Consider the following 72,089-nt stretch of genomic DNA (forward strand, 5'->3'; position numbering starts at 1 on the left):
TGTTTGTGTGTGTGTGTGTGTGTGTGTGTGTGTGTGTGTGTGCGCGCGCATGCACGCACGTGTGCACACGTATGTGTGTTATGGAAGAAAAAAGAAGTATATGAAAGAGATAATACATTTTCTTTTAAGTAATCATTTAAATTAGATAGGAGTATAAGAAATAAATGTGACTAGAAATGAAAAAAATGCACGGAGCATATGACATAGTTACCATTCTGTTTTTAGTTAATAGTGAGTTTTTGTGGTTGTTTTCATAAACATACAATGTTAATGAATGTTTTGTTCATAAAATGCCATGACAAAGAGCCTAACCTCTACATTCTGTTATATTTGAAATGCTATATCCTGGGGCGGTGGGTTCTTACATTAGCTATGCTGAGAGTATGCTTGTTACTACTTGGCACCATCAGTTTTAATGCAGCTTTTGTTGGCTTTAAACACTGAAACAAATAGAAAACAATCAGGCTCTAGTGGCTTGGAAACCTGGATGGCAGCCCAGCTTTCATTTATTAGGACTCTGGGAAAATGCATTTAAAAGGGGAAAATGTTCCAATCTGCTTTTGAGTTACATTTAACAAGTACTTCTCCCAAGGATCTCCAAGCCCCCTTTGCGTGCATTCATTCTGCTAGCTGATAATATAAATTGAAGTAGGAACGAATGCATTTCAGGACTGAAGTGTCTATTCAAATCATTCTTGGGTCTGAATGGAGCACCAGTAGTTACAGATGAAATCACATCTATTAGCGTCACGCTGCAGCTGGGCGTGGAGGTGCCCTGATGTTCACCTCCAGAAATCTTTGTGTTATTTAATACAGCAGAATATTCCCTGGCCCACTTTGTTCACTAAAAAATTCTTCTAAGAATTCTAATATTGTCCAGCTGAAGGGCATGATTAGACTGGCAAATTATGTACACAACTTAGAGAACTATATTTGATGGCTGTGTTATTTCCATAGTTCTGTCAACATTTGGTATATCTTCATCTCATCATTTGGTGCGTGGTCTTGGGGTGAGAAGCCCATCAAGAAATTAGTCATGCTTCATAATGCAGTTGTAAAGGGTATGCAACTATGTATAGCGTTGCATAGTATTCCTCTCAGGCAGGTTCAGAATTTTAAACCCTTCAGATGCTGAAATCATAATTGCCCAATGTAATATAAACCTGGTAACGAAAATAGAGACTCATATACTTCCTGTATCTTCTCTGTCACAAGGAAGGACCATGTAGTCCAAGTTGAACTAAAAAGTGATATTTAAGCACAGTATGTTGTTATTTTCTATTTTAATTGAACTATTAAACAACTGTGTATCTTCACTGATGAAATTTTAAAATATTACTTTTTCTTCTTTTGGTCCAGGAGGCTTTGGTAGATTTTAAAAAACCATCTCTGTGAAAGAATTGCGTGAATGATTAAAGCACATATTATGTAATAAAACTGATTTTATCATGTATATTTTGTGTTTCTAACACTGGACTTGATTCCTGAAATTGCCATACTTGCATTTTTTTCTTCACTCTAAATTAAATCTTGCTGTTATTTAGATTGTCATATGGTTTTTTCATATCATAATTAGTTTATATGTTTGTTTTCAGTGAAAAATACATATTGTTCATTCTTGGTCACTGCATATATATTTGTCTCCCTTGGTTTATTTACGTATTTTATTTTATTATTTTATTTTATATTTTGGCCATCAATGTCCAATTGAGAGTAACTCCTTCGAGGTCTCTTATGAATAATACTAACTACCTTGATCTGGGTTTATCTCTAAGGGAACACATGACTAATATACAAAATCAGGAGTCAAATATTTTAGTTAAATTCAGGTTATAGATGAGAAATTTTATAGTTTGTTAATAAGTGAATCATGATTGTTTTTAAGGAAAAGTATTTCTTTAAAAAAGTCACAAAAACATGACTAAAGGCACAAGCTGTTTACTGTATTTATCTTTATTTATTTGTTTGTTTGCTTGTTTTGAGTCGGAGTCTCATTCTGTCACCCAGGCTGGAGTACAATGGCACGCTCGCAGTTACCACAGTCTCGACCTGTTGGGCTCGACCCGCTGCCTCAGCCTTCCAAGTATTAACAGCTTGAACTACAGGTGTGCGCCACCACACCTAGCTAATTTTTTAAATTTATTGTAGAGACGCGGTCTCGCCAAGTTGCCCAGGCTGGTCTCGAACTCCTAGACTCAGGCAATCCTCTTGTCTCTGCTTCCCAAAGTGCTGGGATTACAGGTGTGAGCCACCGAGCCCGGCTAGCACGTGCTTTTTAATAAGTTACCAGCTTTGTTGAAGTGCAATAGATACACCAAAAAGTGCACGTTTAATATATACAAACTGATGCATTTAGATATATGCATTCTCCCATGAAAACATCACCTCGAGGTATTAAACATCTATCCCATCTGAAAATTTCCTCTTGCGCCCCCATTTTTGTGGTAAGAACACCCAACATGAAGTTTACTGTCTTAAGAGAATACTAAGTGCATAGTGCAGTACTGTTGACAATATGTTGTACCTCAGAGCTCTAGAGCAGGGGTCCCTAACCCCTGGGCCATGGATTGATCCCGGTCCTTGGTCTATTAAGAACTGCGCCACACAGCAGGAGGTAACTGACAGGTGAGCAAAAAATCTTCATCAGTTTATACAGCTGCTATCCATCGATTGCATTACTGCCTGAGCTCCACCTCCTGTCCGATCAGCCGGTGGCATTAGACTCTCACAGGAGCACAAACCCTATTGTGAACAGAGCTTGCAAGGAAGCTAGGTTGCTTGTGAGAGTCTAATGCTTGATGGGCTGAGGTGGCGATGCTATATATTTTGTTATCTATTACAGTGGAATAATAATAGAAATGATATTGTGCACAATAAATATAATGCACTTGAATCATTCTGAAACCGTCTCCCCTCCCCAAGCCTGTGGAAAGATTGTCTTCCACCAAACTGGCCCCTGATGCCAGACAAGTTGGGGACTACAGTTCTAAAATGTGTTTATTTTGTGTAACTGAAACTTTATACCTGTGGAATGACAACTTCCCAGTCAAAATGTATGTGCCTTTGGACACTGTGATTTCAAGATCCTAGAAATCAGAATCCTTCACCATGGAAAATGTCATGAGGAGAGGACCATTTCATTTCTGAAACTCTGGGACCTAGCTTTGAGTAGATACTTAATGGATATTTGCCGAACTTATAAATATCTGAATAAATGAAGTAAGGATTCCATTCAATCCTCAGAAAAAATGCAAGTCAGTAGTGCAGCTCAGACTTTGAGACTCTTCGCTCCACCTTTATTCCACCCCTGTTTTTTTGAGAACTGCTCTTTGACCCTTGGGGTTAGATTGTACAAGAGGATGCCTTTATTACAAGATGCTGCCTCCTGGCTATTGCTGGTTGATCTAGGTTTAGCTTCTGACCCAAACTGACCCATCCAATTCTCAGCTCAGAAATGGGATGAGGAGGCCAAGAAATATTCTATGCATGAGACTAAAATGGTTGTAACATCAGAAGTAGTGGAACAGTCATATGCTGTGAATTGAGAACATCTATTGCCTGCGGAAAGGAGATAGATCATGTGGCCCTCCAAGTCCTTACTCCTGACTCCTCCCTTCTTATGTGAAATTTGATTACATTTGCAAGGCATGTATATATCCCCTTTGTAACACATTCCCAAAATAATGACCTCCTATTGCCTAGGATTTTAGTGGAATATAATATATTGTAGTGTTCTATAGAATGCACAAGATTGTCGAGAGATTAAAAATTGCGCTCTACGAGAAGTAACTCAACACAGGAAGCTTATAAAACGCACAAATTCATATGGAACTTGGGAGGTAAGATAAGATCTTAAATTCATCTAAGTCTTCTTAGCACTCCAGTAATGTCATGCATTAGTGCGAGATAACTGTGCCTTGATCTCTAGATAGGTATATATTTTCTGCAATTTATTCACACAAGCGTGTATATAGTGTCACTTTGTAAGTCACATTTTTATTCTATATCTCACCTGTGTGTTTTCTCTGTGTTACACTGATATTTTAATTTTCAACTCTCCAGAGATTTCACGATAGTTGAAAACAAATTATCAAGGCAATTAAAGTGTTTTCAAACCTACAGGAGCTAGAAATCTGTGCTTTTAAAATTAATTATTAGTTTCAACTCCTGAAACATAGACAAGGCTATGAGTACTCAGTCAAGTTTCTAGAATGTACTATTTGAGTCATAGTGAAAGACATGTCTTAGTATCTTAAATTATTGGAAAGATCTATAGCCTTCATTAAAATAAAAACATTTAAAAGCAGCAAAGTTGATCAGAGGACTTTTCCTCTCTTTAATAAAAACTGCACAAATCTAATCACTATCTGTTAAACCCTTAAATACTAGTTAAAATATATATTTATTTTAGTTATATATTTTAGATATAAATTGTCTAAAGGTTGACAAACTCCAGAAATTTACTTTAAAATAGTTGTAGGCTGGGCTCGGTGGCTCAGCCTGTAATCCCAGCTCTTTGGGAGACCGAAGAGAGTGGGTTGCCAGAGCCCGTGGGTTCGTGACCAGCCCAGGCAACTTGGAAAGACCTCATCTCTACAATAAATCAAAAATTAGTGGGACATGGTAGCACGTGTCTGTAGTTCCGCCTACTTGGATGGCTGAGATGGAAGGATTGCTGGAGCCTGGCAACTCAATCCTGGGGTGGCTGTGAGTATGCCACTGCACTCCAGCCTGGGCGAGGGAGTGAGACTCCAACAAATATAAAATAAAATAAAATAAAATAATAAAATAAAATAAACTGTAAACAGGAGATTGTTAGTGAGTTACAATGACAGATTCTCTTTTTGTAACATCACTTTGATAATTTTCCATAAAACTTCAGATTACAACCTAAATCTAGCCATGTTAATCTGCCAGACTTGTTCTCTTAGGTGTCTTGGGAGATTCATTTTAGGAGACTTAAACCTGACACTGTGGTAAATATGTGCAGATGCTATTCTTTCTCCCATCCCCAGACATTGTGCTAACTAATTTTTTTTTTTTTTTAAGTACCAGATCATCATTTTGAAAGAACTCTTATAGATGTGCAATCTAAACTTGACTTTGACAAGCCCGGGCCGGGCTTTAATCTTGCTTTAGAAACTGTCATACACCTTCCCACAAAGTCCAGCACCAGATTAGAGACCTAGAAACTCACATTGAACTTTTTATTTCAAGTGCCAATTTGTACAAAGAACTATTGTCTCTGTATTTACTATTGTGTAACCTACGAGCAAATTGATCCGTCTTTCTTGTCATACTGCATTTAAGGCAGAAAACTGACCTGTCATCCCCCTAAAGATTCTTTTGCTATTTCTCCTGAAATTACCTATAGATAAGCACTATTTTTAGTCTCTTCCATGATAGTAGAACCTCTGAACTTTTTAGAATAAATAATATTGATAATTTTTTAGACAACTTTTTATTTTCACATTTTGTGTGAGCTAATAGCTCTGTCCACAGATTCAATTGTAAAATATGCTCCACTGTCCTACCTCATGGAGGAAAATTCCATTTGTTTTAACAATAATTTACTTTGAAAAAAAGAGCACAAAAAAAGGTACAGAGAAAAGCTCTGGTAATTAGAAAAAAAAGCTAGTCTACTGATTTGGTCATCTTTTGAAAAGTATGAGTGGACAGGCAATAGGTGTCAGATTTTCCATTCTTGGTGTGGATGATATAACAGAAAAAAAAAAAAAATTCCAGCAGTCTATGAGTTCACATCCTAATGACTATGCTTGTGGAAATTGCTTAATTTCCATTATCTATCTACATCTATATAATGTAAACATTTTCATATATATATACATTTAAGTGCATATATAGATATATAGACACATACAAATAGATACATATTTTAGTCAAAAGGCATTATCAATATATATTGAGGACCTCTATAATATAGGAAATATCCCTTTTACTTGTTGGTTTTTACTAATAGAATCATTCCTAACCCACCTTGAACTTTTCTTTTCGTTTACTGAGTTGTACAAAGAACTCTTGTCTCCGTATTTGCTGTTGTGAAACCCACGATCACATTGACCTGTCTTTCTTGTCATAGTGCATTTTGGGCAGAAACCTGTTTTGTCATCTCCCTAAAGATTCTTTCGGGCAATGTAACCTACTCATTTTCTTTTATCCTTTGAGTCTACTATACCTTTTAGAATTACTTGATATAACAGATATTTGTTACAGAGCAAAGGTGAACAATTATTCAGACGGAAGGCTGCTATTAGGAACTGGCTATCCTTTAAGGACTGAATTATAACATGATGTGATGGTTGGAATTACAGTCTTTTTATCTGGAATGATCTAAAGGATCACCTAGTACTAGCCTATCATTTTTAGAGTGTTTAACTATCTAACACAAGGTCACTTAGGTAGCTGGTAGCAGAGCAGAACTCTGCCCAGGTCCAAAGCTCTTTCTATGTTCTTGCAGTCCATAAAATCCTCACTGATCTGCATATATATTGCCCCTTCTTATTTTCTTTCTCTCTGTTCTTAATGTTACAAATAAAAATGTGCTGCTTTGGGATACTTTGTGATGCAATATAACCATATCAATACTCACCATTTTTTTTCTGTCAAAAGTATGTCCACTAAATAAAATCACCCCCTTTAAAAAAATCACTTAGCAACACAATGACGGTCAGCTATAAAATATAAAATCTAAATTGATTTTAGATGAACAAAAGTCTAGTAAAAGTCAATGTTTTAAAGAACAGCAAAAATGAACAAAACATTTACATAGGAAATTTATAATTGACACTCTCAGATAGCATTGCTTGATTCTAATGCACACCAAGAATTAGCTGAACTTAAAAATTTCACTTTTAAAAATGTCTAGAAATGACATACATCATCAATTTAATTTTAAGCCATGAAAAATTCAGGACAACTTTGGAGATTAGGCTATTTTCTCAGATAGAATGAAATTAAAATATTTTCATTCAAAAATAGAGCAGGAAGTCTTAAAAGTAAAAAATATTTACGTTTTGGTACAATTCTATGGAAAAGTAAAGCTTAGTTGATAAAAACATTTTAACTTTTAAATTCAAATCATTACTTGGTGTGACACCGATTACAGTATCTTTTGCCATTTTAAGCATCTTTATATGTTTATATGCCAACATGTAGCCTGCATTTTCACAGCAATCATTAATTTTAGACATAGAAGTAACTTTGACAAACTGTAGATTAATTTAGGCATTTATTTTCAGATGAACTAGGTGAGGCCCTAAGGGACTTAGTGACGGACAATAACCCTGTAAATTCCATTAGAGTAGGGACCATGTCTGTCTTATTCTCAGTGCCTTACATGCCTGAAATAGAGTAAGTGTTCACTAAATATCTGTAGCATAATATAACGAATTAGTAAATTAGCAACACCTAACACTAAGATGTCTAAAAGTTACTGAAAGTATTTTATCTGCTTCCAAAAAGAGTCCATAGTAAGAATGTTTATGCGTTTCATCTCTTTGAGGTTCTTACAACTTTGAACATGAAACATGATTCAGAAGAGTTGATCAAGAGTCACGCGGCTAAACAAGGCAGTTTTCCAAACTCTTCGTGATTTACAAGACGCTTTTCAGTTTTTCTTTGAAATAAAGTTAATTCTGAGATAATCATACACAACCAAATACAAATTCAGTTCAAAAATGGATTTTGAATCAATATGGATTATTTTGAAATTTTCTATATGCCTGCACCATAGTGGACTCCTAGTAACACAGATTATGTGCGATTGACTCTATAGAAATGTAGACATTAATCTTTTCAAACTAATTCAATTGACTTCTAAAACAGAATGGAAAGATAGTTAGATTGAAAGGCGGAATAGCAATTATAATATTATCTCTTGACTGAATTTGGGCTACAGACATGATTTCTGAAATTAGGGAACACAAATATGTAATGATAGAAACAAAGAGGAATTCATATATTCATATACATATATCTATATTTATATGTATATTTCTATTTAATCGACCTATCTATCTCTTTCTATGTTGAGTGAAAAAAAGTACTCAATATACTGTGCATGCTTTATATATGTATATGTGTGTGTGATTTTTATATATGTGTGTGTGTTTTCTATACATGTGTGTTCTATATATAGGTCAATTGCTCTCAAATGGGATGCATGAAAGATGCGATGTTTTCTATATTAAATATTTTTAAATATTATTGGAAATATGACTACATGCTATATTAGTTGTACGTGGTTTATTTCTCTTTTACTGGGAGTCTTTATCAGATGGGCTTTTATATTAAATATATCGAAAACAACCCATTCTGTTGCAATCACAACATATTAACTCAAACTATTATTTATCAGAGTTTTTTATTTTTATGACATCACATAAAATATGACCACCTTTATTGCATGGAGTGTTTTTGTTCTTGTCATTTGAATACTCCCAATTTTAGATCTACTCACGGATCTCATTTAAAATCATCATATTTGTAGAGTACAAAATCTTTATTCAGTTTCTTTCATCTTTAGGCTACTTTATACTAACTTTTAAAATCTTTATTTCTAGGTTAATGAATATTTTAGTCTGTTTGTTTGGTGTTGTTTTTCTGGAGCATGTTCCTGTGGTAATTCTCTACTTCCTTTTGGAATTCTTTCTTGATGTTCATTTATTATGCATTTGCAAGAGTGATTTTCATGAGCCTGTTGTTTATATCACTTCATAGTCTCCCTTTAATTATGTCAATTTTTCCACTTTTGTTTTCTTTAGTTGTTATCCTCACATCTTCTATTTAGGTATTTAAATTTATTTAAAAAGAAATGTGATTTAAAATTGATGCAACGTCAGCTGAAATCTTAGCATGTTCAGAAGAAATTCAAAGCAAATCAAATTAAAACTGTCAGCAGGAAACAACCTCAAACATCGTTCTGTTCAGTGGCTACTATTGTAATTTAAACTTTCACTAAGAATTAAAAGCAATTATGATTAAAGGCGGTCAATTTTTATTTTGTATTCAAATGTAGCAATGCAAGTTTGTTACTGCTACAAAGGTAAATTTAAGAGTGTACACTTGGGGATTTAAATAAAATGTGGTTATTTAAAACCCTTTTAATTTATGTTCGTTCCCTGTTGCTAGAACCTGTTTCTGAACTTAATTATCTTGATGACTACTATAAAATTCTGTGACAAATTACCCTAGGAAATATAAGAACATAATTTAGAACCAAAAGGTTTTAAATTAACTGGCTTTTGCTCAATGGAGTTCTATCAAGCAACCTTTATTTTGTAACTGAATATTGATTGAAAGAGAAATTGGAAAAGACTATGGGAATCTTCACCCATTCTCCACAAAATAAGTTGCAGTCTCCATATTCTATATAAAAAACAAATCTTAGAGGACCGTCTTAAAACTTGAGGCACTTCCTTTTTCTAGAGATGCTGTTTTCTATAAAATGTTTAATTATTTGTTCATTGAAAGCCCGAAAGAATATAAGTCTGTCTTAGGTTGGTTGCTGAGCATATGATTTCAGAATAGGATTATGTATCATAGAATGTTCGGACCTGTATTTGATTCCCATGAACCAGTTAATCTATGTTCAAAAGTAGAATTCTGAAAAATCCTCAGGTGAGAGTGTCAGTAGCACTGGCAGTCAGGATCAGTACAGGCACTTCCAGATGTGACATTGTAACTGAGTGTCTCAGCCTTAAAATGTGTTTTTCTTTTTTTTCTTCTCTCTCAACATAGTCTAGAAACTTCTTTCCATGCACGCTTATTTGACCATACACTTGCTTAGACATTCCAGGGGCTAATCTTAAAACAGCCTCAATGCAGGACAGTCTCACTTGGAGGAGTCACAGGACAATTGATCCATAACCTGATAGCAACTGAGATAACACCCACCAGACCTCTTGGAAGACCACCACCCAAGATAAACCATCAGGACACACCCTGTGCCATGCCTGCATATCCTTCATACTGAGTTTCCTTTTTAAGCCCTTGTACTCAACCTAAAAAATCAGAAATGGTTTCCTTGAGGCATGAGCGTGGCCAATTCCCCCGTCTGTCAGTTTTGGGAATAAAGTCACTTTCCTTCCACCATCTCTTGAGTTTGGCTTTGGGCTGCGTGACCACGCTTGCACCACCAGTAACAACACAATGCAATTCATTCTGGCAAAGGTGTTCAGTAACTTTATCTTCTCAGTAACAATCTGCACTTGACCCTCACAGTGTTTTCTCTCTTACATTTCAAATTCATTGTTTTCAAGAAACTATTTCTTCAGAGTCTTCTAGATTTCTGGTCTCACCTTTGCAGTGGTTGGTTTTGTTTTGTTGTTTTGCTTTTTGCATTTTTTTCCCTATATTTGCGCTGACTTACACAAGCAAAAACCCTCTCTGCCCCAGGTGACAGTGTCTGTCATATCCCCAACCACATTGCTTTTATTATTTTGTTATTGTTGCTTCCCCGACCTGCTGATATATTTCTTCATGCCAAGCACGCTATTTCCTTCACGTTTGCACCCAGCATGTAACCCAGCATGTCTGGCATGTAACACATCTGCAGTGGAGGTTGGATCTCTGGATATCTGAAGGAGAAGAGTCTCCAGCCCTTACTGAATTGTGCCAAGACTCAGTTCCCAGGATGCATTTCTTCCTTCATGCCCCTGATAGTTCTTTTTTTTTCCCTTGGAAAAATGTGAGGCAAACCTGGAGTTCATAATTTTGCTTCCTTAACCACTTAATTTTGCAAGCAAACTGTTTTTAAGTCAATTCTCCTTTTCATTTTCAGTTTCTTTTCCTTTTTTCTCCACAAGTTCTCAGCCTGGAAACCTTTGTTTTTCATCAGTTCCAAGAACAAACTTTTGTGTCAACTCACAAGACTCTATCAGCCTTCGTGGATAGTTCCCTCAGGGACTCGAGGGCTGCTACTGAACTAATTTTTTTTTCTGGAGAAACAAAAGGGCTGTACACTGTTGTTAGACACTAACCTCTTTTTACCAGCTCAGCACCTGTCTCCCGGCAGATCAATGTTAGTTTTATTAGTACTTTCTGTGTTTCCTCTGTATTTGGTTGTGATCTGGTTTCCTTTCACCTTGAGCAGCTGAATTTCAAGCTGTATATTTGTGTCGGGTTTAAAAGTTCCCTACACATTTCCAAATTCCAAATAATGAATACAGTCAAAAATGGGCTAGTCTTCTTAAGGACTTTCTTTTCATCAAGAAAATAATTCCTCCTCACTTTTTTGCTGACTTCTTAATCTTCATTTTTGATGAGAAAGTATAATCTTATAGACATTTTTATATTCTCTAAAGTATTTTGAAGCTATCATTTGGTTGGACTTTCTCTGCGTTTTTCATCACGAAAATGCTGAGATTTAGAAAATGTTTTCCTACACCATTTCCTTATCTCCACTTAAAGAAGTTAGAATCTCACTGTAAATACTCAGAATGTATTGCACTTCTGCTTCTCTGGTTTTTTCCTGTTTTCACTCACCTAATCATCCCATGCAGAAGAGAAAGACTATACAGTGCATTCTTTCTGCAAACCCAGTTTAACGTTTTCTATTTCTTATATTTTGAATAGATTATTTTATTGAATCATAATGCCTCCATAGGGAATCAGGCAGATGAGATGACAATGTTTACACTGGAGGAACTGTGCTCAGAGTTCAGTGACATGGCTTTCTTAAGGTGCTGAGGCTTGAGCTCATCTGATCACACACCTAGCGCCCTTTTCCACTACCTTATAACATCTATACCATCTATGTCTTTATTCTTTTGCAAATGCAAGGTCATTCCTAAAGACTACTACTAGCAAATGTGTATCGTGAACCGTATGTGAAGGCATACTGTGTTAGTTGACCCGTACGAAATTTCTGTGTTCGTAGGTTGGTAGTACTTAGTAGTAATATAAATTTTGAATCATATAATTGCTATAAGATAAAGAACTAGATGCTACTGAAAAGGAAAACTCAGATGAATGACTGATGATTTATACTTTTAAAAAGTTTAGGGGTTATTTGACCAACCTCTCAGATCAATCTCATATCATGGTAAAGATCAATGCTAGCATTTTTTTGTTGTTATGTTGTTAATTAATTTCTGCCCAGATTCCACAATTCTTATATATCCTCCTAAAGTAATCCATCATCATGCTAAGGAAAGGGAATTCAATCCATCACTGCTGGATTTGGATAGAGGGCTTAGGGGGGAATGCAAGTTATCTTCCCAGCAGTAATCAAACAGCTGTGATACATGCCACTGTACGCCTATATCATCATATAATAGATGACTTTCCTCTTCATGGAAGCTTGCCTTAAAATTTTCAGACAGATGGACTCAGATGCAAAGGTTTCATTTTGTGGAATTTAAGGCTGTGAACTAGTTATTGACAAATACTATATCATCAGTTCCAGTTGAAGACACAGCCTAATAAGTAGAACATTGGCACTAATCCTTATTTAATCAGCCTTAAAATGGTAATTTCAAATTGATGAGGGCACAGGGAATAGATTTTGTACTCATAAAGTGCTTCTAAAAATACCAGTAATATGTGTATACAACCCAAGGATGAAATTAAAGGGCCCCCAGCACGTATGACAAGGAGTATAAACTATAAAGCGCATGACAAGAGCACAACTGAAGGACTTCATAAAGCCTCACACAGGCAGATTCCTTCTGGTCTTTCGAGTAACACAGATTCGTGTTTATATTCTCAGAACTTAATCCATGGAACAAATATCCATGGGATTAAAAGAGGCGGATTTTTAGAATGCCAGTGTAAGTGCCATGAAGAACTTCTGTCGTTTCTGAAGACGGTATAATCAGACAGTGAACAAGCTTTAATGCTGAAAGGGATTTTAGAGCTCATACGGTCCAATCCCATCATTTGATAGATAAGCAGGATGAATGAGGTTAAATTATACAGGTAGAGCTGCGGGTGAAGGTTAGACCTATGTCCCTGGGCCTCCTTTGCAAACACCAGCTCCTGGAAGGAGGTGACTTGAATTGGCTCCCTGAGGACTCGAAGCTCTATTCCCTTTGTGGGATGCTCCAACCTCCCTAGCTATGGGTGATGCAGACACATTTGTCTTTTTGCACATCTTTTCAACTTCTTTATCTCCTCTGTGACCAGCCTTCCAAGACTAGTCTTTCCAACTCTCCTTAAGTCCTTGCTAATCCTGATTTCCATGAAAAATCACTATGCAAGAACATATGATCACCTCATGTGCTAACAGGGAAACCCTTCCCTGAGTAAAGGGTCTCAGAGGTAAAATCATATGGCCCCAGGAAGGGTCTGATTGTGGATTTTTAATAGATACCGAGGACTTGAACAAGAGAGTACATGAGGCAGACGTGCTTTTTTTTCTCTCGTCTTTCAGACAGATTACTAGGGTGGTTTCTTCTTATGGGCAATTGGAAGTTTGGATTCAATAATAGTAGCAGCAGCAACAAATAAGTATAGACTGAGCACATCTGCATGGTCCAAAGGGTAATGATGGACATCAACTCTTCCTTCTTTGCATAACCTTTTGTATCCCTACTTTATATATGAGGAAAGTGTGGTGAGGCTAACCCAATAAGTGTCTGAAAGCTGGTGAATATCAAATAGGATCTGAACTCTCATCTGTATGGTATGAAAGTCTTTTCCCAAACATCCTAATGCACTATTTACTATCGCCACCCCCCCACACTGCCTTCCATATTCTTAAATTCTCTAGGTCACAAATGCTCCCTGTCTTTCTAGTCCCAACTACTAGAAGCTAATAATTGCCCAGCAAAATCCTAGTGTCCACAGGTTAGTTTTTATAGAATCATGATATTACATCTCACTTTGAAGTAAAATAATATACAATAAACACATATGCATGCCAGAATATTGATATATTCATGAAGATTTGTGGTTAAGAATCATACCAAGATCTGTGTCTTGTGAGAGTGACCCTTTAATTTTTTTATTATAATAAAACCATACATTATAATAATATAATATATGGTATGATGGTATTCTAACAACTAATGTGCATGTGTAGTATGGGTTGATATATCTTTCAATGTTTTGAGGCACCTGCTTTCTGCTAGTCATTGTCTAAGTGAAAATAAAAAAGGTCTATTGAGGATTTCTGGAACTGAGGGTGTACTGAATGTCTACACTCCTTGAAACAGGTTGGTGCAAAATGCTTTGTGAATATTGCAGTGTGCTAAAATCAGTCTGAGCATTAGGACACTCATTTTCTCACTAAGGTGATCCATGAAGTCTTCATGGAAGAGTTTAGAACTTAGACCATAATGTATAGAGAGGATTTTTGAAGAGAAGAATAATCAAGTTTCAAGCAAAAGCAAAATGACAGAAACAAGGAAAAGAAATAGAAAACATTCCAGTCCTGGATTTACCGAGTATCTTTAGGGAATGGTGTAGATTGAGCTAGAAAGAAAGATTGGGCACATGAGTGGAAGTGGGGTATATTGGAGAGATTTGAACTTGAGGGTAGTATTTTCAAATTATTAGCAGTGTTGACTGAATGGAAGAGAGATTCAAGATGGAGAAACCAATTAGATGGTTATGGTAGCAAATTGTAATGGTTAGCATTTTGACTTTTCATTGTGCCATGGTTACTTCATATATTATTTCAGTCATTTCTATGACAAACCTAAAAATTGAGTGTCAACTTTTTGTATAGGGAAAAATCATTACATTTGAAGGATTCGTTTTCTCAAGGTCATAAGGCTTTTAAGAAAGAGGAAATTTTTTAAGAGGGGAATTTAAGAAGATGGAGATGGATTGACATTTGATAATTAAATGGTCATTGGTACATCATTTTTTCACAGAGGTGAAGACTAAGAACAGCAAAGAATGCAATAGTGGCATTCTAATTTCATAAATTAATGATTTGTGTGTATCAAGCTAAGGGATTCTTCTGTGTTCATGAAGACATTATGGAAATGGATTACTTAGTGACTTGGGACTTTGGGTGAGATGAGTTAACTAGACAAGTATCATAAGGGAAGGTAAAGGGTAGTAAAAGTTTAAGGAGAGATCTTTAGAGCGTTCACAAAAGTTTTGAAGGACTAGTAATACTGAGAAACCATTAATTTATTTGAAACTGATCTTTTCTCAATTCACAAACTCCTAATTAGTAAAAAAAAAAAAAGTTATATAACTCTATAACATATAAAGCTGCCTAAAACTGTTAATTTGTCAATATTTTATTTTCAAACTGTGTGGCATATGAAGAATCCATTCACATATTTTCTAGTTAGTTTTAGTTTACCAATTTCTCTTTGTCATTAATTGTCTAATAAGCCTTCTTTGTTTCTTTTTTTATCTTTTTTTGAGAAAGCAGGATTTATTGAGAGGACAGAAAAGACCCCACAGTGGGAGGGGACCTGAAGGGGTTGTCCACGCCTTATTTTTTAAAAATATTTAATTTTTAAAATATATGTACACTCATAAATTGTGAAGTAAAGGATTTTCAATTAATATGTCAGGCTTGAAGTAATATTCTCTTGAATGGGACCACCTATTATTTAAGTCACTGTTTGGTAGACTTCATATAAATCATCATTCTCCATGAAATTTTTAGGTCAGCCTTCTTGAATTTAATAACCAGAACACAAAGACTTGATTTTATTTGCTTTTTTTTTTTGAATTGTAATCTCACTCCATTGACCGGGCTAGAGTGCACGGTTACCCCAGCGTTGACCTGCTAGGCTCAGGCGATCCTTCCACCTCAGTCTTCCAAGTAGCCAGAACTACAGGCATGTACTACCACATCAGGCTAAGTTCTTTTTTAAATTTTTTATAGAGACAAGGTCTCACCATGTTGCTCTTGCTGGTCTCGAACGTGCAGGCTCAGGCAATCGTCTCGCCTCAGCCCTCCAAAATGCTGGGATTACAAGCTTGAGCCACCGCACCTGGACTACTGCCAGGCTTTTAAAACTCCATTGGTCATAAATAAGTCAATATGAATTGCTGAATTTTGTTAATTCAAGACAGATACAAATGAATGACATTATAAAACACATGGGATAAAGAATTCAAACATACTGACTCTGTCAGCTCAGAAAGTCAAGGTAAGGCAGTTGTAGGTTATTATTTAAGAGACTTCAAGGCTTATTTTATGCTGATCAAACTAATTACACATTGTAGAATACTCTCTAGGATAATTGAAGCTCTATCTTATCGCCAAGATCTCTCTCATTTTGTTGTTTTATTAGTAGTAAAATTTAATTTGGAGTTACATTAGGGTAAGTAATAATCTAGTCAACAAAAAAGGCCCAGATGAGAGAAGGGAAAGAAACCCAACAGCAGCGTGTATTTAAAAACTTTCTTGGTTTTCTTTCATTTTTCTCAGCATGCCCGAGTTTGAAAAATAAGTGAAATTTAAGTCAAACCAAATCTATATTTTCCACACTTTTTATCTCAGTTATGATTTTTAAGCTGGCATCATTTTTTGTTCACTTGAGTTTTTTGTTTTCATTCTGTGTTCCCAAATTTCGTACCTGCTTTTACAAAGGTTCTTTCTTGTACACCATTTTTTGTCTTCACTCTAGTAATACAGCCCATTTGTCACCAACTTGTGAGAGAAGTCCTATCCTTCCTTTCCAACCACAGGAATTTCTCCAGATTCTTGTCAATGTGAAGGATGATTTCCTAACATTTGTTTCATAATACACAAAGTCTCTTTGAGTTCCTGTAGTCTGAGAGGCATTAGGTACCTGGCATGCACCTGACTAGTCCATGCAAACGCTCAGTAAGTATTATTGAACATACGATGACTACAGAACAATGCCATAGTACATCCAACTTTATATCTTCAGTTGAAGCATCATCCTTCTTCCAGCTCCTTAGGCAGGAAGCACAGTACATGACAGATTATGGCCATAACTCTTGGTGTTGTGGTTTAAATTTATGTTCCTCATTCTACAGCTTTATTTTCCCTTGTGGTATTACTGGTACCACAATTCTCAAATTTTATGGAAGCCATCACGAGGATGGATACGAGATAGATTCTCAAAAATCTGTTTAAATCAAAATGCCCACAGAATAAATATAAAGCCTGGTATTTGAACACCAACACCACTGTCCGATTACTTTTCAAGATAAAATAGTTTGTTTTGACTATAGGGTGGGGGGATATATAAAGCCATTTTATGATCAAGTGTACTTGAAGATTATGTCTAAGTCTTCAGAGTGTTGTTTTACTGTTGTTGTTTTTAACGTTCAGTGAGTTTTAACTGAGGCTCTAAGTTCATAATAATAATGTGTTTTGATTTTAAGAAGATGATTATAATAACAAGGTTTTACTTTTGAAAAGATGAATCCAAAGGTAGAGGCAGTAATCATAGAAAAAGAGGAGATGTACTTTTTTGTGTGTCAGCAAAAGGTCACTACGTGTAAGAAGCTTCACAAAAGTATAGCATGAGTTGACTGATGTTTGCCCTGTATTTACAAGACAGTTTAATAACCAAAATAGGATTTAATTACTTCACTATGATACAGATGATATGTTTAGATCATTTCAAAATTACTGATAGTTTTAAGCAGGACTCAAAGCAGGCTCTCAAATGGACCAAAAAGATCTATCTTGTAAAAATCCATTTGTCTCTAGCATAATGCCTAGACCTTAAAAGACTAAGTAAGAGCTATCTGAAGCAATCTTTCTGGAGAAGATCTTTGAATACAGTCAGGTGGTAGTGGTCCCCATGACGTTGTTGTTTGAATTCAAAGTAATCCAATACAAGTTCAATATTTATACTTTTTAAATATAAGAAATGAAATGCTGATTTTGGCGGTTTGTATTTTAAAAATTCTTCTTTACAACAATTAATGATGTCACAGAATAGTAGCTATTAAAATGTTGATATTAATAGAGGCACTGGGGTCAGGTACAGTGGTTCATGCCTGTAATCCTACCATCTCAGAAGATGAAGGTGGGAGGATTTCTTGTGTCCAGGAGTTCAAGTCCAGCCTGGGCAACATAATGAATGAGTCTACAAAAAATTAGCCGGGTGTGGTGGCACATTCCTGTAGTCCCAGCCACTCAGGATGCTGAGGCGGAAGGGTTGCCGGAGCCCAAGAGGTTGAGGCTGCAGTGAGCCATGATCGTGCCACTACAGCTCAGCCTGGGTGACGGAGTGAGACCCCAACTTAAAAAAAAAAAATAGAGACACTAGACAGTTGATTGAAATACAGGTAAACCAGGATAACGGGCCAAAAGGGTCAATACTCAAAATCAATAGATGAAATAATCACAATCAACTATTTTGTATGCTTACAACATACTAAGTCACTTTTATACATGTTTTATATGTATTAGAATAGCATGGAAATTAAGGTACAAGAATTCTACAGCATCATCACCAAAGCCACACAGCTAATAAGAAATAGAATTGCGATTGTAAGAATCTTGCTCTGCTGACTGCTCTTAACCATTTCATCATGGCAACCAGTAATAAATGTACTAAGTACACCTTTACATTCTTTTGAAAATTAATAATTTAGAATTACGAAGGTGACATTAAAATGCCAATAAAAGTAATGCTTTGAAAACGATTATGACTGTCTTTGTATCTGGTTTTCAACAGAGTAATTTACTATAGACTGTTTCATTTTATTGTTGTGTCACACGTCCTGGTAAGTGTTGAAACTTGAGAGATCATCGTGTACTCCTTTCTCTGGATGTCAGGACATAACATGAGCAGAGTATAAATACATTGCTGATAACCGTCACTCACTATGGTATTCTCAGGCACTAGAGACCATGTCGACCTGAAGGTTCATTTGCTGGCTTTTGAAAACCAATAGAACATGAGAAAGGGAGGGAAGAAAGTTTACGAGTAATCAAAAGAGATAATATCAGGTAATGAAGAAAATTCCCTTACATGATGCCTTTCAAATACATTTCATGATTTGAATATAGCAAAAGTTGATTGCTTTTGCTAAATGTTAGCTTGTTTGATCATCACTTTGTCATGAGTAATGCAATTTTGTTTTTAATGAAAATATACATTTGTCTCCTGCTGATGAGAATGAGGCTGTTGATGTTAATAATATGTCTTCATTAACCATAAAATCATGGTTTTGGTCACCTTCCAGAACATTGGCAATAACTTATTAACAACATACTTCAGCGTATCACGAAAAAGGATTTCAGTTTATCAAGAATTAATTGAGTGCCTATCTTAGAATGTGAAGAGTGGTCCATGAAGTCATCCCAGCCATGAGCTGCACTCTAGATAGAAGTAGAGGGAAAGACCTATAAGGCAGCTTAAGTAAACTCTTAATCATACAGCAATAACTTTAAAAGTATTACTAAGCAAACAAGTCGAGATTAACAATTGCATCTGTGAGTACAGTGTTGCAGAAGGTTTTGCATAGAGCCACCATTCCTAAATTGGACTTTGGATGATGAGAACAAGCTCATTGGTGATAAGGAGTATTTCAGAAAGAGAAAAAGATCTGAGATCAAGTGCATGGTCAGTTAGTCATCTTTTCAGAAAGGATGGAGAGGTTTGGCAATGCCATTGGACACGCACAGATTGGAATCTTAACACTACAAGAACATGTGCATGTGTTGGAGGAATACATGTGTTAAGTAGGAGAGCAGGTAGGTTTGGCAGCTTCATTTAGGAAGCCAAACTATGCCCAGGACAATGAAACAGAGCTGGAGGGGAAGGCTGAGAGGAGAGCTCTTTTGTTTTTGAAGCTATCTAGGGCCAAAATGACTTTTTCGGGAAGAAACAGGTTTTAATCCTAGTCAGTCTTGAATAACTAGGACAAAACAGCAAGGTGGCTAGACCATTAGGTTATAGTTATAAGTTGCATATACCTAGAAAATATGGGTCAGTCTAACAAAGAGGTTAAGATTGATTCATATAAGCTGCTTTGAACTTATAAAAATTTACACTGAGAAGATTGAAACACCAAAACTGGTTTAAAATTATTTCTTCTGGATTGGATTTTTTTTTTTTTTGAGTTGGAGTCTCACTCTGTTGCCCAGACTGGAGTGCATCGGCTACCGCAGCCTTGACCTGCTGGGCTCCGGTGACCCTTCCACCTCAGCCTTCCAGGTAGCTGGAACTACAGGCATGTGCTACAACACCCGGCTAATTTTTGATTTATTGTAGAGATGACATCTCGCCAAGTTGCCCAGGCGGGTCTCGAACCCGCGGGCTCAGGCAATCCACTCACCTCAGCCTCCCAAAGGTGCGGGATTACAGGCTGAGCTATGGAGCCCTGCTGAATTGGATTTTTAAATGTACATATACACAATGGAATATTATGCAGCCATAAAGAAGGACAAACATGGACTTTGCAGCGGTTTGGTTGGATTTAGAATTGACCATACTCAGTGACCCCAGAAACAAAGAAAAGATTACCATATGTTCTCAGTCATAAGCGAACCTTGAACAATTACCATAAAACTATAAGAAAGGGATTAGCAGTCGTGGGAAACTGCCAGGGGAGGGTTGGTATTGGCAATTGAGGGAAACTGCCAGGGGATGGAGGGGCACACCTCATCAAGGGTACCTGCATAATGAACATTGGTATACCTAAACCTGATTTGTACCCCACATCTTTAAAATTAAAAAAATAAATAAATTAAAATAAAATTATTTCTTATGTAGTTTAGGAAAAATGTCTTCTTTTCTGCAATAAAATAATTACTATAATCGTAGCAACAACCATAGCTACTAACAGTTGGTGATTCCTAACTAAGCTCATAGCCATGGTTTGTATTCTGTTCACTATGTTATTTCCACAGATTTCCCAGTATTGCAAAAGTTGACATATTAACTACAGTGCCTAGATTTCCAATTTTATTTCCTTGTAAAGTAAGATTGCAAATTTACGAAAAAAAGGGTATTCACATTTTATTTTAAAGCTTTTTATTGATACTAATATTAATAATGGGAATTTGAATGGTGATATCCTAATGCAGTAGGTTACATTTTTACATATGGAAATCAATATATACACCTTAGCAGTTACCCAACTGTAAAACTGAAAAAATAAATCAACTGAGTATGTTAGGTTTACAAAATGCATTAGCAGATTTAAGACCAAAATACCAAGAGGCAAAATTTTTAAAGTTTTGAAAAAGATTAAAGTGTCACTCACCGTAATCTGAAAGCCACTTATTGTGATTTGATTTAACTTAATAGCATAATAAATTTGTCATGAGGGTTATTTACTAAAATGTCATAACTATAAAATAGGAAAAAAAGTTGTTTTAAAACTCTGTATTGGCAACAAATTTTGATTACTACCTTGAGAGTTAAATCTCAGAAAGCAAACTAATTACATATGTGTATCTACCATAAAATAACTGATTTTATTAAATTGAAATAATTTTTTACAATTCTTACTTTGTGCTATGACCAGCCATCCCATTGATTAGATGTTTAATTACAGTCCTAATTGATCATGGAGTTTTTTGCTATACATTACAGAAAGGGAATGACAGATTTCACAGGTTGGTTGTGGTTTAATGCCAAGTTTCACAGTTTGAAAAGAAAAGGGGCATAAACACATACAGGAATAAGGTAGTTACATGGATTCATGATGCACAAATATCTTTTCTAATGTATGCAGACACATTGATAAGTCAAATTTGCCAAAAAGAATGTGAAGCAGTGAGGAAAACCCATTAGGCCATAAATGGCATCTATCCAAACTTTTGTTTTAAAAGGGGAGAAAAAGGCATATGGGATTTAATGTTAAAAATTCATTCTATATTAACCTAATACAAAAACATTCAGCTTCAATAAATGCAATGTTACATAAAAATGGAATTGCTTATATACATAGTATTAAATTTTTCTTATATATGTGATATTTTCCATTCACTATGCCTTCAGTTTTGGAAGGAACCAATTCGTTGCAAAAATGCAACATCCTGTTTTTCCAAATAGAACTGAAGTCTTCTATCAGGTTCATAAACACCGAACATTAAAGAGAAGTCATCGAGTGATGGCCAAGCTTATCAGTTCTAATGATCAAAATGAGAGAATCAAGAATCTATATAATCAGCTGGGCTCGGTGGCTCAACCTGTAATCCCTCACCTTTGGGAGGCTGAGGTGAGTGGATTGCCTGAGCCCGCGGGTTCGAGACCCGCCTGGGCCACTTGGCGAGACCTCATCTCTACAATAAATCAAAAAATCAGCCAGGCGTGGCAGCGCATGCCTGTAATTCCAGCTACTTGGAAGGCTGAGGCGGAAGGATCGCCGGAGCCCAGCAGGTCGAGGCTGCGGTGGTCGGGAGCGGCCACTGCACTCCAGTCTGGGCGACAGAGTGAGACTCCAACTCAAAAAAAAAAAAAAAAAAAAGAATCTACATAATCAAGAGGCATTATTTTGATCTTTTTCAGTTTGATCGTGATAAGTTAAAACAATATCGAATGTAGCTTTTAATTTATTTTTGTACCTACTTTTGTGGAGCTTTAAAACTAGTAAGAAAATGGTAGCTAGTTCAAAACTAATAAATATAAGATGGAAATTTAGAGGGTTAAACTAATTGTTATAGAATACATGCTTTTATTAATATTGAAGTATTAGTAAGACAGTAGTTATGTGGTTAGGTGCTGGAGTCAGACGTTCTAGGGTTCAAATACTTTTAAGCAATGAAACCTTAGGCAAGCTATATAATTTCAATCAGACTTGGTTTTTCTGTCTCTAAAATGGTGCAGCAGTAGTTTTGTAAGGATTAACCGAGCATAAAACAAATAAATGTTCATTAAAATCAGTGTTTTTTTTACTACTAGTAGTGAAATTTGTATTTATGCAGCTGAGACATGTACTTGTAAGAATATTTAAATTAACAAATACTAAAAACAACTGTAATATAAAGGCAATAATTCACAGACAAAAAGAAGATGAGTAAATCTATGTATTGTATGAATATATATTGACCACAGGCTAGTGATCTGGCAATGTGTTTTGTAATTCGATTTTTAACAGAATTATAATTACACATTAAACATTGTCTGAAAAATAACAATGTAATCCTTTTTATATGGCATAATAAAAGACCGTATTTTACTTTACATATCCCTTTATCCTGAATTTTTGTAGTTAATATATACTTTTGTATTGAATATATATATAGTAGTTACTCTAAATAATTTTCATATACAGATACAAATAATATTTCCATTAAGACATAAAGTCATGGGTTGAAAAGAAATTTGAGTAATTCTTAAGTGGTCCAAGTTGGTCTAAAATGTTAATAAAGCTAAAGAGAAAAAAAGATAGTTTGGCTTATATTTTTCTCCTCTTTCATTTTAAAATGTTTTCTTTGTGCATGGGTGTACTCTTTTCTTCATCAATTTTAGTTCCTGTCAATGCCAACAATTTTCAGGGATTGTGGGATGCACTAGTGACTTATATCTTTCTTTGGCCTGTGTCTGAATAATGCCAGATAGCTACAAATATGCAAATCGCTCATGTAAAAAGTGTTGACTGTATGAGTAAAATATGCAGATGCGGAAGAGTCATGTGAACTTGTGGCTCCAGGGCCACTTAACTTTTTGGTTTCTTTGGTTATTGTGTTGGCATCACTCAGACCAGGTATAACAGGCCCTTTTATTTCGAAGTGAACTCAGTGTCTTTTCATATAAATCTTAAAGGGCTCGTTTCATTTTAGAATGTAGGCACACCACTTGTTGCCTTTGGTATAGTGGTTCTTTCCCTCAATGAAGTGTGCAGGATTGCTTGAGGCACTTACTGTTGCTGGAAAAATGCAAAATTGAACGCACCCATGTGCATATCCAATGAATGTTAGCATGTGAACATTTGTCATGATAGCTCTCATTTTCTTTATGTACTTCTAATTTCATTGTTGTTGTTAATTTACTTCTTTAACCTAGATGTCTTTTTGCCTCTGGATATTCTCCTTAACTACTACTTTAAAAAAAAAAAAAAAAAAGAAAGGTAGGCGCATGGGGAGGGGGAGAGAAAGAGGAGGGGGAGTAGAGAGAGAAAGGAAAATGGCAGGGTGGGGGGGACAGAGATAACACAGTCTGTAATTTCCCAGGGACAGTACTTGCTAGAAAATTTCATTTTGTTTCAGTGAATTTTGGTGACTTTGTGAACTTTCTAGTCTTTCTTGCATATGATTAAATTTGAACTGTCCTTAGGTATCCAACCATGAATTTAGAATAAGAATCATTCATTCAAACCATAACAAAATAGACTCAATGGGAAAAATTGTATCAAATTGGCTTTAGATATTGCAAATACTTATTTGACTGCATTTATTTTCCTAACCACTTGCATTTCTTTATTTTTGTTACTTTTTTCCTTTATTATTATTATTAATTTTTTTTGAGTCTCACTCTGTTGCCCAGGTTGGAGTGCAGTGGCATGCTCATGGCCACCGCAGCCCCAACCTGCTGGTCTTGGGGTGATCCTTCCACCTCAAGTAGCCCTCCAAGTAGTTGAAATCACAGGCATATGCCACCATGCCCAGCTAATTTTTTTTTAATTTATTGTAGAGAGGAGATCTCGTCAAATTGCCCATGCTGGTCTCAAGTTCTTGGGCTCAGGCAGTCCTCTTGCCTCAGCTTCCCAAAGCTCTGGGATTACAGGCTTGAGCCACCATGCCTAGCTTTCTTTTTTAAAAAAAAAATATTTTGAGTTCAGAAATAATGACGGCACATTTTAAGGTTAAGGGCATTCCTTAAAACACATGGAATTTCAGTTCAACCTCAGTTCACATGATGTTACCCCACGGAGTCCTCACAGATTCTAAAAGTCCTTCAGATTCACAGATAGTCACACGCTGGGTAGTTTGACCTCATGTAATACCATTAAAGAGCTTAAAATATGAGTTTGTTGCTTTCCATTTCATATCAGATCCTGTAAAAAGAGACAGTATTCTGAATAACAATTTCAGGAAAATTACTGGCTCAGGAAATGTCAAGAAATTGCCCAATAAAGTATAAAGTGTTGGAGGAGAGGACTCTGAGCTTCCACTCTGGAAAAGACAGTCTAGTAAGAGTGGATGATAGGCGGGGCTCAGTGGCTCAGCCTGTTATCCCAGCACTTTGGGAAGCCAAGGCAATTGGATTGCCTGAGCCCACAGGTTTGAGACTCACCCGGGCAACTTGGTGAGACCTCGTCTCTACAATAAATCTAAAACTAGCCGGGTTTGGTAGTGCACAACTGTAGTTCCGGCTACTTGGGAGGCTGAGGTGGAAGGATCACTGGAGTCCAGCAGGTCGAGGCTGCGGTGGCTGGGAGCATGCCACTGCAAACCAGTCTAGGTGACAGAGTGAGACTCCAACTCAAAAATAATTAATTAATTGATTAATTAAAAAAAAATAAAGTGGACAAGTTGGAGTTGACTGTGTGAGGGGATGCTGAACAGGGAGAGTCTTGAGCTAAGCTGTGATCTGTCAGGCATGTATTACTGAAGCAATCCAATTTTTTTTTAAATGGACAATTTGAGATTTGATAATCACTTAATGATGTATTCTGAATGCTGATACACTAGATCAGTACTAGAATAAAAACAATTTATAAGAACACATTTCTATCTTTTTGGTTAAATGTATCAATATAGTCACGATTGTAATATCAAAAGTACACAATTTCATTCTGAGTTTTCAAAACACAATCTGAAGCACGGCATGACATATAATTTACGTACATATAAGTAGCACACAAAAGAACAAGAGAAGATAATTTCATATTAAATAAAGTTATACAAAAATGAACACTTTCTACAAAGACATTTTCCTCTGGTTAAATTGAATGATTATCACTATGAAATTTGACTTGAAATTTGATGCTTTGGAATGTTTTGTCACTGTCAGGTGATTTTTGTGTGTTTAATTCCTTAGAAAATTTATACTCTACTCCCTGCTCTATATATGTAAACAAATTATAACTCTCATAAATGAGACAGCCCCTGTCTATGTGACCCAATACCCATTGGGTCTTCCCATTGAACCAAACTGTCTCAAAATGACATAATTTAATAATATAAGCTCTCAATAATAAAAATCATAACAAGTTTGTCATGATAACAAGCTTTATATTAAATACTAGAGTGAAATACAATTTATTTATATGATTGAATGCAAATATGTGTCCTAAGAGTGGTGATGACTATGCCATCTCAATAAGAGAGAAGCCTGTTATTCTATTCACTATATGAAAGAGTGAATCATAACAACGATAAACTTGACTACGACAACAGTTCAGACATACTTAGCTTGGAAATTGAAATGTAAATAACAAATTATGATACAAGGAAAAGTGTGTGTGAAAAAAGAAAAACACACTCAAAGTGTCTTTCCTCTGCTTTCATAACACAGCAACCATCAACACAGAAGACACCTGTGATATCAAATGTGGGGAGTTTCTCCCCACCGAAAAGTAAGCTATCAATTCGGCAACAGCAGTTGGGTGTCCTCTCATTCAATTCCAACACTTCCTACCTGGAGATAGTATGATATCATACAGGTGGGGGACTCAGTCCCCAAGTTACCAGTTGCAAGACTGGACCTTTAGAATTTCTAACCAACCGGCTTCAAAATGGGGTTCCCACAACCCTCTGTTTTGGTTGAATTAATTTGCTGGAGTGGCTCACAGAACTCAGCAAAAAACCTATTTTCACAGTTTATTAAAAAGATGATTTACAGGATACAAAGATGAACAGGGCAAAGTCTGGAAGGGTCACCCAAGAGCTTCAGTCACCGTGGCGTTGCCACCCTCCCTTGCACATGGTTGAGTTCTCGCTCACCTTCCTGTAAGTCTCCATGTGTTCAGCTGTCTGGAAGTCCTCCAAACCCAGTCCTTTTTGACTTTAATGAAAGCTTCATTATCTAAGCATGATTGATTACATCATTAGCCATTGGTGATCAACTTAGCCTTCAGTCCCTTACCCCCCATGGCATTTGGGGAGTGGAGCTAAAAGTCCCAACTCTCTAATCTGAACTTGATCTTTCTGCTGACCAGGCCCATCTTGAAACTGTCTGGGGCTGCCAGCCATTAGTCAATCTGAAACATACTAAAAGACATACCTTGGAAATGCTAAGGATTTTAAGAGTCGTATGCCAGGGAATCAAGTTGAAGACCTAATATATATTTCATGATATCACAAGGGATAAATGATCTAAACACATCTATACTGAAATGCATTAAAATGTCGCATATTCTGGTGACAGCAGAGGAAGATAAGGAACCTTTTTTTAAAATAATGAAAGCAAGATTCTCCCACTGCTTTCAACTCTGTTCACCTCCACTGTACAAAGTTGCTTCACTGATGATTCTATTAAACAACCACTTGAGATTTCAAATATAGTCATTATTTTCTTTAGGTGGGAAATGTCTTAAATGTCTAGGAATTATTTTATAGTAAATAGCATAAAATAAAAGTAAAAAAAGAACAGTTTACCAGAAGCTATGGTGTGGGAAAATTGGTGAGATGTGGGTCAAAGGACACAAAATTTCAGTTAGACAGGAGGAATAAGTTCAAGAGATCTACTATTCATCATAAATGACTAGAGTTAATAACAATATATTGTATACTTGAAAATAGGTAAGATAGTAGATGTCTCACATAAACAGTGAAAAATATGTGAGATAATGCATATAGCAAATAATTTGGTTTAGCATCCATATTGGAACTATATTTCAAAACATGAAAACATGACTATGTACAATTTTTACTTGTCAATTACAAAATTTAAAAAGAGAATTAAAAAACAGAGCAGAATGATTGTAAGCAATTTGACATGCTTTTATAGTCTCAAAACTGAAATTTTGAGGTTTTCTGGAACCAGAATTACTAATAAGAGATATCCTTTATACCCCAATGAAATATATTAGGAATCACAATATATAAATAGGATGAAAGGGAATAACCTAAGGTAAGATGGGGAGCATATCAGACTGGCTTTCCCAGTATCCATTATTCAAAGTTACCCAAACCTCACTATCAAGCAAACAAACCTGCACATGTGCTCCATAAATCTAACATAAAATAATTTTAAAAAGAACAACAACAAAGATACATTGTAGCTAAAAGTCACTGAAGTGATCAAGTAACAAAATAGCAACACCACATAAAAGATATCTGTTTTGTTTTGGATATACACAGATAAATATTTAATATTTTTGGTACTTTTATATCATGCTGCATTTTATACTCTTGTTTAATTATCTTAACCACCTTTGTAAGGTCCATTCTTTTGTAAGGTCCATTCTTTGTTCTACTCAGTTGATTTCAAAGAATAATCTCAGTCCAAAGGCTTAACTCAACTATCTAGTTCTTTTTTTTTTCCTCTTATGTTTTATTTTCAAAAGGTGGGGTACACTTCTGGGTTAGGTACATACGTGGTCATCGAACTACCTAGCTCTCTACCTTGATCTATCTCCCTTTCTCTCTTTCTCTCTCATGTATACAGGCACACACACACACACACACACACACACACACACACACACACACACAGAAACATGTGTATAGAATAGTCACTATTAATTCTTTCTCTGCTTTACACATATAAAATATTTTTATTATGTATTTTATAATATATTAAAATTCTACTACATTCTACTAGTGTAAAATGTGTTACAGTAGTACCTACTCCCTATTTCTATATATGATTGAATTAATGCTTGCTTACTTCTTGCCAATATTCGGGGAAAAATAATGCAGGATTTTAAATAATTCCTTTTTCTGTGAAAGAGGATATTCTTAGTTGCAGCTATTACTTCCCCTCATAAATAATCAACCTCTCAATTTGGTTATTATCCCATGTTAAAACTGTAACTAGTGTGCATATTTTTATAGGTTGATGTGAAATATGCTACCAGTATGTTTCTTTTTTCTATAACTTTAGTGACTCTGAAGTGTTGCAAATCTCTCAGTGTGAAGAATTCTATTATACAGCTCTGCTTTCTTCCAGACCTTAATAGAAAGCCACATATTGATACTCTGTAAATATCAATGTTGTACCTGATTTTGTAGTAATAAAACACAGACCCCAAAACGTGCATAAACACATGTATGCGTGCCCTTATGTTTTCCTATAATCTAATAGTTAATTTTAATTTTGCTTTCCAAATCACAAGGAAAAGCTACCTTTTAACAGTTCTTAATACATGTTAATATTAAAATAATTTCAGTGAAAATAGTAAAATACTTTTAAAAATATGAATGTTTAAATACATGAGAGGAGGAAATATACATTTTAAAAGGTTTCCATAAATAACACTTTTCATGTAAATTCATTAAAAATGGTGCATGTATAGCATAGAAAACAAGACAAACTGAAAAAGAAATTTAAAAGTAGCACCTAATAAGCAAAGGAATTGAAATACCTAAATTATTTGACATTCATGTTTCAAAGTTTTCATACCATAAAACTCATGCATTTATATTTCTAGTTACTACTGAGAACAATAACAAGACCTCCTCTCAAAAAACAAACAATCCTAAAACAAAGCGGTAACTACCACGTTTGTTTGTTCCTGTTTCTCCTTGGAAACAGGTTCTTTTGTCAAGAGAATGTTACCTGAGCTAATGCTTTCTCTTTTATTTTATTTTTTTAACGGAGTAAAACTTTTTTGTTATGAAAGTAACTGTGAAATGCACAACTCTTTCTATGTTTTTCATCCTATTTTGCTAGGTTATTCTTGCTTTCTCCCCAAAATAAAGATTCAGGTAGAAGTCACTTCTTATATGATTGGAGTCTATTGGTGTCCTGGCAGAGAACGCCACACAATCTTCACTCCCAAAGTCACACTTGCCTTTTTCTTATGCATTGAAACTCTCCGTTGCCATTTTCTGTGTGGTGTGCGTTCTGGCCACTCATTCAATTACACCTGTTATTGTTTAACACAGTGGTTAGGAGCATGCAACCCAGTAATTACGACTGAGTTTGAATCTATTCATAAGTCATTAATTTTAGGCAATTTACTTAGCTTCTCTCTGCCTTCCCTTCCTGCTTGGTAAGATGGTGATAGTGATGGTGTCATGCTGACACATGGCGAGTACTCAGTAAGGTTAGTAGCTATTGTTTTCTCACACACGTATCTGCTTCCCATCCAAGAAATAATCACCGAACCAAAATTAACCTAATACCAGAATGCAGGTATTATGCAAAATTGTAAGTGGGAAGGAACAAAACAACAACAACAAAAATGCCACAATTTAGGCCTCTGAAATCTTCTAAATCTATCAGGAAAACAAAAGTCTCTGCCCCAAATTAAAACACAATGATGAATCCTATGCTGGCATTGCATGCAGGGCATGATGGGACTATGGACAAAAGTTAAAATGTGGACACTGTCACTATGGACTGTTGCTCAAACATCGTGAGCTTGGTGGTCAATGGATGAAAATATAAGCATCATGTCAGCCTGCATGTTGCTTGAAATTTAAAAAAAAGGTTATCACCAATTCTTAGATATGTAGATATTTTCTCACTGGAAACTGATTATATGTGTATATATATATATAAAGATGATATGGGACTTTACACCGTGTACAAAAAAAATGTAAGGAGGGAGGACAAAGACTAGGACAAAGAAAAAAATCATTTTAAACCAGCTGTGGTGCCATCACTATTTCCCCAGTATCCTTGCCATTTTGCTCACAAAATCCTCTGGTCCGTGGAGACAACTGCATATCAGATAGATATGCCACCTCCTGCTCGTTCTGTGTTGAATTGAGCTCGGGTCTTTTGACTAGAAGCTCTCTGAGGGAAGAACCCGGTTTATCTGAATCTGACCCATCAGTGTTATTTCAAGGGTGGGTCCCAAAGGGCTTGTGAGGATTAAGCTGCCTGGAGATCACTATTATTCCCTGTCTCTGCCTTTTTAGAAATACGTTCCTTTATACTCAAGAGGAGATTCTGAAAATTCTTTTCATCCCTCTGAAAGAGAGGTTTAGATAGTGTGTTTATGCATCTTATCTTGAAAGAATTCTGCCACCTTCACTCCCCTCTTCTCAATGCATGTCAGAGAGCAACTGAAAGCCAACTTCGCTTACATAAGAGCAAAGAGAATTTGTAATGAAACCTCCCAAATCCCAGACTGTTGGAAGTTCTGAAGAGACAAACAGAAATGGACCCATCAACTGATAAAAATCATTTTAAAATGATACAAAACCAAACACGAAGTGTGATTAAATGTCTTTTTATGAAAGCGATCGTTATGCTCAAACATGTGAACAGACACTGTGAATATGATGCCAAAGCTTTAAGCCATTGGCAGGCAGTGCTGACTCATGTCCAATAGAGCAATATTCTCTCTTTGGTCAAATCCTTGGGTACCAGAGAGATGAATTCACATGGCATGGGATGAAAGCTAAAGTTGTGGAATTAGAAAGAACACCTAGAAATATTTATATCATGCACTGCTTGAAACCACAAACATACAATAGTTTTTTTAATCAAATAACACAGCTTTATTATTTGGCTTGTATTTCACTATAGAAATGTGCCTTCTAAAATTTAGTATTAAAATAGGACACAGTTCGATATAAAATCCTTAGAGCAACCAATGAACACACATACAGACGCAGAAACATAACCCATGTACAAAAATAATAGATAATGTTGGACTAGTCTAAAGAAAATAACAAGGTGTGCAAAAAATTCTGTAAGCACTATTCATCATTTCTATTTCAAAATTATGAATGGTGATTACTTTGCTGCTAATAACCTGTTCTCTTTTGTTTTGTTTAATGCATTTTAATAAAAGCATTAAACATAACACAATGTTTTTAAAATAAATTTTAATGTTAGATATATGGACCACTCTTAAAACATTTTTTAAACAATAATTTGATATTATCTGGATCTGAACTGTGACAAAAAGTAATCTTGCTGGGTTATGGCTACAGTTGAAAACATCAAAGCTTATGAAATTAGTCTAGACCCACCTCTTCCCAAAGCTGCCATATTTTTATGTGACAGCACCAATGTTAATCAAACACCTCTAAAATTTGGAAGACTACCACTTCATATGAGCACTCATTTTTCTTAGGTATTTCTCGTTGTAGTAAGGTCATTTAGAGGTGAAATCCAAATCCACTTTCCAGTGATTTCTACTTTTAATTAAGAGGTCCTTTATTTGTGTTATTTGTTTAAAAAAGAAAATAAAGCTCAAAGGACCATTTAAAATAATGTTCTTCAGCACTGAAAGGCATCCTCTAACATTGCAGCTACAGTGAAAAAACAGGTACATAAAATGACCTCTGTTCTTATAGAGACCTATAATGATTTTTTGAAAGGAAACCAAATATATGACTAGTATCTGTCAGATTATCAGAAACTAGGTTTTACAATTAGGTATTAAAAAAGAACATGAGCATAAGATAATGAATTGTGCTTCAAAGATGTATTTTATAAACCAGTGTATAGAAGCAGTTGCTTAAGTCTGTAAGTTGTTTTTTAGATAAAAGACAATATTATCTGCTCATAAATGGAATATTTTAAAAGAAATAGGAGAAAAAAGAAATTCTATGGAGATACCATATTCCTATGTTAATAATTTATAATGATTCTACCTGTTAAAAATAATAGCTAACTTTGAAAATTTGAATTAAATTTTTATTAGATTTATTTTGCCTCGTACATATAATAGGAAATAATTTATACTTGAAATGTAATTATGTCTTTATACATCCTTTCTTGGTTCGACGCAATTACTCTGTTTTAACAGTGAAAGCCAGATAGAAAATGGAGTAACATTTATTCTGAATAAAAACTTATTTCTACTAAATTATATTACTTCAACTCTTTTTATTTTCCTTTCCTTGGAAATCTGAGAAAGTCCTATGATTTGGATAATGAACACAGAGGTTTCAGGGTTCTTTTTTGTAATCCATCAAAATGCTTTTGACACATCAAGCAATCACAAAACCAGCACTGGCCAGAACACGATGACAAGTTGTCAGACGGATGTGCAGTGCCTGCCTCGGCATTTTCGTGTTTTGTCGATAACAAGGTGAAAAGTGAGTAAACGCTATACAACAAGAGACAAAAGAATTCTCCATTTGCATTCCATCGCTTACGTGTTTGCCAAGGGCTATTTTCATTTTACAAAATGAAAGTATATATTTCAGTTTAAAACTGACCAATGAAAATGCAAATACACATAAAACTGTAAGCTTTAAAATTAGAAATTTAAACAGTTGCTTCCCTTATGTGGTCTATTTTCATATAGTTCCAGGTGGTTAGAAACTATAAATTCTTACAAATACATCATATTATAGATAGATGCCTACTCCCCACCACCACCACACACAGTGGCTTGGGGATTTGGGGAAAGAGAGGCAGAGGGAATGACCTGCCAATAGTAATATAAGCAAGACAGTATTATTCTACCTTTAAATACAAAGCTTCCGTTGAGTGTTTCCTCATAAAGCATAAAGTCCCAGATATGATTCTAATACTGTTTTCTGCAGCACACTAATTTTTCAAATTAAGTTTTCAAACAGGATTTCCAAGTTAAAAAAATGTTGTAAATTTAAGATACATCCTAAAAATGGAATGTGGAAAGAATCAATTTAACTATGTGAACTTGGAATAGTAGTCAAGTTCATTTAGGTTTGCAGGTGTCATGTGTTTGTTTTCTTGGCCTCATTTTAATTGTTCTACATAAGCGAATCCTATGTAATTTTTTCTGCAAGCACTTTTAGCAGATTATCGTAGTTGATGTTTCCTCTGAAGACGTGTTATTCTTGAACCATCTTCAACGAATTTTGCCTAAAACTACTGACTTTATTTTCTTCCTAAAATGCAAACTTGCAGACTCATCATGGTCGTTTAAATCATCCTACCCTCAACCCTTGTCCCGTGGGTGTTAAAAACCTCCACTTCTCTGTCTGTAACTATCACTGGTCAGCTATTACAGCAGTAATGTGGTATTACCAACTCCAAAAGGCCTGCAACAACACGCATTCTTTTCTCACTCATGTATCTGCCAAAGTCATCTGCTTTTTCTGGGACGGGCTGCAGGCTATGATTTGGGAGTTTGGTTTGCCCACATGTTTCTTATTCTTGGAAGCCAGCTCTTCTACTGTTGGTGAATGGCAGGCGTGAAAGAGACCGACACAAATCACATAAGCACATTTAAAGTTTCTGGTCTAGCCGGGCTCGGTGGCTCAGCCTGTCATCCCGCGCCTCTGGGAGGCTGAGGTGAGCGGATGGCCTGAGCCCGCGGGTTCGAGACCCGCCTGGGTAGCGAGACCTCATCTCTACAATCAATCAAAAAATCAGCCGGGTGTGGTAGCGCGTGCCTGTAATTCCGGCTCCTCGGAAGGCTGAGGCCGGAGGATCGCCGGAGCCCAGCGGGTCGAGGCTGCGGTGGCCGGGAGCGGCCGCTGCACTCCAGTCTGGGCGACAGTGTGAGACTCCAACTCGAAAAAAAGAAAAAAAAAAAAAAAGTTTCTGGTGTGACAGCATACCTTATGTTCACCCACATTTCAACAATGTAAGCAAGTGACGTGGCCCTGGCCAATATCAGTGGTCCTGAAAAGTGGACAAAATACCATTTGCCATAACGAGTGAGGAGGCATTTTATTTATTTTAAATACACGTGAGAGCTACACAGGACTTCTCTTGCTCAACTTTTAGCACCATTACTCATATTCTAAATTCTAGATGGCTTACTCTGGCATTTGGCATTAAACTTGTTGATGTGGTAGGTGTATGCCCTTTTAGGTTTATAGGGTCAATTAAACCATTTATAATTAATCTTGCGCGAGTTTTTTTACTTTAAATGTGTTTGCTACAGATTCTTGATGTATTTTATTTAATAAAATGTGTTATTTCAAACCAAGTAAGGGTCAGCAAAAATATGAGTTAGTTTTCTTTTCTCAGACAAAAAAGAAGCAGATTGTAGGAGCAGAAACAGAATGATGTCGACACAGTGTAAGTGTGAGATCCCTGAGCTGAGTAAACAAAGGGTACTTCTCTGAGTTTAGACAGGGTAGGATCTGAGAGCAGATGTCATGATTATAGAGACAACATGTTCCTCTTATGTAGAGTTGCTTGTTTTGTAAAACCTCATTCTGTCTGTCTCTAAACTATGGAGAATTTTGAAAGATAACCCCAAATGCTAATTCAAATAACATTAATCCCTAGTAACTTTAAGTTATAAGATGACATTTCCATTCATAGTTCTCTCTTACACTGTTGTTTCAAGAGTGTTTTATTTAATGAGTAGATCAGAGATGTAATAGTTGGAGGTTTCATAGTTGTCTCCTTTTTAAAAAAAAAAAAAGCCAAGTAATTATAGAATCATTGTGGTTCATTTAGAAGCATACTCTCTACTAGGAAAAAAATAAAGTTAAAGATATTGCTTTATTTTGACACTGCTTGTGCTGTGACTAACAAGAGTAGTTTTGATGGTATAGTTAACAATTGTCAAATTTGTTGGCTCAAGGTCCACTTTTGAAAACCAAAATATTTATATTTTACGTAATTCTTTAACATTTAGTTGGCATATTTGCAAACACAGAACGGTAAGCTAATTAATTCATTTGGCTGTTTGGAGATCGATCTTATAATACATGTCCATGGTAGTTTAACTGAGAAACTACTTTTCCTAATGTAGACAATACAAATGTGGGTGCAATACTTTCACCTGGGTTATTTGACAAGTATTATTTCAAACTTGAATTGTTTTTGTCAAAAGCCCAGCTATTATTTAAAATGCACATTCTTCAAGTTATCATTAAATCAGACCAGACTATTTGATGGTTGTTGACTTGTGACTTATGTTTTGGTTCGTCACAGAAAGCTCTTAAAGAAACTCATCTTCACCCCTGCCTTCTTTAGAGGGGTGCATAAAGACCCGATGACACAAACGGTCTTTACATTTATTTTAGGGAATTATAGAATGCATTGTCTAGTACTTCATTTATATTGTCTCCACCTTTGAAGATCAGCTGGAGAAATGTTTCTGTCTTATGAACAATATTTATTTTATTCTGAGTCCATGTAGTAGAGTGAAGGCAAGAGGATTGTGTGTCACAGGAGAGAGATGTGGGTTCACGCATCAGCTGAACATTGGACAACTTTCTAACCTAAGTTTCAGTCCCCTCATGTGTAATATAGGTATATTACTCTCCACACCATATTGATATGAAGAAAACAATGAGAGAACACTAACCATGTAAGGTAGCTAATGCCACCCCTGTACCTCCTGAAATTGCTCAATGAATAGTTTCGAGGCTGCTGCTACTGATGAGATGATGATGATGAGGAGGAGGAGGAGGAGGAGGATGATCATTGTGAGAAACGACCTCACCTGTCCAAAATCAAAGGATGGACACAGAGACATGGAGGGCAGCAGAAGCAACACTTTAATGGTGGTCTTTCAAGATCGGCTGGCTGGTGGGCAGGCACACTGGAACTGTTACAGTTAGCATGATTGTAACCTAGACCTCAAGTCTCTCCCCTGTTCTCCCATAGACTGGACTTTCCAGAGTTACACTTTCCTGGAGGTCACCTACGTGGCACACGTGGATTGGGTCACGTAATTAGTACATTTGCATGTCCTATTTGCTGATTGGTTTACAGGATTTCATTTTGATTGGCTCCCTTTGAAATTTGAACATGAAAGCCTGCCAAAGTGAAAAGCCACATAAAGGAGAACAAAGAAGCAGGAAGTGACTCCTCAAAGACATTTAAACATGGCTCAGGGTTCATTTTGAAAGCAAATCATTCTATTTCTTACATGATGATGTATCACACATCTTTTTACATTTTCGCGAACTAGATACTCAGACTCAAATCCTTAATCTGACTTGTCTAATGTGACAAGGCCTTACCATGCATTTGTGCATATAATTTCCTCCGGTATTACTATATTAAACATTTATTTTTGTTTGCCATTTAAAAAATCCTAGACTGCATTTGTTTCTACAGGTTGACTTAAACCCAGTCTGTAAGGATGCACGGATATAAGTGAATCCATATTATATGGTCTCCTTTATAATAAATAAGATCACTCAAAGGAATAATTTGTCTTTATTGTATTCTATTATAGGATAGATCTATTGAAAGAAAGTACCTATGGACCCTTTCAAATCATATGGATCAACAGTCTAAATACATATCTCAGCAAAGATGTCACTCAGATGACAGTGCATTGTCGTTCACAATATTGAGTGGCAATGCTCAAAAGAGGGTGAAAATGAAAACAATTTAGGGGCTGGGGGAAGGTATCAGTAATGATTTTTAATTTCATATAAATCATAAACTTTTATCTTGTGTAGTGATTAGAGGTTGTTTATAGTGTAGTTTGTTACTTTGGTAGATATAGAATAAAGTTACTCCATGTTTTGTTTTCATTAAAAATAAAACACTCATTTGAAAACAGTGTATATGTTTGCTCTCGATATTTATATTTAAGATATTTAAATGAACAAGTACTTTGATTCTTCTTTTATATCTATCAAACTCGATTGTCATTCATTTTGGAAAATTGTATGTAAGGGAAACTTTTTAAAATTATATAATACTACTTTAATATTATAATACAAAATTACAAACCTAAATATATGCATATTCTTGTGCTTGAATAAGAATAACTCTTTGAATGGTAACAGATAGTTATGTATTAATAATTTGCTGCTAATTGATTTGGAGCAAAACAGTAATGAAGTATTATTTAACACAATGTATCCTTTGGAGATTTTATTTCTTTGAAAGTTCATAAGAAAGAAAAAGATAAAATGATATCAGTGCCAACTCACCTCCTGACAATAACTATAAACATCCTATTTAATATGAGCATAGCTTTTGTATCAACTTCTTTTTAGTCCTTACTGATGTCCCTTCAGTAGCAGGTAGTATCGAAAATGTTGAATTAAACAGTTTAATTTACAATGAAATGAAACGAATCTCAGTAGAATAAATCAAATGTCTCACCCATGAAGGGTAATTATCTTTCTTTTTCTAAAAAAAAAAAAGACATCCATGACTGAGTTATGTCTTCTCACACTTAGAAAGTAATGAAAGCTATTTCTAGGTGGATATTTATATCCTATCATTTAATTTTTAATATTTTGTTATAATAGTGCCTGATTTCCTAAAAATATTGTCAATAAAGCAGTAATTACTTTGTCAGTTACTGTTGATGGCAGAAAGATTTTTTATGTATTTGAAAAATATCAATTATTAACTCAGAATCTGTAAATTGCAGGAACTGTAATTATTACTGTGAATATCTTTTTCCCCCTAACCTTTAGCATTGTGAGTTCTATTGTTAATGATCCCACATTTCCCCCCCACTTTCTTTTCTAAAAAGCTGTTAGATATACATGAAAGGGAAGTTGAAATCGCCTGCTGGCATAGGAAGTCAGTGCATAGGTTGGCTTCAATCACTGAAGGCAGAATGAAACCCATTATGGTGGATGCATATTTAACTGTCAGAGTTAAAGGCCCTGGTCCTTCAAATAGTTTGCAGAGACTGTAAAGTCAAACTGGAGAAGTTTTCTTTGAACAGTGTGTAGGAATTTTAGTTAAATTGCTTTCATTAGCATTAGTATGAGGTTCAGGGGGAAAAAAAAAGCCACTATAGCACTTTAAAATAGTAGCAATAAAGTCAACTTTCATTAAAATGTTTTTTAGTAAATATCCCTTCATTATTTTGTGAGTGTTTTCAACTCTTGTGTCTCTTGCAGTCAACATTTAGAAGGTCATTAAAATTACCTTCTTATTACTGAATATAACCCAGTGCCAAGAACAAGGTAGTATCTTTCTATACTCTGGCTTTGCGAATGTTTCTGCTTTCAGAAAGCATCTCACCTTCCCTGCAGAGATGCACATTAAAGAACGCTAATTTGGAATGAATTCCTATATGATTCTGATTGTATGTGTATGTAGATATGCAAACATTCATATAAATATTCACATATATATATATATATACATATACAGAGAGAAACTCTATAGATTTGTAACAGTGATCCTTTCCCAAATGAATGTTAAATATTCATATGAAATAATTTTAAAAGACTATTTGAATAAAGAAGATTTGGCCACCTGAATATTTTATATCCTGAGACTATGAAATTACCAACTGTATAGCTACAGCATACGAGATATAATTTCCCCAAAGGTGCTCAAATGAAGGTAATTATGGGGTTTTTTGTGTGTGTGCGCACTAAAGTTCTAACATTCTGTTACTTTAAAATGGATGTACAAAAAAGAAAAAGAGATAAAAACTCAACAAGAAAGCAAAACAAACACTCGCCAAAAAAGTAATATGCACCCAAGAAATGTCAGCTCTCCAACATTTCATTTCTCATTTTCGTTGCAAATGAATTTTAAAGTTTTTGTTGAAGGCATATGGCATAGAATTGGACAATGGCGAGCAATCAAATCTGGATCAGACACAGCAAACTGATAGCAGGTTGGTATGACTTCCTGGTTTCCTTGGATTTTCACATTCTGATGAGGTTCTCTGCTCCATTTCAAAATAAACCACTTGCAAACGCTTCCCCAAGCACTGGAGTTGTTTGAGTGTTGGGCTGAGCAGTGTGAATCGGTAGTAATAAAAGCATCAGCGGGATTCATTTGCGGCCTCCTACCGGGAGACACTTTACCTTAGCAGCTCAAATTATATTGAATCGTAATGAATAAAAAGTGGATCCCTGCCAGGGAATAGTTTGTAACTTGGAAAAGTAGATATAATTACATAATAATTCTGCCTTTGCAGAAGGTGCCTCTGCTTGAAGAGTACCTGATGTTATTTACAGCTGCTACCTGGGACTCCGTTTAGTCATCGTGTTGGTATATCAATCAAACCCAAGAATTTTATATTCTTTTTATTTCTACTTTATTGCTAAACAGCAACAAAAATGTAGTGGCATCTATTTCACTCCTGCAAATCCGCCCAGGATCTCAGCCTCTTAGCTCCTAAAAGTCCACTGCAGATTTTATTTACAGGTCATGGATATTTGTAATCGGGAAGTGTTTTCAGTCTCTCATTCACTCCCTCTCTCTCTTTCTGAATGGGCATGTGCTTACTATAGCATTTACCTGCATGATTTACCTGTGTAAATATTTATACCTTTAACTTGTGTTGGTATTCTTTTTTTTTTTTCACGCAGACTGGAGTGCAGTGACCACTCCTGGCCACCGCAACCTCGACCTGCTGGGCTCCAGCGATCCTTCTGCCTCAGCCTTCCGAGTAGCCGGAATTACAGTCCATGCTACCACATCCGGCTGATTTTTTGATTTATTGTAGAGATGAGGTCTCGCCGCCCAGGCGGGTCTCGAACCCGCAGGCTCAGGCAATCCAGTCACCTCAGTCTCCCAAGGCGCAGGATTACAGGCTGAGCCACTGAGCCCGGCTGTGCGAGTATTCTATAGGAAGAAATAATAAAAGTTCAAAGTGTGATTATGGGAATATCTTAACTGAATCTGTATAGTTTTTAAAAAGATACTTGCAAACTTATTTTGGTTCTTTGACTTTTATCATTATTTTCTAAATATTCCTAAAATTTAAAGCCATAGAGGTAGTGTATGTTTAACACTCCAGAATTCTTCTAGTCTCTTATTATAACATAACATTACATTAATTATAATCAAAATATAGTAAAAGGAATACATTTGAAATTAGATCATACTTTTTTAGACATAAAAATTATGATTTAAAAATGTTTGTGCACACACAATAGTTGACCTTCATTCGTGTAATAGTGATTTCTACGAACTTTAGATTGTATATTATAGACCCAATGAATATATTTAGTTATATATAAATTTTAAAATAACATTTCAAAGATACTGTGGAATACTTGTGGATAGCACTTTATCAACAGTACAAAGGAAAATAACATTGAATCCCCACTCAGTGTGTAAGTGTGAAAAATATTTCTGCTTCAGAAACATAACACCAATTTTGGCAACAAAATGGTGGGCAGTCTGCTTAAAGAAACAGAGAGTAAAATCATGCAATAAAGAATAAGACCTGTCAAGCACTGATGACACAGAGCACAAAAAGAAAAATGATCAAATTAATAATACTGACAACAATGTTTGAATTGGCTAAATTTGATAGATGAGTTGATAAGAATTGCTGCAAACTAGTAATAGTAATTTAATTAAAAGTAGTTTGCAAAGAGGAAGAGAAATGATAGCAATGGCCATTATCAATGGCCTCTTAGGCATCAGGCGTGTTGTTCCATGGCTTGCAAATATTTTTTTCTTTTAGTCTTCACAACAAAATTATGAATTAACATTTTGCAAGAAAGTACCTTTATACGCAGAGAAAACAAAGTGACTTTCCAAGGCAATGTTCTAAACAGAAGTGTAGATGTGAGTCATTCAAGGACTGGCCAATGCTAAACCCATCACTCCATGCAAACAATGGGCCCATGTTTGGTCAGACAATTACATATCAAGATGGCTAGAGAAGAGAATGGTTCTAAAACTCTGTTTTATTAAACTGCTCGATTTCTTCATGTATAATATGAGAATAATGAAAGCATGTACTTCATAGTGTTGTTATAAAACTTAAAGTAGTTAATTCATGTCAAGTGCTCATTAAGCATTTGTTTTATTTGTTTTTCTCTTTTGCCTAGTATCGGTAGGGATTTGATTTTACTAATCATGAAATCATGATTGGGCATACAATAGATGTACTGTTCTTGATCCATTTTAGATGTTTGCGACACATATTTTTCTGTAATGCTTTATCCTCTTTCATTTACAGGAATGTTGATTATGTGTGAATCTAGGGCCTGGCATTTTGCCGGGGAATTCAGATATTCCCTGGGTTGATCTTTTTCTCTAACCCCAGGACTGCTTTCCTAATACCCTGAGATCCCATCATGTTGAATTCTGACCGATGTCTGTTCAACTTTAATCATATATCTTGTTGCAGGGCAATACTTTCTTCCCTCTCTCTTGCAACTGGTACACACTGACTTCTCACTCTAGACTCAGTTCAAAGATCCTCTTCTGTGGACAGCCTTACCTGCCATTCCTGCCATCCCTGTAATGTTGAAGCAACCACTTCTCAGAGTAATAGTTCTCAAATGTCCAGCCATATAAAAATCACCTGAGCAGATCATTAAAAAATGTCTATCCTTAGCTGGGCTCGGTGGCTCAGCCTGTAATCCCGCACCTTTGGGAGGCTGAGGTGAGTGGATTGCCTGAGCCCGCGGGTTCGAGACCCGCCTGGGCAGGCGAGACCTCATCTCCACAATAAATCAAAAAATCAACCTGGCATGGCAGCGCATGCCTGTGGTTCCGGCTACTCGGAGGACTGAGGCGGAAGGATCGCCAGAGCCCAGCAGGCGAGGCTGCGATGGCCGGGAGCGGTCGCTGCACTCCAGTCTGGGCGACAGAGTGAGACTCCGACTCAAAAAAAACCAAAGTCTATCCTCAGGTTCCATCCTCAGACACTAATTCAGAATGTATGAGATTAAGATAAAGAATCTGCATTTTTAACTAATGAAGCAAATGACTCTTATAGAGTCCCAGGATCATACTTTGGAAAACTCTACATTAGGAGAAATTGAAAACTGATATCAGGGTTGCTTTAGAAAAAGTCAGGTGTTACAGTGTGTGCAGCATTAAAACTAGATTTACTGAGAAATAAAATTAAGCATTCGCCTCTTAAAATCTCAAAATGCCAATTAAGTTTTCACCTTTCATCATATTTCTCCATATAATCCCCTCCCCACAGAGCAGTCAAAGAGATCTTTTAAAATCTCAACCAGATCTCTTGCTTGAAGCCCTGTAATCATTTTCTGTTATAAGTTGGATAAAGTCCAAACTCTTTCCTGCACCTACAAGGCATGTCTGGCTACTTCCTATCTCTCTGGCCACATTTCTTGCAGTTTGTTCATGAGTTTGTTTTAAAAAAATTATTGTCAAATTGGTCTTTTATTTTTGTAATTTTTTAAAAACGCCATACTTACTATATATGTACTTATCATAGGAAGTTTTGTCTCTTCTATTCTTTGGGTAGTGGTCACTCTTCATTTTATTTCTCAGCTCAAGCATCATCTTTTCTGAAAAGCATTCCTGAACATTCTATCCAAATATCTTCCACCATCTTCAGTCCTGATAATACCCCGAAGTATCTCCAGCACCTCGGACAGCAGCCTGCACACAAAAGCTCAGAAAACAAATACATTGCAAGTAATTGAAGCTCTATGGATAGTCTTGTTCCCTGGATTATAGCATCTTCACACTGAATATTAACATTTACATATTGAAATGAATATCTCACTAATTTTTTTAAAAAACACACGAGACCTTGAGAACGTCCATCATTTAGACAGATATCTCTTTAGCTTGAATCAGCAAGTGAACTTACCTGAAAACATAGATAAGAGAAATGAGGAGGGAATGAGAATGTTAACAAGACAATTTCTCTCTAAAATGAATTTGTCTTTCAGATAGCTACTTTTTAAATAATGCTTGTATACCTGTCTTTTTAAACATTTCAAAGCAATGAAAGTCTACGTATCATTTAAATTTTAGTATATTTAAATAATGTTTGATATACTTTTTAAATGTAGATACTATTTTTTAAAGTAGACAAAAAATGAGGTTTTGAAACAATTGATATTTATCACAATATATGTCCCCTAAAATGTTGTACATTTTGAATCTCAACAGATGATAGTGGTAATATATCAATTCCATGCAAATTCTTATTTTCATTTTATTACTACTTGTCAAATACCAACAAATTGGAGCTTACCCTTTTAGATCAGACTTGAAAGTTGGTGATATAGCTTTGGTTTTGTTATACTTTGCTTTTTCTCTGCAAAGTTCAAATGACTTTTGATATGAACTAGGTAGAATGGGCAGTAATGCCAAAGTCAAGACAAAGCATCCTTTGATGAGCTGTGTTGTGACTGAATACTCTATGAAGGATACTTTTGTTGGCTGAAATGAGCAAAGGGTTTTGGCTGTTTCTTAAATATATGGCTAATTCCCTTTATCACCATATGGTTTGTAATTTCAGTCATAAGTGTAGAAATTATAAAGAGCTAAATTTAGACTGTGGCCATGACAGCAACCCATTCTGAGAGTCCCACGAGGAAAATGTCTTGATTTCATTACTCTCATTATGGTGCAGTTTTGTGAGTATTTTGGAAATTTTCCAGTGCCTACAACAAGCTTCAAGTTCACAGTCAATTTGTTTAGAGTCATAGTGGAAAAAAACCTTTTCTTTATGGAAGGTTGACTTGAAATTACATCTTGAAAATATGTGTTGTTTTGATGGAAATTTAATGTGAGCCCGCCTGCCATTTTAGAGAAAAACCTAATAGAAAATATAATAATTTGAATATGGTTTATTAGAACGTTATTTTAATTCATATGAAAATGCTCACAAACCCAGTGTAGAACCTTAGGGAATCAGTATGGTAAACTATTGTCTAGTACAAATACTATTTATCAAATCTGCTGACAGCTACCTGCACAAGCATGTGTATTGCAGCACTATTTACAACAGCAAAAACATGGAACTAACCGCGACGCCTGTCAAAACTGGGCTGGATACAAAAAAATGTGGTACAAATACACGATGGACTATTACACAGACATAAACATGAACAAAATTATGGGCTTCACAGCAACTTGGTTGGATTCAGAGTCTATAATACTCAGTGATTTATCACAGAAACCAAGAACTGAGTACCACATGTTCTCACTCATAGGCAAATGATGAACATTTACCATAAAACTATAAGAAAGAGATCGGCAGTAGCCAGAACCTGCTGGCGGGGGATGAGGGGAGACACATAACATCAATAAGGGTAGCTGATATCAAACCAGGCAAAGTGGGGACCAAAGAGAGGCCCAAACTTTCCCTGTCCAATGATCACTTGTATACCTAATCCTGAATTGTACCCCTCATCCTTAAAATAAAAAAAATTTAAAAAATTTTAAAAAAGAAATACCAGGGTAGTACAGACACAGATCCATCAAGAGATGATAGTTCTGGAAGACAGAAAAGTGGGTCCAAATGAACAATATCTGCAGGTAAAATTGACAAGCTTTGAGACATCCCATGTTCTCACTCATAAGCGGAACTTGAACAATTATTGTAATACTGTAAGAATGGGATTGGCAGTAGTGGGAAACTGCCAGGGAAGTGGGGCACACCTCATCAACAAGGGTACCTGCAAAATGAATGTTTGTATACCTAACCCTGAATTGTACCCCACATCTTTAAAATAAAATAAAAAAAAGGTTCGAGACCCGCCTGGGCAGCAAGACCTCATCTCTACAATAAATAAATTAAAAAAAAAAATCAGCTGGGCATGGTAGCGCATGCCTGTAATTCCGGCTACCCGGAAGGCTGAGGCGGAAGGATTGCCGGAGCCCAGCAGGTCGAGGCCGCGGTGGCCGGGAGCGGGCGACCGAGTGAGACTCCAACTCAAAAAAAAAAAGTAAAAATAAATAAATAAATAAATAAAAACAAACAAAAAAAAGATGTACCAACATCTAGTAAATAGCAGAATTGTTTAAATAATTAATTATAGCATCTACTGTAAGACATTGAATCTGGATCAAACATACAAAATATAATGATAATCAATACTAATAACTAAAACATATTGAATGCAAAAAAAGAAAAAGAAAAAGAAATTTCCAAAGACAGGAACAATACAACCAAATGCAACCTAATCAGTTTCTTTTGTGAATTAAATCTTGATTAATAAGAATGTTTAGCCGGGCTCGGGGGCTCAGCCTGTAATCCCGCACCTTTGGGAGGCTGAGGTGAGTGGATTGCCTGAGCCCGCGGGTTCGAGACCCGCCTGGGCAACTTGGCGAGACCTCATTTCTACAATAAATCGAAAAATTTGCCGGGCGTGGTAGCGCGCGCCTGTAGTTCCAGCTACTGGAAGGCTGAGGCGGAAGGATCGCCGGAGCCCAGCAGGTCGAGGCTGTAGTGGCCAGGAGCGGCCACTGCACTCCAGTCTGGGTGACAGAGTGAGACTCCAACTCAAAAAAAAACAACAAAAAAAAGAATGTTAATGGTTGAGTGATATTCGTGGCTGAGTGTTACCATTAGTTAATTTTTTTGTTATTACTTTTTGATATTTATAAAACTAGAAACAAAACAAAACTTTTTTGGTGCCCAAAGAAGCATCTCTGTAAGAATATTTAATACTTTAATTTTCTTGACTATTTTATAATATGGTCGTTACATTCCTGCTTTAGCAAATCTAGTTTGCGGAAGATAATGCATCTTTTATTGGTGATATTAACATTTAACAAATCAGACATCACTACTTTCTGATTACATGACCTAAAGTGATAGCCGAGTCATTTATCTCTATAAACCTATGTTTCCTAATTTGGAAACTGGAGATAATCATGCTTATGTTAGAGTACTATAAAATATAGTGACTTGGGGAAGAAAATGAGATAATCTATTTAGGCTGAACCATATTAAGTTGCCAGTGAAAACATCAATGAGGCTCAATTTTATATATTAGATTCACCAGAGTAATAACCAAACAATATTAAAGTCCGGGTCCCATGATGACACATTTTGATCTGAATTGTTAAGGGCAGAACAAGGGCACCAGTATTTTCTTAAAATTCCAAGGTGATTTCAATGTGCAGTCACGGTTAAGAACTACTGGTGCATGTAATCTTCTTTTTCATGGAAACTCACGGTCTCCACTCTCATAGTGCCCATCACTTTATGGAAAGAATGACTTTCCATTAACAAAAGACACACATAAGATTTTAAAAACAAGAAAACTTTTTTAAAGGGCCAATTTTTTTTGTTGTTGAAGTATTTTCAAATGCACTTTAATTCAATTTTGTGCAATCTAACCATCAAACGAGGACCTTCATGAGTGAGTGTGTGATAAAGCTGCTAATAGTGGTTTCAACAGTATTGTCAGTTCTGCCTGACTTATGATTTAAAAAAAAAAGGGAGAGGAAGTTGTAATTCAATTTTGGCGCCCAACAATGCATCTATGCAAGAATATGATCAGAGCTTTGGAAAAATACAAATAAAAAGAAGAGCTTTTTCAGTCCCAATTCCAGGACTGTTTAGGTGAGAGGTAAAGCTTCCTTTTGTGAGACTGCTTGTAAAGACTTTGGGCACAGGGAGAACAATCTAGATGGGATTTCAGAAAGGGAAGAGAGAAAAGGAACCCATGGTAAAGTAACTAGGTATAAACCCAGCTATGTTCAATAAAGTATGAAAAACACACTATTGCTCTTCTCACAGAATAAGTTGCTTATAAAAAGGCCATTAAGCTTAAAATATTAAGAGAATTGCTACATGTAAATTTTTGAGTTTTCTTGCATCCTATCGCTGTATCTTGTATGAGATTAGTGGACTGAACTATGCACTGAACTCAAGACATTGCCAGGGGACATTTTTTTATTTTAAATATTTTTAGCTTATTTTTTTCCTACCTCCTTGTAAACGAAGTACATATAATTGTGCCAAATTGCTGACTCTAATTTATATAAATTTCTATATAGCTTTCCAAGAAGAAATAATGTCTGTGTGCAATGTATGTCAAAAGATGTGTCAAATTTCTGTCAAATGAAAATTGAGTTAGTGCAATTTTGCATTCTTTCACCATTTATGCAAACTATTGTTTCCTAAAACCAATTGCAATATAGGCCTCTGAGAAATTTTATTTCCTGGTTAATAATGCAATTTTATATATTTTGTGTGTGTGTGTGTGTGTGTGTGTGTATGTGTGTGCGAGTGTATTACAGGTATACACTTGATATAACCTCCATGTGGTATATCAAATCAGCCATCTTGGATGTAAATTTATAATTTCAAGTAGCTAACTTTCTGATAAGACAGAGGCAGAGTTTTTGAACAAAAACTACACAGTAAATTTAATGATCCCATAGATATTTTATGCTTATACGTTTAACTTTGAAACAAAACAGTGTTTTAAAATGTGTATATGTGTACTCATGTATTTAACATTTCACTCAAAAATAACTTGTGGCCCATGTTTCCCGATCCGCAAAATAGGAATTATAGCAGTTTCTGTGTCATGAAAGTGTTGTGAAAATCAAATTATTTAATCCATGAGAAATACTTAGGTACTTGTCACATGCTAAGGGCTTAAATAAATGCTAGTTGACAAAATGAAGGGGATTAGTGGATACCTCTTAGGGTCTCTTCTTTTATAGCTTATTCTAAAACTCCATTGCTGTATCTCTTCTTCTTCTTTTTTAACACAATCTCATTAAAATGGTAAGGACCACATCATGCAGGATGCACAAAGTATTTCCTGAGAACACAAACATAAGTGACACATCTACGAATAGAACCTAGATCTTCTTCCAGTTTTTGACATATTCTGCTATATCTCACTGCCTCCACTGTTGGATACTATAGACTTTTCAACATTTTGCATGTTCCAAATCTTACAACTAAAAGAAAAAAAAATCTTTGAATCAAGAGTTTCCTTTGGACTATTCTGGAGTTACCTTTTTCTTGTAACATTAGTGCAATCTTGAACTAATTGGCTATATCATGAATAATTTATTTTAGGATATAACAAATTGTAAGGGACTACAGTGTTACAAATAATACATACATGCATCTGCGTGTTTGTACTATATGGTAATTATTTTTTATTTGAATATAGAAAAAAATGTGTTAGTTAAAACTAAATGTGCACCCAGGCACCGCTTTAGCCAGTGATGGGCTGCATATATGGTAGTCGTTCCATAGATTATAATAGGGCTAAAATTGTCCTATATCACCTGGTGATGTTGCAGCTCCATCATGTCGTAGCTAAATGGATTGCTCATGTTTGTGGCGATGCCGGTGTGGTGTAGACACACCCACTGTGCAGCCAGTCACGTGAAAGTATATCATGTACATACAGTTCTATACTGTATATACTATTGGATAATGATAATAAATGACTATGTAACTGGCTTATGTATGTGTCATACTTTAAATCATTATTTTAGAGTATATTCCTACTTCTACTTGTGAGAAAAAATTTAACTGTCAAACAGCCTCAGGCAGGTCCTTGAGGTGTCCTAGAAGATGGCATTGTTATCACAGGAGATGACAGTGCCGTGTGTGCTACTGCCTCTAAAGACCTTCCAGTGGGACACGATGTGGAGATGGAAGACAGTGATGGTGAGGAGCCTGACCCTGTGTAGGCCTAGGCCAATGTATGTGTTTGTGTCTCCGTTTTTATTTTTTATTTTTTTGAGTTGGAGTCTCACTCCGTGGCCCAGGCTGGAGTGCAGTGGCACACTCATGGCCACCCCAGCATCGACCTGCTTGGCTCCTGTGATCCTTCTGCCTCAGTTTTCCAAGTAGCCAGAACTATGGGCACATGCCACCACACCTGGCTCATCTTTTTATTTATTGTAGAAACGAGATCTGACCAATTTGCCCAGGCTGGTCTTGAACCAATCCACTCAACTTGGCCTCCCAAAGTGTTGGGATTTCAGGCTGAGCTACTGAACCTAGCCCTGTGTCTCGGTTTTTAACAAAAATGTTTAAACAGTAAAAAGAAGACCAGGTGCGGTGGCTCACGCCTGTAATCCCAGCACTTTGGGAGGCGAAGGTGAGAGGTTTGCCCACGCCCAGGGGTTCAGGGCCAGCCTGGGCAACTTAGCAAGACCTCATCTCTACAATTAAAAAAAAAAAAAGTCGCCATGCTTGGTGGTGCAAGTCTATAGTTCCAGCTACTTGGAAGGCTGAGGTGGAAGGATTGCCAGAGCCCAGCAGGTCTAGGCCAATTTGCCCAGATCTGGTCTTGAACCAAATCACTTGCCTTGGCTTCCCAAAGTGTTGGAATTTCAGGCTGAGCTACCGAGCCTGGCCCTGTGTCTCGGTTTTTAACAAAAACCACCGCACTCCAACCTGGGCAACAGAGTGAGATACCGACTCAAGAAAACAAGCAAAACAAACAAACAAACAAAACAAATAAGAAGTAAAAAGAAAATTTTAAACATTGAAATAAGCTTATAAAATAAGGTTATAAAGAAAGAAAATAGTTTTGTACGTTTGTGTTTTAAGCTGTCCGTACAAAATAGTGAAGTTCAAAAAAATTAAAATAATTTAAAAGTCAAGTTACAATAAGCTAATAAATTATTAAAGAAAGAAAATGTTTAAGCATAAATTGAGTGTAGCCTGAGTGCAGTGTTTATAAGGCCTACAGTAGCAAACAGTAATGTCCTAGGCCTTCAAAGTTCATGCACCACTCACTGACTCTCCCAAAACAACTTCTAGTCCCACAAGTTCCATTTTGGTAAATGATTTATACAGGTGTAGTATTTTTCATCTTTTATACCATACTTTTACTCTACCTTTTCTATGTTTAGGATTGTCTAGATACCCAACTACTGGCCATTGTATTACAACTGCCTATAGTACGGTAACATGCATGGTACAGGTTTCTGGTCTGGGAGCAAAAGTCTACTCTATGTAGCAGAGTTGTAAGTAGGTTGTACCATCTAGGTTTGTGTAAGTGCACACTGTGATGCTCACACAACAACAAAACCCCTAAAGAAACTCAGCTCAGAATATATTCTTGTCACTAAGCAACACATGACTGTATTTATTAGTTCATTAAGTAGATAGTTGTTGAATGCCTAGTATAGTCCACTGTAATTTTTTTAATAGGCAGAAAAACCAGCTAGTATCCTGAAAGCTAAATGATAACATGAGATTCTGCCTTTTTTGGTACAATTTTAGTGTAAATTACCTGGAAATGACTTAATCATATGGAGTCTTTTTTCACTAAAACATGCATCCGTGTTTATAAAGATTATATTTTTTCTAAAATGGAGAAATGTAAAGATAAATCCTTGGTTGATATGTAAGTGCATGGCATACACTATGCTTTAATAACAATTAAAATTACTCCTTAATTTAAGTGAAATATTTTTGGCATTTAATATATCCTAGGTGTCAAACTATTTCTTTGGCATTCAATTTTCATAGAAACCTCGGGAAAAACTTATTAACTCATTGCTTTTCAGAAGAAAAAGCAAACTATCCAAAAAGGACAATAACTTATCCAAGAGCACCTAGTTAGTGAATGCAACAGAACTTAAATGCATGTTTTACTATTTCAAAACTCATGATCTTCCTACTGTTCAAGACTGCTTCCCTCCAGGAAAAAATAATACATAGGGGAAAACAAATTTATCAGAAGCTTCTAAGTGAAAATATGGCCATATCAAAGCTCCTAGACAACAAGAATTCAGTCTGATCAAAAGCATCAAAGCTTCCCACAGTCTTGTTTTTTATGCTATATTTTGTGGATCCCATATATAAACACAAGGGTATATAATCTTATAAATAACATTTCTAAAGAGTACAATTCCTGTTACAAAAACATGACCTTTTCAAGCAGAAATGTCCTTAATACATCAGGATTGTTCAGTAAATGTTGATTTACGTCCATCATTATTATCTCTTAATTAAATATGTAGATATTACAGATGTCTCCTGAACACTAAAATTAAGCCAGACAGAATATTCTTTAGAATATTTCACTTTTCAGGGAAAGCTATAATTTAAACATCTATATAAAACACATGAATTTCAAAGCACACTGAAGGAGTTTTATATTATGAATAAAGAAATTTGCTATAATTCTGGACATTTTCCAAAATTATATTTTATTTATATATTTTCTAAACTCTTCTACCAAATAAATATCTACTAAGATAAATATAACTAAAGTTATGGAAATATTCAAAGTATATTTTCAAACATTGAATGTTTGCTTTTTAGCCAAAGTTATAATTTTTAGGACAAGAGGCATTTTTTAACAGAGTTTGTGTATGTTACAGTAGAACTAGTTATAAGTTACATTTCTAAAAATTCACAAAATGTCAATGTTTTAAATTTATACCATATCAAATATACTTATGCTATATTTAACACAGAGAATGTATTCCAGGGCATCTTTACTGTTAATATTTTCTATCTTCTTTTTTACTAAGGTTATTTTTTGAAATATATTAACTTTGAAAATGCTCTAAATTTTATTTTAAGTACCTTAATTATCTCATACATATTTTCGCTCCCTGAAAGTTTTTTTAAATTTCTATCCAAAGGTCAATATTTCTTTTATTTGTCTTTTATTAATCTTAAAGTATATCATGCATATGAAAAGTGCATAACAGACTGACATTAGAGGAGTTTTTCTGTAGTACTTTCCAAGATATGTTCCCCGATGTAAATTTAGAAAGGTTTTTTTCTAACAAGCAGAGAAAAGTAGAACATTTGTTAAAACACATAATTTATGATTTTAAAAATTACAGAGTAAATTATTGTAAATGGTAAACCAGAGCTTTTTTTATTGCAAGAAAAACTTACTCCAAAGGTGAAGTAAGATTATTTTACATTTATGGATAAAATTTATGACAAGAGGTAAATAATAACCAAAATTTATTTTATGTTCATTAAATGTTTGAAAGTAATTCTATAGTTTTCTTTTTAAAGTTGTGATGAATCAAAGATGTTACAAATCAGTTTCTCTCAGTTGTCCACTTTGAAGTCTATTGCAATATGATAAATGGCAACAGGTGCATGTCCTTAAAGTATTCACAAATAGAGATGTGTTTTAAAAGTTTATAATCATTCAAGCTTTTGGAAGAGAGAGTTATGCATCATTGTTACCTAAACGTTGCATTGTACAATATACTTACATGTTTTCTCTAAAATGTGATACTACACATGAAATTGAGGACCAATCTTTAACAGATAAAGGAAAAGGAGTTGACTCAAGAAACATTTCGCTACCACATGCCATTGACTTTTTCAAATATTATATTCAGTTAACTTATAGAGCGTTCCACATCCAAGGTTTGTCTTACCGTTTTTTTTTTTATGGTGTCTGTATGTGTTTCTCTGTTTTTGTATTTTCTGGAAACTGCCAATACGTTTCATTTGCTTTCTAATTTGGCTTCTAATTAAAAGACATATTCCTATATTATTTTATTGATAATTTGGAATGAGCCAGTTTTTTCTGATGTATTTGGAGGACAGATTTTGATAGAGGCAAATGGTGCCTTTAAAAAGGAAGAAGGTTTCAGGGAGGATACAGAGTCTCAGGACCCTAAATCACAGAAATATGGTGGGGTGTACAGGGTTCCTAGTAACTCAAAAGTGGACGCAGAAAAAATGACAGGAAAAGAAGGATAAATTATTGAAAGGAGAATCTTCTCCCTTAACTCCCAATCTCTTTATGATCTGAAAACTTGAGAAGGCAAGACCTTTGACATCAAATAGAAATTAGTTTATTTATTTGTTAATTCAACGCTTGTCTGACAGAGTGCTGGGTGGTATGTCAGCTGTTCTGGGAGGACTTTTTTTCTCAATGCCTTGTACTGTCACACTACCCTATGCATTTCATTACCATAGTTCTTATCACCAAGTATTGTGGTCATCTGTATATTTCTCTATTTTCCTTCTACTAGACTGCATATTTAAAATCTTATTTTAAAATTTGCACCACTAATTATAGTCTTGTACTGATTGCGGATTTTTCAAATATTGCTGAATGAATGAATAAAGTACAATCTTTGCTTTTAAAAGTGATTCCAAGCTTACTTACCCTTGTATAATTAAGTTCAAACTTCAAAAGTGTGATTTTTTTTTAATATTATGGGAAAATATATTATGGGAGCCATCTGTAATGTTTCTGTAGAAGAGATGACGTTTAGCTGATACTCAGCTCATAATCAGGTATTCTCCAGGCTAGAGAGGAGAAGTCAGTGTTTTATGCATCAGTATGGCAGCTACATGGTACAAGAGAGCTTGACATTTTTAGAGAACAGCAAGAGGTTTGGTGTGTCAGGAGCCTGGGACTGGATGGCTGGGCAAAGAGATTGGAGCCAGGTTGTGAGGGGACCCAGGTACCATAGTACAGAAACTGGATGTTTTCCTAGAGGTAGCAAGGTATCAGCAGAGGCAACCCAAGTCAGGTAAAAGATCATTCTGATAGCACTTTAGAGGATAAATTAGTGAAAGGTACTATCGGCAAAGGATTAGTTTAGATTTTGTTGCAGAAATTCAGTAGAATGATGATTAAGGTCTCAACCAAGATTTTGGCATGGTGATGAATGAACATCCTGAAATTTAAGGACATCTCTGATTTCTACTTGGCTTTAGAAGGTGGATTTATACCACCTTCATCTTTGTCTAATCTATATTCTGTTACACTTACATTCCAAACCCAACTAAATATCATTTGGCCAGTCAATCCAAATGATTACCCTCGGATCAGAGCCCTCTCTCCATCTACTAGGTCTACTAAAGGTCAACGTTACAACTCAGAGCATGTTAGAATTTCAATTAAAACTTCCACCACTGCATTAAATGTCAGGAACACGTTATCGTTTTAATGTACTGCATTACTGCATTCCAGCTTCTCACGCTGAAGGCTATTGCTTCTTCATCTTTTTCAAAAAAATAAACTAGTAATTGAACATGGTGTTTTTCCAATTCAGTTAACCATCCGTTATAGAAGACTTTTTTTTCTGCACCGTACAAACATCTCTAGCATTACAAAACACATAGAACTACAATGAGAAAATGCCTTAATATATTGGCTTCCAGAATAAGTTCCCTAATAGCATGATTTTCATGTGGAGGGAATAATTAGAGCTAGACATTTTTAAACAAGACTAACATCAATTGAAACAGAGTTGATCCTAAGTCCTGAAAAGTTGCTTTTTCCCAAAATTCTATTGTTTGAAGAGAGAGAAGGAGCTAGGGGTTAATATCTAGCAAAATTATATCTAATACCTTAAGGAATGTTTTTCCTTTAAACCTCTGAGGAACAGGGATATCAGTTATGACATATAGGCATAAATAAAGTGAGTGCACTTGCTATAGCTCTGGGGCTTTCCATCTCTTTGACCTTCATAATGGAACTCCAAAATCCACTTCACAGGGCTCAGATGGAAACTGATACATTAAAAAGAGGGAGAGAGAAAGAGAAAGTCATTCATGCATTTGCCAGAGATTAATGGAAGGCCACTACTGTTGGCATTTCAGAGTCCTGTGGAGGGTGTCTCCTCATACTTAGATGGACAGCGTTTTTAATATTGTTCCTAATTTTTGGTAAAATAAGGATATTCAGGGAATTCATTCAAAGATAAACTACGGAATAAAGCCAAATCTGATACAATAAAGATATTATTTGAACTATAAACCTAAGAAGTGCTGATTTGTTGTAGTTAAAATATTAAAGTATTATATGGAGAAAACAATACAATAAAAAACTAAAAATTGAAGTAAATAAAAAATATTAACTTCAGCAAGGAGGAAGAATAGAATGGGAAGTTTAGAAAAACTAGTAAAGGCAACTTATCATTTTTTGTTAACATTAGATGAATACGAGAAAAACTTAAGATTTAATCAATTATGATGGTAATATTTTTAGGAAAAAAATTACATGTCTATTATTTGCTCAGATAACCTTACTTTACAAGATAATCATCCAAACTTTTATATGACTTTACCTGTGATGATACTGCTAGGAAATACTATTATTGAGACAGTAGTAATAATGAAATACATCATAGAAAAGATGATTCATTATTCAGTGTAGTACGGTCGAGTAAGTTCAAGTTGTATAATTGTAACAGGAGCAGAAAGTGGCAAAGATAGAAGAAACTTTGTTACAGAGTGCAATTTAAATATAGTATTTGGGAAATGACTGTGAAAGACATTTTTCCCTGAAATGAAAACCAACTCATCTGCCTTACTTTCTTTTTCACAGTGTTTCATCCTAATGTTTTCTCTTGTTGAATTTAAATGACTGTGACATTCTTTTTCCTACCGTGGCATATTTTTCAAGGAGATATTATCTTAGGTATATTAATAATTCTTAAATATGTTGTAAAAGACTAGTTTTAATTGGAAAAACAATTATAATATTGATGGTTCATGGTTCAGTTTCTTGGCAGGTATTTCTTCTGCAAACTACTGTTGACCATAAAAATGGAATTGTGATTTTGAATTATATTGTGCTTGTTTAATGTAGCATGTATGCTTCTTGGCTTAATGTGGGCTGCTTCACAAAACGGCATAAAACGGGCTTGCTTTTTTTCTTTTTGTATTCTCCAGCACAAGGTGGTATACTGCACGCCTCATTCAACTTGATGAAGCATCTAAGAAAAAATTTTCTTTATTGTCAAAATTGTAGCAACAAGTAGACATTAATTATTTGTTATAACACAAAGAACTTTTATGCTATATCCTCAATTTTGTTTCACGTTGAAGTCTTGATTTGAAAATGTGAGTGAAAGATTGACTTTAAATTTCCAGAGATGATGAACTGCCAGCTCTAATCAAATTGAGAAGTAATTAGCAAATCAAAACTTGATTAGCTCTTTGCTTGATTTACTAAAATTATAGTTTATTCAGTTTAAATAATGGGGGAGGGGAGTTGTCTATACTCCAGATATAGTAGAATCTTCTATGTTGGAGCAGGAGGGGAACCTACTATCTGAAATATTATCCAGACCTGATAGTACATTACTTCTTTGGTTGTTTGTTTGGTTGGGGTTTTTTTGGTGCTACTACAATGCTACACATTAGTCATATTAATCTTGTATTTTTTTCCTGATAAGAAAGGTTTCTATTATTTTTATATATAATTGAACAAGTTATATATAGTGTAACTTTTTAAGGATCATCTTTAATACACGTGGAGTCATGGTTTAATCATGGATGTCAGATATATCCAGGATTTTTTCAGTTCCGGGTATAAAAGATTTGCTAGATGTGCTAATCCATGCACTAAATTATTGGATACTTTAGATTCAGGGAAAGAAAACGAGTACACCCCTGCATTACTCTACTGTGACTTCCATAATAGCATACCACCGGCTGGCTGGTCTAAACAACACAAATTTATTTTCTCACCGTTCTGGAGACTGGAAGTTCACGATCAAGGTGTTTGCAGAGTTGGAGCCTGGCGAGGACCTTCGCCCCGGCTTATCCACCACCGTCATGCTGTGTTCTCGTGTGGATTTTCCTGTGTGTGCAGAGAGAGGGGAATGGAGGAGAGAAAGAAAGAGATCTGACATCTCTTTCTCTTCCTAGGTTACCAAGTTACTATTGGTTCAGAACCCCACCCTTATGACCTCATCTAATTCTTGTTATCTGCTTATAGTGCTCTATTTCCACATGTAATCTCTTTGGGGGTTAGGATTCAGCATATGCATTGAAGGGTCATGCTTGAGTTCATAACAACTACTCATCAGTGTTTCTATACAAAACAGATTTAACGGCACAAACAAATGAAAACAAGGAAGGAAAACTGTTTCTGCCCAGTAACCATCACTGCCCAACAGCTGCAAAGCAGGGAGAGACATAGCTACAGGATTCAGAAGCTGAAATATCTCCAGCACGTCTTGAGCTGTCAGAGTCACCATTATCACCCTTCTAGGGTTCCCCCTGATGGGGTGGGTATTTTGTTCACAGATATCCAGACTTTGCTCAGAATTATATCTGAAAGCCCTTAGCCCAAATTAGATGTGGAACGGAGTAGCTCTCACTCATTTGGATAACTCTAAGTCCGGTGCTATGTGTTTCTATAACTTTGAAGTCTCAAGAGTTGCCAAATCAGCAAGTCATTATTGTCTAATCAGATCTTTGGTGATTTTGTGACGCATTTCTTCCTGAGCAAAGCTAGGATGTTCCAAGTGTTGTTTCTATATACAGAAAATCCTTTCTTTGGCTCTGCAGAAATAGTAGCACCATTATATGGGAATTTTCCGCATAAATGTTTTTTAAGCATTATATTTTTTAAAGGGCATCATAATCTTTGTCTTTTTAAATTTTTTCAAAAAAATTGGCAAGACAGAGTCTAGCTCTGTTGGTCATGATCATCGTTCACTACAGGCTTGAAGTCCTGGGTTCCAGTGGTCCTCCTGCCTCAGCGTTCTGCATAGCTAGGATTGCAGTTGTGCCTCACTACACCTGGTTAATGTTTTAAAAAATTTTAATAGGGTATCTCCATGTTGCCCAGGCTAGTCTCTAACTCTTGACCTCAGGGAGTCCTCCTGCCTTGACCCACCAAAGTGCTGGAATTATAGGTGTGAGCTACCCTGCTCAGCCATAATCATCTTAATTGTTGAAAAACTATATCTGAGTTTTGAAAATATCAATTATAGGCACATTCCCTCTCTGTCTCACCTAGAAAGCATTCTGTGGAATATATTCAAGCATTAGTTTTGATAGTTCAATCGAAATTCTGATATGTAAAAAACCAAAATAATATCTCATTCTTATTTGATCCTTAAGATGGCCACTTTTCCTTATCTAATTTAATTTTTAGATAATCTCAAATAAGACACTTATAACACAGATCAGTTTCAGAAATAGGACAAAACCATTAAGGCAGTTATAAGAGCAGCTACATTATAAATTAATTTTAAGTTTAATTTTAGTTTAAACAAAATTAAGGAGGGGAGTTGCCTATACTCTAGATATAGTAGAATCTTTTATGTTGGGTAGGATGGAAGCTTACTATCTGAAGTACAATCATATCTTCATTCAGTTCCATACATGTAGAATGTCAACTATTTTGGAAAATTGAGTCATATTTTTGTAAAATAATGTTTTTGTGATTTCCAATATTTGAGAACACCTTCTAACACATAAATGTTTTTGTTTTCAACTGATTTTTAGAAAACATCATTTAAATATAATCTGTAGGACACCCCCCACATAGTACAAAAGGCAAAAACTATTGGTTTTATTTTACAAATATGTTAAGGCTGCTAATTATATTCAAACACTTCTGTGATTCCTACTTATTAAAAAAATGAAAACTAAAAATCAACTATATACCCACTTAGTCATTGCATGTCAACTGTGACCTATATTTCTCCAGTCAACAAAAATGAAAGGAAGAAATTGATTTGCCACTCAGCCAATTAACGTCCATGTGCCAATCGGGCCATCCTGGGCTTATTTCAGGAGGCTGCCATCACTTTCATAGTACCTTATATATATTTCCTCCTTCATTTATTCTGGATTTTTATTAATTTTATACATATATATGTTTATTTAATATACAGTTGAAATAATTTACTTCTTGCCCATTACAGAATTGTCTCACAGCCCTTTGGTCTACACTTGAATATAGATTTTTGCCCATGTTTCTATGGTGTAATTTAGGTAATTGACAGAGACAAAGCCAGTTCAGAAAGTTAATTAAAATTTTCCATCTCTTCACTTTCAATTAGTTTCATTGATATGACACATTTTTTTCTATTTAATGTCTCACCGTTATCACTAGGCAATACACAGGTTATGCTAGTTTGTCAAATAAATGGTGATTATTAAAATAATTTTTAAATAGACATAATTTTGATGTTTTAATTGTCCTCTTGTCTTTGAACAACCAAGTGTTGTAATTAGTATTTACCACATTTATGTAGCTATTTTAATTTGTTCTTGAAGGCTCTCCCCACCCCAATCTGGGAAACAGGAAGGGTTTAATGAAATGCAAAGTAAGTAAGAAATAAAAATATCTCTAACTATGGTGCATGAACTAAAATATTGGTTTAAAACTATGGTGTTTTAAAATTGGCCCCGAATCTTATACGTCTTCTGGTCATTTAAAATCATTTATTATGTGGAGCATATAACCTTGTTGAATTGTATTTAAACCTAAAGGAACTTTTATAAGAATGCTATTAAGAAAATTTTGTAGATTATTGTTGTATTCAGTAGGAGTAGAAGTCCAATAATCACTGAACATTTTTCTTCATTACTAAGATTTCACCTGGATGGCTTAGTTTTACATGAACGTGGACACACACACACAGACACACACACACTCTCTCTCTCTCTCTCTCTCTCTCTCTCTCTCTCTCTCTCTCCAAGAGTATTAGTACCTACTCTTTTGATGTGTTGTTGAATGTTGCTTTTTTGAAAGGCATGTAATATTCGTGGAAATGAATCATCTGTCAAGTATAGTAGTTTAGGTTTTTATAATTTTACTCATAAATTCAGTGTCATCAAAATCCATCTACCTCTTTTTGTCTTTCTCACAGTGGATTTGATGTCAGGTAAAAAGACAGAAATAAGTTACTGCTTTGGTGATTTATGTTTTTGCAAATCCCTCTTGTGCTCTATTTAGAAAGAGAAGTTAACCAGCCTGAGTGGAGAAATTATTTTTACAGCATAACATCCTTCACTATGGAAATAGAGACCATTTTAAATAAACTTCTGTTTGAATGCAATAACAAAAACAATTAAGATGATGAATATTTTGCAAAAAAAATTATTTGAATTTGGAATACTTCACATACTCCTAAGAGAAAAGATCAACTTTATTTTTCTTATAATGGCCATTTCAACAGTCATTTCTGTTTTCTAATGAGACCACTTGTGTTTCTTAAGAGTTGATTTTGTTTATTTATTTTAAGTGTCAATAATTATATGTGCTCATCGGTTAGTGAAATGTTTTTGTAGGGTGCTTAAAATGATCATTCTAAAGTAATTATTTTATAGAATAACAAACTTAAAGAGTAGCCACAAAACATAGCTGAGATATGCATCGCTTCTGAATTTTTCTCTTAAGCTCTGTTTCCCAGGGAGTTCTAACTTCCATGTTTTGAAATTCGTAAGGAAACATATTCTAAAAACAAGCAGCAATTAATTTTTGTTGTGTCTTCCAACCCTTACAGCTCTAATGTCACTGTCTTAGTGGACTTTAGTTACCAAAATCAGAAATGTAATTAAGATTTTACTACCCTCAAGAAAAAGATTTATTATGAGTTTGGGGATCTCATGGAATCCAAAGAAAGACTTAACAATGGGTTTCATCCAAGACAGATACCAGGGCATCTAAGGCCTTTGGAGACTTGATAAGACTTGCATCCCCTCTGGGAAACCTCTTCATTTTTCTTCACCTTTCTCTGTACATTCACATAGTCCTAATTTCATAGCATTAAAATGAACTTATCATATTCTGTTCTGTCGGCTAGGCATTTTTGTGGCTAAATTTTTATCTCCAAAAATCATCATTGTTCAGACAACTGTCCTGGATGTGGGCAGGAGTATATTCTCAGCATGCTCTGCCCTGTCCTGAGCACAAAAATCAAAGCCTTCTGAAAAGTTCCCCTTGAAGTTGAGGTCTCTCTGTATACCCATGACACTGGGCAGGGGGTGAGGAAAAACATCTATGTGGCAAATGTTGCAGGTAGACAAATTTTATCATTTGAACAGGCTTTAATAATAATTGTGTTTAAACAGACAAGAACATACATGAAGTAACATGGGGGTAGGGTTGGTGATATCATGTTAAGTGAAAAATTTGTTTTAAAACAACATATAAAAATGTTATTGTTTATGCTGTGTTTGTGTGTGTGTGACTATGTGTTAGTGTGAGGTGTTGTAGGTATGCATTTTATATTTCAGATAAAAAAAAAAAAAACACCCTGGAAAGTACATGCCAAAATACTAAACCTGAATCCTCAAGATCTGTGGTTCTCAGAGTGTGAACACGCAGCATCAGTGTTACCTGGGAACTTGTTAGAAACACAAATTATTTCTATTGAATCAGAAACTCTGGGAGTGGGCCCAACAATCTGTGTTTCAATGAGCCTTTGAGATGATTATGTTGAGCTCTCAAGTTTGAGAACCAGTACTCTACTTTAGATGGTATGATTACAGGTGATTTATTTTCTTCCTGGTACTTAATGAATATGTATTTTGTTTAAATTTATGACACACCATACATGTTAATTTTCTAAAGAAAGATACCTTCTGAATAGCCGCATTATATACTTTGTAAATCCTGCTCTTCCGGCAGGGGTTTGCATATACTGGGCACAATAAATGCATGGTTGATGGCTTGATTCAAATTAGCTTCAAAGTATACCTTTATCTCTGCCTGTTTCACATCCCCCCAAAAAGGTATTGAATGTAGTTCACCTGAGTCAACTTTTAGCATCGAAAAGTGAAGTAATTTATTTCAATGCATTTCTTTAGGGCTACAACATAAGAACATTTTTGTCTTGCATAAATTACCATAACGCAAGTATGGAAATATTTAATTTATTCCAAAAATTCAAATGACAACTAATTTAATATATTCTGAAAAAAAGTCGATAAACATTGTCTGCTGAACTGGGAATCAACATTCATGCCCCATTGCTATTCTTGAGTTTATTAATGCCTGTAGGTCAAATTAAAGGTCACTTAACAAGTGCAATGACAAGAAAGCAAGCAGTTGCAAATTAGTCTGCTCTGTGGATTTCTACTCCACCCATTTAGTTTTTCCAGCTCTTAAAGATTCTATAACTGTTGTTTTACTTGTATGTTATATTCTCTGGGGAATGGGAAGGTATAGTCATTTAACAAGAAGGAACTTGACAAAAGAGAAACTCGATAAAAATGATTTTTAGAAAGATAATAAAGAATCTTTTCATAGGAATTGACAGACAGAAACATGTAGGAAACAAACTGTGATTTCTGATACAATCAAGATGTTGAAAAATGAATTATAACACAATATTTTGGGTTGCTTTGTCTCCTTTAGAGAGTATACAAATTTACATATAATCTTACTCATCCTTTAAGAAAAGTTCAGGTCATACTAATCCAGAGTAGGTTTGGCAGACCTCATTAATCTTGCTCTTTCTTTTGCTCTACTCTGACCATACTGTTGGTTTGCATTACCGTCTTAGCACTTGGTTATGCAAATCTATTGGCTTTTTTTTTAATGGCTTACGATATCATTCTTATCAACTTAATTAAAGGGAAAGAATCCTGAGAGCAAGAGATGCAGTGGATGTTTCCTTTATAGCTTCATCACACTCTTATTAAAAGATAAAAAGGATATTAATTGATTGAGTCATGAATTTTCTAGAAGCAGAACTCAGCTTGTAATATCTGTCTTGGTCATCTATTGCATTATAACAAATTACCACAAAACTTAGTGACTTAAAGTAATACATATTAATTATATCACAGTTTATTTGGATTATGAATTTTAGACTGAGTTTAGCTGGGTCCTGTGAGTTAGAGTACTGGACCAAGGTAAAATTGAAGATTTCAACTATGTTCAGCCTTCTCAAGTCCTGACTAGGGAATGATCTGCTTCTTAACTCACTTGTAATGATTGCTGGCAGTTTCCACTCAATGACTGTTGAACAGACACTGAGGTCTATGCCAACAGCAAGTTAAAAGGTCCCTATATATAGTTTTTAGAAGTCCTAATATAGTCACGGATTAGCAACGAAATCACAGTGTCTGGAAGAGGGCAAGTGGTGTGGGAAAGTAATAGAAAGTGAATTCTGAGTGAAGAGGGTTGGATAGAGCATTCATGGCAGTATTTCCCAAACGTCAATGTGCATAGAAACAACTGGAAATTTTTTAAAATGCAGATTTAAATTCAGAAGTTCTCACAAGTGTCTGAGATGCTGCATGTTTACTGATGTGATGTCGTTGACCTGTTGTTGTAGATATGATGTTGGTTGAGGATCTCATTTTGCATGGCAAAGAGTGAGGACATCAGAGATAATGATACAGATTGCTGACTTTTATTGTGAGTGAGGTAGGGAGCCAGGGAAGGATTTAAACAGAGGTGTGCTGCTATCATCTCCCTGGATGATACACTGAGAGAAGACTTTCACTGGCCGGGTAGAGGTAGGAAGACCAACAAAAAAGCTATTAACATAAACAGGTGACAGGTGATAATGTCCTAGCCAAAGGCAGTAGCAGTGGAGATGAAATATGGAATCATTGTAGGTATATTTTGATGGTAAAATCTGCAGGAGTAGCTGATGGCTTAGCTGTTGTCTGCAAATGAATAAGAGGAGTACAAAAGAACCTCAAGGTTTTTGGCTGAAGCAACAAAAAGATGGTGATGGTTATTGTTTTTTGAGAAGAAGCAAGTTTGTCAATGAGAAAAACCAAGCGTTTTTGACAATTTAGATCTGTGATGCTTATTAGATCTTCAAATGGAGATGTTGAATATATAAGTCCTGAGTTCAGAGAATGATTCTTTACTGGAGACAAACATTTGGAAATAATGAGAATATAGATAGTGTTGAAATTTATGAGAATATATGGCACTGCCTAAGCATGATTTCCAACAGAGAAATAACCCAAATACTGAAGAAACACAACTCCAGGAGACTGACTGGATGAAGTTAATCTAGCAAACATGACACAAAAAACAGCTACCAGTAATTTAGAAGGAGACAGGCATAACCAGACCTAAAAACCAAGTGAAGAAAATATTTCCAATGTAAGAGAGTGAACAATCTTGTTAGAAGTTGCTGTAGTTTAAGTAAAATGTGGATTGACAATTGACCATCTGATTTAGCAACGTGAAAGCCACTGACGGTCTTGACAAGAGCAGTCTTTGTATTTGTGGGCACCAAGTGACTGACTGGAGTGAGTTCAAGAGGATGTGAGAGGATCAGTTGCAGATTTGATGACTAGGTAATTACTTTGAGGAGTTTTCGAGAGAATGAAAGCAGTGAAACTGGATGTTCACTGGAGGGGAAATGGGTCAAGAGACAAATTTATTAAGAGAGAAAAAGAATATCATGGTTGTACGCTGAATGGATATGTTCAGTAGTGAGGGAAAATGTGACAAGATAACAGTAAAAGGTGACAATTATTGGAGTGATGTCATTGAGTAGGAAAGGAGGGGTGGAACCAGTATACAAAAAGAAAAAAAATGGCCATTGCCAGGCCATTGTGGCCATAGCCAGACTATCATCATCATTGCTTTGTGGAGCTATGGTGTGACCATGTGCTCTTTGAACTATGGCGAGGTCATGTTTTCTTGAGCTTTGGCCCCCTCCCCTACCTTGGAGAGGTGAACCTCTTCTTTCTTTCTTTAATTTACTTTCTAAATAAACTATGTTTTCTAATCAAAAAGAAAAAGAACAAGAAAAAAAAAGATGGAGAGTTCATTCATTCGAACATCTTAACAGAAGGGAAGGCAACCTATATGGGCAGAATGGTCTGAAGATGTGTTGGTGAGAGTTTACAAAAGTTCTCTTCTTAGTGTGCCTTTATCTTTACCGAAATTAAGAAACATGGCTGTCAGCAAGGAAAGAGTTAAAGGACTGATAGAGATTTCATGAGTGTGTAGCAGGCCCTAGAAAGTCACTGAAGCTGTGGTAAAATGACTGTCCTAGAGAAATATAGGAATTCTGGGTAGACATAAGGACCCACTTAAAATTAATAGTCATGAATTTAAATTACACAGCCTTTATTTGTTCTTTGCCCCTGTGTATATATATATATATTTTTTGTCAGTCCCATGAAATGCCACACACAGTCTTTAGGATTAGTGAGTTATTCACTCACATATTCCAAGTCTATTGTAACGTCAGGGGTTATGTATTCTATAATACTTGTATTCTCTACCTCCTTGACCACAATACTTTAAATCTAATGGTTAATTGATTGATTGATAGCCTTAGTGATAACTGAAAGACATCATGGAAAGTAGAGTTGAAAAATATCTTAGACACCATTGAGCTCACTCACAGCATTTTATGGTTGAGGAAATGAAGGACTAGATTGGACCAAATTAACCAAGTGGCCCAAGGTCGTACTGTTGGTTGCAACTAGGAATTTTGAAGTGGTAAGTACATTCTTGTGCTTTATTCTGGAATATCACATTTCATATTGGCTTACCAGTGTTCTCATAACCAGAAAGGCGGAGCAGAAATTCACCTTGGTAATTTCTTAACCCTAGCACTCTCTATGTAATCACCACTTCTTAACAAATGTACTATTGTTTGGTGTTTACTGCCTGCCGGGTGCTGTACTAAACACATTTCATGAACAATCTTATACAGTTATCACATCAATCCTCTTATGTGAAAACTCTTTCACAGATGGAGAATTGGAAGCTTACCCAATATTAATGACCTGCCTAAAATCCCAGTTAGTAAAAGAATCATGAGTTCAAGCCCAGAGTTTAACCAGTTGCTGGTAGTGACTCTCAAACTGTAAAGGACACCAGAATTACAGGAAGGGCTTACGAAAACACCGGCGGTTGGGCCCATTTTCCAAGTTATTTTTTGTCAGTAGTCTCGCATAGAGTCCAAAAATATGCATTTCCAACTACTTCCAATGAGATGCTGTTGCAGCTGTCCAGGAACCTCATTCTGAGAACCACTGCACGAATCTGTCTTCCTCTTGAATTGCCCCAAATATCTCCCTCATTTTTATTCTGCTCACCACTCTCCTAGTTCAAGCCCATTGTTTTCTACTTTGAGCCCCTCCCATCCTAGAACACTGATATTCTGAGAACTTCTTATACATCTTACGTTGGAGTGAATGGATTGTCAAGGAAAAGTTACAGGTTGTCTGTTATTAGAAGCAGCTATGATCTAAACTTTTTCATATTCTTATTTTTTAGTTGTACTAATTCAATTTCTTTGTTGTTTTATGAACATTTTTTGCTATTTCAAAAATTATAAAAATGGTGCTAGAATAAATGACAGGTTACATATTTTCTGTGTTAGAAGCAACTATGATCTAAACTTTTTCATATTCTTGTTTTTTAGTTTCATTAATTTGATTTCTTTGTTGTTTTATGCACATTTTTTGGTATTTCAAAAATTATGAAAATGATGCTAGAATAAATAAAACTCCAACAAATCAATCTAACTGCCTGTCAATCAGTATAGCTTACTTAGAGTTTTAAAATATTTTAAAATATTTAGTATATAGCATTAAAATATTTAAGATGAATTATCCAGACTATTAAAATTGTTCTCTCTGTGAATACGGAGTATTCTATCTCTTCCTACTTGTATCCAAACCACACTCTTAACTAAATCAATCACTTTAAATTGAAATTCTCATCAGTTCATGACTTAGCCCAAGAATTTTCAATGAATCACCATTGCCTAATAAATTAAATCCAAACTAAACACATAGGAATTAGAGATATACAATATGGTATCAATTAGGTCTGTCAAGTCTGGTTTCCCAATTCTATCTATTTAGGTCCTATTCAAAACACGTTTTGCATTACTTCCTAAATATGTCCAAATTTTAGGACTACTAAGCCATTATTCATGCAATCATCTTTTCTTGGAACATTCTTGACTTTTTGAAATTCTGCTACCCCCTCCTCATTTAGAAACCTGGCTGAAGACTTTTCTAAACTAGCTGCCTGCATTTTCTCTCTTGTTCCTTAGGTTTTTTTAGTAGTAAATTTTTGTTTTTATATGTCGAACTATTCAAGGTGACACAGATATAGACAACATAAAAAGAAATGGGATTTCAGTTCTGGTCTGAATAATTTAATTAAATAAGTGAAACCTATTTAATCTCTCAGCTTTGATTTTCTTCTCTATAAAATGAAGATAACAATATTTGTATTGTAGAGGCATTCTTGGGATTAAATTACTAATACACTTAACAGGCCAAGTCACACTCCTCTTGCATCTTACATAAAGACTTCTCAGTTAATGTTAGTTCTGAGGATAATCAGGAATTTTCAGGTTCTAAATTATATAAATCACGGTCACACTACATCATGTAAGAGGGAATTTGATATCTCAGTCACTTGCAGGAATAGATTTTAGTCCAGGGACGTCTAGACCCAAAGTCTCCAATGATGTCTCTAGAGTTGCTCCTCTACGTCTCTTGGTCTCTCTAATTGGCTATGTTGCTGGATACTTGTATTATTGCAAATAAATATATGTAACAACAAACATTTGCATATATTTTTGAGACAAAGAGATATATACATTATGAGTTGAATTGTGTCTGCTAAAATTCATGTTCAAGTCCTAACCCCTTGTACCTCAGAAAGTGACTTCATTTGGAAATAATTGCAAATAAGATTTGTTAAGATAAGATCATAAGATAAGATTAGTAGGGCGGGCAACCAATTTGATATGAATAACATCCTTCTAAAGGGGAAGTTTGGACACCAAGTCATCAACACAGAAAGAATACCATGTGAGAATGAAGGCAGGGAGCTATAAGCCAAGGAACTCTAAAGACTGCTAGGAAAGCACTAGAGCTCAGAAACTGACATGAACCATATTTTTCCTTACCCATTCAGAAGGAACACACTCTTCCTGACACCTTGGTCTAGGACTTTTACACTCTAAAACTCTGAGGCAATACACTTTTGTTTTTTAAGCCACCTAGTTTGTACTACTTTGTTATGGCAGCCTCGGCAAACTAAAATAATTTATTTCTAGGAGATCTATCACCTATTCATTTATTTATCTATCTACCTGCTATCTACCTATCATCTGTCTAGCCATTCCTCTACCTACCTACCATTTCTTCTATCCATCAATTTGTTAATCTGTAGATATGTAAAATCTATCTGTGTATATGCATGCATACGTATATGTGTTTATTTGTGTGTGTTTCCTAGATTAACACCTTCCGGGCTCCCTGACATTTTTTTGTAAACAAACCAACAAGCACTTTGATTTCCATTTGTGTCCTTATAACATTTGCGAAGTTTCTGATGAACTCTACTGGATCACTGGTCCAGGTTAGTCCAATCAGTGTGGAGGGTGTAGTCCTGGGATTTTCCTGCCTGAGTCTTATGCTCACATCGGAAGAATGTAATTGACAGCCTCACCATAACTGTATTCAGTGAAAGTCGTGGTTTCCTCAGAGAAGGTATTCTGATTTACCAGAACACGTCTACTGAATTCCTTTCCCTTCTCTTTCTTTAAAATATTATAATTTATGCTTGGTACCCTGGAGAATAACTATATATTTGTTTTGAATCACTGCTTATCTAGTCTTCTGCAAATATTGTATGAACTTGAGGATGTGGACTATGTGTTGGTTATCTTTTTATCCCTTATATAAAAACACTTTAGAAAAGGAAAATTTTTGATAAAGGTACTGGAGTAAAGTTAATTTAACTGAGCATAAAAAAAGCAAACAAAAATATAATGCAGAACTGCACATGCACAGAGAGAAAGAGAGAGAGAGAGATCTGCAAAAATACAAGGGGAACATAGTTTCAGGAAAACATATTATTGAAAATTCCCATTTTCTGGTCTTCTTTAGTTCAGAATTCCAGAGAAAGTCCCCTTTAAGGCCCTTTGTAGCATGTGTGCTTACTAATAAATTCAGCACGTGGGTTATAAATAAAACTTTTGGCAGTTCTCAAAAGCATGGTCCAGGGTTTAATGTATATATGCATCACCCAGGACCTTGTTAAAATGCCAACTTTGGTTCAGTATACATGAAATCCAGTATTTCTGGCTGGGCTCAGTGGCTCAGCCTGTAATCCCAGCACTTTGGGAGGCCGGGATGAGTGGATTTCCTGAGCCCGCGGGTTCGAGACCCGCCTGGGCAACTTGGCGAGACCTCACCTCTACAATAAATCAAAAAACTAGCCAGGGGTGGTAGCTCGCTCCTGTAGTTCCAGCTACTTGGAAGGCTGAGGCGGAAGGATTGCCGGAGCCCAGCAGGTCAAGGCTGCTGTGCCAGGAGCGGCCATTGCACTCCAGTCTGGGCGACAGAGTGAGACTCCAACTCAAAAAAAAAAAAAAAAAAGAAATCCAGTATTTCTAACAAGTTCCCAGATAAAACTATTGAGGTTCGTGTGTGGATCACACTTTGTGTAGCAATGCCTTACACTTAAGAACACAAAATATGAATCAAATCTAGTTGCAGTAATACTTTGGGTAGACAGGATTTCAATTTTTATAAATGAGTTTAAATGCCTTCTTATGAACTTGAATGCACCTATTCATTCAGTCCCTTCCTCTTTCCTTTAAAACCTGTGACTTCACAAATGTAAAGTCTCACCTTGCCACCAGTGAATATTTGAGGTTTAGATGCCTGTTCATACAGTCCATCTGTTGATACTCAATGATCTCAGCAACTGGGGCGAGGCTCTGGGAGAGGCACCTTCTCCGAGACTACAGAAAAATAAGAGATTCTTGTTTCCTTGGTCAAAATATCTGAGTGGGTTTAGGTCTTACTCTAGTCATTTCTGATCGTTTCTTTTCTTCCACAAATGGATGGAAGATGTGGTATGTTGTGGCTGCGAGGAGGAGGTAGCGGCAAGCGAGAGGCTAGTTTGCTGGATTTGAATTTTCAGAGAACGGCCTTCGGTGTGCCAGCCTTTAGACTGTCTCTTTAAGAACTCGCCATGTCCAGATCAAAGAAATTTATTAGGCTTTTAGCTCTCCTGTTTTTTTATAGCTCAGAATGAACAAATTTTCAAGTACAAAAGAAATGCTTTAAAAGATTTCTTTTAGTCTTTATTTGAAATCTCCTGCTCTCCGCCAGTTCACAGATGTGTCGTCCACTGAATGGAGGAATCAGACTACTATACTTTGATCATTTCACTATCTTGTTTGATTAGTGTTTTCAAACTATGGAGTTTATCAGCAGGGGGCAGGTTGATCCCTGTGGCTTATAATGGGCAAAGTATGGGGGAAAAATAGGTTTTTAGAAATCGTTTAAGATCAATCGGTTTCCTCCTTCTTCAAGGTTTAAAAATAACATCATGGACAGATAGACTTTGACACAGAATAAGCTCAGATATTTCCAAAGGGAAAACTGACCAGCATGGATGGTGCACATTTCCCCCCCCTCCCTCTTTCTCTCTTTAAAATTGTGACTTGTAGTCCTTAGATTATTACAAACTATAATCAAACTCCTTTAAAAAAAAAAAAAGAAAGCAAAAGGTACCACTGCTCAATTTTAACTTTCATTTACTGAGCAAACACCACTTTCAGAGTGAAGGTGAAGGTGGTTAAATGAAATTTTAAGAATTCAGCTCTTTGGGGGAAGATGTTGAATTGTATTGCGGGCAGCAATTTTAACTATTGCTGTGAACTTGGGTTATTCATCCTCCCCTCAGGGACTGTCAATTTGCAGTTCCATAGCTCTAATTCAGGAGAAATAGCTTTACTTCTGATTTAATAAATTAACACTGACACATGGGCTTTCTCTTTTGGTATTTTGGAGGTATCCTGAGTGGCAGAGCTGTGCAGGTTGTCAGCTGCTGACTTTTTACAATGGCTGGCAACGGTTTATTAGCTCAAGGAAGGACTTCCTTGTAGATCTGGGGAATGCTATCCGATTATGGATTTTTTAATTTGGGGGTAAATGAGATCATGTGGGACTCTCCAGTTTAAATAAATTAACTAGTTTTCAATTTGAAGTAGGCACAGAGGACAAGAAAAAGATGCTAGTTAGGCCAGATTCTAGACAGACAAATGTGCCCGAGGCACATCCCTGATTCCTGAAGTCCTTCTCCGAGGCAGCTGCGAATGAGTTGGCGAATGCGTTGCCTGTCTCTCAGGGTTAGTCATGACACAAAATGTCTATGCCCTCTTTACCTAGTTTACTGTCCAAAGCTCCCTTCTCTTCTCTAAGTATTGTTCATTTCAACTAACTGCAAAGAAGGGGAGAATCCTAAGTAAACGATTTCATGCTCAAAGTAAATGACCACTAGTTCAAATTACCAAATACAGAGAATTTTCATGAAGAAAATCTCAGACAGCTTTACAAAATAAAACACCAAAACAAAAGGACACACCAAAACCTACAGGAGATAATTTTGGATTGAGAGGCATTCCGAAAGTCTCCGTTTTTAAGGTTTTGCCAAAATAGTCAAATGCATGTAATCGTCTATTGTCTTTGTCTGAAAGCAAAGTACCATTATATGTTATTATTTCTCTCATTAAATTTGGAGTCATTATTGATTTATTGGTATATGCCTTTGGCTTAAAAATGCCTTGTATTTCAGCTCTTGGAGGACGTTAAAAAGTTTGCTTGAACAGGTATGTACCAAGTTTCCATGTTAATAAAGTCTTCCAAATGAAATTGCTATGTCGCATAACAATACATTGATAGAAGAGTGTGGCATGAGTTCATTTATTAATTCTTGATTAGGAATTTCTTTTCCTTTTAGTCATTCAAATGCTGAGCGTGTAGGTGATCATAGTTGGGAGGGGGTTGCTAGCTAGGTACATCAGGAATTGGATGATGCCAGCCATGTGGTAAAAGTGGAATAAAACTTCAAGAGGTTTCTTCCATGTCCTCACAATCGTTTCTTCACTCCCAGATACTAACAAGCATCAAAACAGTCTCTTTGGCTAAAATAAGCCCTCCCGCCCCCTTTCCAATAT

Source organism: Carlito syrichta, unplaced genomic scaffold (genome assembly GCF_000164805.1).
Source record: "Carlito syrichta isolate Samal-C Ts95f unplaced genomic scaffold, Tarsius_syrichta-2.0.1 Scaffold305157, whole genome shotgun sequence".
NCBI lineage: Eukaryota > Metazoa > Chordata > Mammalia > Primates > Tarsiidae > Carlito > Carlito syrichta.